General features: G+C 31.5%; 3 protein-coding genes and 1 long non-coding RNA gene across 6 annotated transcripts; 2 read left to right on the top strand and 2 right to left on the bottom strand.

Annotated features, from left to right (window-relative positions):
• Nucleotides 1–11,167: 11,167 nt before the first annotated feature.
• LOC134693271 (uncharacterized) lies at nt 11,168–19,595 on the bottom strand. The gene is made up of 3 exons (XR_010102380.1): nt 19,320–19,595; nt 15,746–15,850; nt 11,168–13,260 (listed from the first exon to the last, which is right to left on the bottom strand). It is a non-coding gene; the product is annotated as an uncharacterized LOC134693271 (long non-coding RNA).
• Nucleotides 19,596–25,602: 6,007 nt separating this feature from the next.
• On the top strand, nt 25,603–33,558 carry LOC134693269 (uncharacterized). 3 transcript variants are annotated; one of them, XM_063554014.1, is made up of 5 exons: nt 25,603–25,873; nt 29,123–29,200; nt 30,039–30,295; nt 30,697–30,874; nt 31,983–33,558. In XM_063554014.1, exons 2-5 carry the CDS (start codon nt 29,137–29,139, stop codon nt 32,138–32,140), a joined length of 657 nt encoding a protein of 218 aa, XP_063410084.1. In that variant the 5' UTR covers nt 25,603–25,873; nt 29,123–29,136; the 3' UTR covers nt 32,141–33,558. The 3 variants fall into 3 exon arrangements, with proteins under 3 accessions (XP_063410084.1, XP_063410086.1, XP_063410085.1); XM_063554016.1 differs by lacking the exon at nt 25,603–25,873 and adding an exon at nt 28,160–28,184; XM_063554015.1 differs by lacking the exon at nt 25,603–25,873 and adding an exon at nt 28,265–28,406.
• A 2,483-nt stretch (nt 33,559–36,041) lies between these two features.
• Nucleotides 36,042–47,545, bottom strand: LOC134693268 (dolichyl-diphosphooligosaccharide--protein glycosyltransferase 48 kDa subunit-like). The gene is made up of 11 exons (XM_063554013.1): nt 47,313–47,545; nt 42,314–42,424; nt 41,628–41,714; nt 41,226–41,329; nt 40,740–40,834; nt 40,083–40,176; nt 39,390–39,535; nt 38,624–38,771; nt 37,759–37,879; nt 37,035–37,141; nt 36,042–36,444 (listed from the first exon to the last, which is right to left on the bottom strand). Exons 1-11 carry the CDS (start codon nt 47,455–47,457, stop codon nt 36,289–36,291), a joined length of 1,314 nt encoding a protein of 437 aa, XP_063410083.1. The 5' UTR covers nt 47,458–47,545; the 3' UTR covers nt 36,042–36,288.
• A 2,408-nt stretch (nt 47,546–49,953) lies between these two features.
• On the top strand, nt 49,954–59,736 carry LOC134693267 (uncharacterized). Its single transcript, XM_063554012.1, has 7 exons — nt 49,954–50,145; nt 53,634–54,261; nt 54,979–55,124; nt 55,788–55,950; nt 56,318–56,454; nt 57,279–57,426; nt 58,752–59,736. Exons 1-7 carry the CDS (start codon nt 50,109–50,111, stop codon nt 59,020–59,022), a joined length of 1,530 nt encoding a protein of 509 aa, XP_063410082.1. The 5' UTR covers nt 49,954–50,108; the 3' UTR covers nt 59,023–59,736.
• Nucleotides 59,737–68,779: the final 9,043 nt, after the last annotated feature.

Genomic DNA, 68,779 nt, shown 5'->3' with positions numbered 1-68,779 from the left:
ATTACCGATTGTTGTCATTTGCATTACCCTTCCAGAGCACATACAATCACCCCAGACTAATTATTGGGGTTCATGTTGCTCAGTCGTTAGTTTTTATGTTGTGTTTTGTGTTCTGTTGTCATGCATTTTGGTCTTTTTTCATTTTTTATCATGGCATTTTCCGTTCTTTTTGGTTTTTATGAGTTTGAAAATCCCTTTGGTATTTGTCTGCTCGCTTTTCAAGTAACGAATAAAGTTGTACACAGCGAATAGTTTAACAAACATTCAGTAAACATTTCAATATTTAAGGAATATCAATAGTTCAGTAAACATGCAAGTTATTTTCAAAAGATAGGATTTATCTATTAAGAAATCTTATTTAAAAATCATTATTGGTTTGATTATTTTAATACCTGATGCATTTATAATTACGACTATGCTATTGTTCAACAATGGAGAATGATCATATTTTCAAACTTATGATTTATGTTGCAACTTGTGAAGACTCTTGTTATATCTAAAATATTTTACTAGTCACGTTTATTAATTTTGACCTTTTCAGAAGAAAAACGAAAGAGAAATAAACTTGGCGATGCATTTCGATAAATCAACTTCTACTGTAAGAATCAAGTTACCGCCAAAAGTTAGAATGAGTAGACAAAAACGAAGCGGAAATTATGAGATTCTTACCAGAAATCAGAGCAGATCGGAATTAAGGTACTGTATGCCTAGCTAAACCATCAAATGTTTCAGTAATTTTCAAAGATTTCGGTAATTTTTCTGAATTATCAGAACACAAAATGGTTGATAAGTTAATTGTATATCTACCGAATTATGATAACAATGCATATGAAGAATTTAATATTGATACAAACAAAGTCGGGCAAAGTGAATCAACGCAATTCTTAAACGAATGTACAGATAGTAAATCTGTTTACGATAGTGTAAGTGAAAACGAGGCAGCATGCAATGCTATGAATGAGCAGCTTGAAACGTCAAAGAAGCAATATGATGAGTATAGAAACGTTGAAGGTCCGGACAACTCGATTACTTACTATATTGACATGAATACGGCAGCAGAAATTGGAGAGTCGGCAATTGACCCATATGCTCAGAACTTATATCAGGAGTAAAATATGATATTCACATTGCCAAGGGTCAATACTCTAGTTTGGATGATAGCCTTGTCAAATGTGATTACATGTACGACTTAGATGTGAAAACTTCAAGTAAATACCAGGTTGAACTATCCGACTCCATAGCATAAGTTTTGTACTCTAACACCCGCTTAAAGAGAATTGATAAATAATTAAAACAAAATTTTCATGATTCAAAATGACCAATTCACTTATAAAGTCTTCTGAAATATTGTTTTTTTTCTGTTTTGAGAACATTGTATACGCTGTTAAAATATGTTGATGCTTTCTAGCCAATTTGAATAATTATAAGCCTTTTAATTAGGCAAAATTTGTGAAATTTATTGTTTCAGAAAAATAATCTTACCATTAATTATTTTTCGTGTAAATAAAATGCTTATTAAAAATTTTGTAAAGTGTATTGTGTAAGTATATTGATACATTTATGAAATGTTTTTGGTTAACTTTGATAAATGAGTAACTTTTTCATTTCAGATTAATGGTCGTCAAAATATTTTTGTCTTATTGTTTATAATTGTTTTCTATTTGTGAGTCATTAATAAGTGATTGTAGATTCGCTTTGCATTGCATTAATGATAAATAGCTACGCCTTGCAGCCACTTCAAGAATTGCAAGTTCTTTATAAAAGACTACCTAATGATCATGTTATCAAAAGACGAAGTATATTACCCTTTGGTAGCCTTACATTGACTATGTTCCTCTCCCTATAAATATAGGATACCATCTTATATAGCATTTTTGAAGAAATGAAAGTGCCTTATAAAATCCTTCCTGTTACATGTTGTCGAAATACGAAATATGATCAGTTGATAGCCTAACATTGTCATTTTGAATTCTGTACAAATATATGATACCATAAAAAAGTACTCGCATTTTAAATACTGTCTTTGATTAAATAAAACCATTTAAAATTAGGGTACAGGTGGATTGCAAATGACTAATAATTTGATTTTAAAGGAAATAGTTGGCTGCATAGAAACAGAAATGTTTAGAAAAAAGACCTTTTACAGTTTTCATGTTTTTCTCGAGGATTAAGCATAATACTTTTATATATGTTACTCACGTAGTACCGTTGTAATTCATGAGGGCTGAGCAATTAGGTTCTGCATTTCTATTTTTGAAAATGTGTTTGACTTTTACTATTCTTCATTTTTTTTATTTCACAAAAGTATTTTGTTTATATTTATTCTGTTGAAATAAAGACATTACTGAAGCATTATCACTTCCAACAGTGACCACGATGGGTTCATATTTGGAGAAACAAATAAGGATAACAGGAAAACTTGTTTCTGTGCTTAATTTCAAATGGTAAATGAGTTGCAGATATCGACAACCACTACAAAAATATCACGGTATCACATTGGTCTTTCGTTTACCCAAGACAGATGTACAACATAAATCTGGTCGGCTATGATTACCTGTCAGGGTACAAATATATTGAAATATTTTCATGAGATTTATTCATAAAGGCTTTCAAATTTTCCAAAATGTTATGCAAAAAGACTATCTCCGTTCAGAAATAGATTCCCTTAGCTTTCTTTGCAAACGTTTTAGGAATGTTTGATCCTCAGTGCTCTTCAACTTCGTCCTTTATTTGGCCTTTTTAATTTTTTTGAATCCGAGCGTCACTAATGAGTCTTGTGCAGAAAAAAAAACAAGTCTGACACTTGAGGCGATCGTTCAACGTCTTCTCATTTCTATATTAAATATATTTAGACGAGACAGCGAAGCATGTAGTTATTGTGGTATTGTAATTGTTTATATTGTCAATTAATGAGAAAGGTACTTCAAAAACTGATCTTAGCGTTAACATGAATAAGGCATTTGAAATAAGTTTCATATTTGTATAACGTTAAAATATTTGTAAAACAATCAATGTGTTTAAACTTCAAACAATATTCATTTTACTAAACGAAAATTAAACTGTCATTTCGGGTAGTTTGCTGAAGTTATGGAACAGGAAGATAAATATTAATCAGATTAATGAAATTTATTGAAATATGGTTCTTGGATGAGTGGATATAATATTGTGTAGTGTACAGTGACAAGCATAACGTGTATGTAAGAACGAGAAATTGTTCATTTGATTTAAGGAATGACTGTAATATGTATTCTGTATACGAAGAAATAACATGAAAAATGTATTGAACACTTTTAAATAATCCGTGCGGGTTAACTTTAAGCGTGCACCACATTTTTATGTTGTTTCGAATAGACAGAAAACATATTACAATAATTCCTTATAATTTAATTATACATTCCATTCCAAATCGGAGTAAATCTTAAAAAACGTGGATGACTTCACAGTCACATTGAAACATAATGTATATGAGCTGATAGACAAAACACTGTCAGTCAATCAGAAGACGCGTTACATTCTTATTTAATTATATTGATATATGAATCATGCTTTTTTACTGAATCGACAAGCGATGTCCGATTCATCACTTGTTTAACACGATACTATTTATAAGAAGAAATGTAAGCCTTACCAGAGCAAACATTAGTTTCACTAACTTATATGCATTTTTGTGTTTCATTGTAGTATATGACGTGGCTCTGTGGCTAAACATCCCTTCAGTATGTAATTGTGCAATGTGTGTTTATATAGTCGTTTTTTATAGTGATTAAGGTGGTGTCTTCAACCTATGCCAACATTTGATAAAAATATATTCAATCTATGCCTACAAACAAAATACAATAGGTGTTGTTATAGCAATTATTAATTAATAAAAGGTAAAATACAGTCAGTATATTTAAGCATTAAAATATTACTCTGTGAAAATTCAGAAACAAAAATAAAGTATTTGAAAAATTGTGTTGTAGTAAAAATGATATTTTTTTTCTTTCTAAAAGGACAAAAATTGTTAAATAGAATCCTTGATACTAGCAAAATTATAATGAAAAAAAAGACTAACTTTCTGAAATTAAACACTTTTAAATATAACAATACTTGAGGAAAAAAGAGATAAAAAGCTGTTTTATTGGTGCAAATTTTTATGATAATTTTTGTTCATTATTTTATTGTCTTTAATATGAAACATACTTAAACAATTAACAAAATATAAAAACTTACCAAATTTCAACAGATTTTTGTTAAATCAAATTATTTTTCAATATAAAACTTAAAATAAATATCAAATAGAATATTTCTCAAATCCTTATTAAAAGTAGCGTCAACGACAAAAACTTGATAGCACAAATTACTCTTTTTTCACTCTTAGTTTGCATAACTATTAGAATTATTGGATTTATTCCATGTCCTTTTGTTGTGTTTTCTTCCATTGTTTGTCTGTTTGTCTGTCGGTCCTTTTATTGTTCAGCCAAGTTCATTACCGACTTTGAATGATCCTCGGGTATCTTTCGTCTCTTTTTATTCATTCGGATCGCACAGTATTTTCATTGAAACAAATGCAATAGTTTTAGTATATAATTGCACGAGCTTAAATGATGAAAAAGAAAAAATATATAAAACATTTCAAGCAAGCTACAATAATTCTGAAACTAAGCCTCGGTCACACCTTACCGGATAGCTCGAACGGACGCCTAACGGATAACTTTTTTTCAATCCGTTCATGTCCGTTAGACGTCCGTTCTTATCCGTTAGGCGTCCGTTCATATCAGTTGCATGTCCGTTAAGCGTCCGTTTTATCCGTTGACGTCCGTTCTGTCCGGTGGAAAATTTTGAGCATGTTCAAAACTTTGAACGGACGTCCAACGGATAAAATGTCCGTTAGGCGTCCGTTACGCGTCCGTTTTGTACGGTACTCGTCAGTTTTGTATCCGTTCCGTGTCCGTTATGCATCCGTTGGAGATCCGGTTGACCAATTCACCAACGGACGTCTACCGGACGCCTAACGGATAAAACGGATGTGAAACGGACATTAACGGAAGGATAACGGATAAAACGGATGTATATTTTTTATTCGTGATAGATCTTTGAGTAAGAGCACGTCTTCGCTACCAAGCAGCTCTTATTCAGGCCAGGCTCAACTTAAATGTAGCAAATATTAACCTTATAGCTGTCGAAAGGAGAAGACAAAGGAGATGGTGGACACGATCATGGCTTAGTCCTGAAAGACGACGCAGTTTTGGTCTATATGACCAACTCATGACCGAACTTAGGCGGGAGGATCGGCAGTCCTTTGTACACTTCCTTCGAATGCCCACATAGATGTTCGACGAGATATTGCAGCGGGTTGGCCAAGCAGAATTCCTTTTACAGAATTCCGCTGAAACTAGGACACAAGTTAGCAATTACACTTAGACACCTTGCTTCTGGAGCAAAATATCGTAGCATGCAGTACGGATGGAGAGTTCCGCATAGCACCATATCCGTTTTCATACCAGAGGAACATTATATAAACAAATTAAGAAAATCAACTTAAACTCTTTAACACTGAATTACCACACTACTTCTACCTTGATTTTTTTAATCAGAGGAGCTCTATATTTGCACACATATCATGTTAAACAAGACGCAATACAAAATAAATTCAACTACACCAGTTAACTAAAGTGACCCTCGTGTGTAAAAACGTTAAAAAAAATCGGATAAATTGTTCTTTTTGTTTGGTACGTGTGACCTTGATACCTGTCCTACTGACCACACTTTCCTAGAAGCAAATAAAATAACATATATACTAGATATCATGTCCATCTGACGCGCTCATGTAGTCGCTAGGGACAACAGTGCGGAAATCTTTTTTACAAGTCGGGTTCTATCAGTTGTGTGCATGTATATTATTTCAGGTTTGCCAGGCAATCATTGAATTTTCAGATGGTTTATTGCCTTTAATTTTCAGATGGTTTATTGCCTTTAATTTTCAGATGGTTTATTGCTTTTTAATTTTCAGATGGTTTATTGTCTTAAATTTTTAGATGGTTTATTGCCTTTATTTTTCAGATTGTTTTGTTCATCCATTTTATCCGGTACTCGTCCGTTGGATGTACGTTCGACGTCCGTTCAGTCCGGTACATATCTGTTTCACGTACGTTCAATGTTTGTTGTGTGTCCGTTAGGCATTCGTTACATGTCCGTTAGTACACCAACGGACTCCCAACGGATACAAATTTTGTCAACGGATAACTTTTTGTTTATCCGTTAGACGTCCGTTCGAGCTATCCGGTAAGGTGTAACCGAGGCTTAAAGCATTTTAACTTTGACTTTCAATCCTCCAACCCTCTTTTATGTAAGGGTTATCTTTCTTGTGTTTTGTTCCACTGTAGCAATTTATTACTATTTTTTGACATGGTATTTTGAATAGCTGACCATTATTTGTCTGATCAGATGAATATACGCCTGCTCCTTCTTTTAGCTTAGTTTAAAAATTGTAAACAGTCATGTGTTTCTTATTTACAAATAGGTTCATAGTTCTATATAATAACGGCATTGGAACTTTTTATAATATCTGGAACTGGTTTACCCAAACGTGATCCCTAGAATAATAACTCCAAGGACTGATATTGGCTATATAATTGAGTTATAACTTGTAAATCAAGAAATTAAACCATCAAGGTAAATGCGGACAAAAACATCTTCATTTTAGTTATGACTTAAAGTATATATTGGGTTTGGTCATAACATTGTTTTCCCCTCAAAAAAAGTTAAAAACAATATATAATACTTAATAATTTTAGCCATATGTAATGTCCTTTACATGTGAATAAACTCATCATAGATACCAGGACTAAATTTAGTATATACGCCAGACTGACATAGAATATCCTGAAGGAGTTTTCAGGCTAGTTTTGGATACCTGATATTTCTTGCACATTATACGAAATACAGATATGACTGAACTATTCGATTCACTTCTCACAAAGATTCGATTGCCCTGAAATCTTATTCAAACTTACATCACCTTTTGCTTGTTCATAAGAAAGATTGGTGGTTAATATAAACAGATATAAGACCAGAAGCGATTACAGCATAAATATTCGGAATTACAGAATTTTCAAAGGCCAAATATGTCTAATCCAATCAATTGCTTCCGTTGGCTTATTTGAATGTTGCATTACAAATTGCCATAAAAGCGCGGGGTTCGGTTAGCCACAAAACCAGGTTCGTCCCACCATTTGTTCTTGACATGTTCTGTACCAAGTAAAAATGGCAATTGTTATCGTAAAGTTCGTGTCTGTGAGTTTTGCATTGTTGTTTGATTTTGTTGCACTTTCTGTTGTTTCGTTGTTTTCCTCTTATAGTTGATATGTTTCTCCAGTTTTAGATTGTTACCCGAATTTTTTTCTCTCAATCGATTTATAACTTTCGAACAGCGGTTAAGTAATGTTGCCTTTATTTATAACCTTTGATTAATGGTTATCCGCAAATAATTTTGAAAATAAAATCATATTTGGATAAACTATATACATTTTAATAATTATCAATTGAGGTGGAACTGGCATTGAATAACATGACTGGATATGGATAATGGACGTAAAATGCATTAGGAAACTGAAGGCTCCGCTGAACCTGCTTTGTTCACCTTCAACTTTGCATCTTGTACTGTCGATTATGTTTACTATTTACAGTTTCTCACCATCTGCTCTAGTTTCAACACAGAACAGATAGTTTTTCCAAGGCAATAGCTACTTCAAGGAGTTAAGGTGGTATGGGTGTCTTCCTCCATCTTGGATTGTAAAAAACAGAGAACGAAAGGTCCATATTTTCTATCAAGTTAGCAAAATGTGAAGCAGGAATGTAGATATTTAATGTGATTTTCATTTAAAAGAACCAATTTATAAGAATATAACTTACAAATATTAATATTTTTGCAAATGTTGATTAGTTTTGGTTGTTTTAAACAAAAATTAAATTGGCATTTTAAGGGGAGGTAACTCTAAAACAGTGCATTTTCTGAAGGATTCTACATGAAATTTTCCTATTTTGTATTTTAGCCGGAAAAAACGTACGGTGACCCTATCTTTTCTTTTGATATTCTCAAAGCATTGTCTGAAATCTATCTTTTCCTTAAGTATTGAACAATTCTATCATTTTGTTTAGTTTTTAATCACAAAATGGTGTTTTTTCCTGTATAATCCATACAAAATTTGTCATTTTGTCATGTCCTGTAGCTTGAGAAAATGCATGGTGACCTATCATTTTTATTATATTTTTCAACATATATCAATAGATACTAAGTTTTGGCAAAGTATGAACAAATCCTATCATTTTTATTTTAGACTCCCATACCACCTTAAGGAGGCTCGCGGGTATAAGATTTTCCGAAAAAAACAAACTTTAATTTTTCATTACAAATTTTATTCACTACCTTAAGTAGTTGTTACTTTATCATATGATCCAAAATTCATTCCAAAAAGTCAATTCGTGTTGGCCCCAGGTGACTTTTAAAATGTTGATTTCACTGAAAAAGCTCCAAATTATCTCCCTTTGGTTAAAAAATGCCACTTTTTGGCAATAAAATTGAAATATTTTTTTTAACTCATCGGTGACCTATATTTTTTATTGTTGTTATCGAATAAGCTGTACATAAACTAAATAATAGTAAAATTTCAGCGATTTCTGTAATTTAGTTCTTTTTTTATTTCGATATTACCGATATTTCTCCTATTAGTTCAACCAAGGACTTAAAATAGATACGTCCCTGGTTCAACAGAAAAAAAGGACATTTACAAAAATGTATGCTTCTTTCGAAGGCAGATCGTGAGCGTAAATGAACGGTGGCCCGATTTTTTTATTTCATTTTTCTATTAAGAATAAGTTAAAGTTCGTTTATAGAAAAATATAGGTATATCCTATATTAGATAAAAAAAAAAAAAAATGATTTAGACCCGCGAGCCCCCTTAACTGTCCATTTCAGGCATAATGACTTGACAACAAATCATGACCTTTTGGTAAATTTTTCTGTCTAAAAGTTCTTTCAATCTTAAATGGTTTTGGCAAAATACAAGAACATTGCAAAAAGCGTCTTCCGAGGTTCATGAAATCACTTAACTCGAATCGGTTATATCAACTCATCTGTCGATCTTGTTCTGGTCATACCTTTTGTTATCATAGTTTGTCTCGAACTACTTTTATCGTTTTCGAGAGAAAAAATGCACAAACTATATAGAACTTGCTGTTTAAAGGCAATAATTTATATAAGAATTCATCTGACGATTCCTGCCACTTCGACATATACGTTGTGGTTTACGCAGCTCATCACACAAAATAATTGAGACTTTTGTGAGTATGTTGATCGCATCTATTCCATCGTACTTGAAATTAAGGCTAGCAGATGCAGATAAGTCTGTCCCATTTCTTGCATCTAGAAATTGGAAAATGAGGAGAGGTTGATAACCGCACTATGGGACAAAGGGAATGACTTTATCTTGACAATTGCGAACTTTCTATGTAGCAATATTCTAGCAGCGCAATCAGATGTAATATATATCCCAGAGTTTGCATTTCTATAAATCATGAATTTCTCGATAGGAGATTGTTGTTTAAATGGAAAATATTGAACCAGGATTTCCAAGTGATGACTGAGTTAAATTCATCGCTTTGAACATTTTACAGACGACTTCTTGATGGTCTTTCTTACTTTTGCATTTTTGGTCAGATAAGCTAACAGACATGTCAACAACATATTTGATTCTAAACTTATTGCTGGTGATCTGAATATGCAACATTCAATAAAGTCAACATACCTTTATTGTTTCTACCAACTACAATGTTATTTTCTTTTTTTAGTTTACATTTTTCTTGATTTGGTGCACAGGTTTACATTTCTTTTTAAGTGTTTCATGAATACATTAATTGGCCTCCATTCTTCATTATGTATCGATATATAAACTTGTATCAGTAGGGCAGCTTGGAGAATTCTTTGATGTTTCTAAATTGTATGATTCATTATGTTTTTCTATGTACCTTTTTTATTCAATTGACATTGAAACTGGATACTTTTAAATCTAAAACATTTATACCAACCAAATGTAAAATGTGCATCCCTAAAAAACGAATGATTGACCAACAAACAATGAAATTATGTCCATGTCACATGGATCCTATCAGTAGGGAACTTTCCTCTATTTAAACTTTCCATACCCTAAATATAATATAATATCTGAGAAATACAACAAACTACATCACTGAAAATTGCCCAATGAATCTTACAAGTTAAGGTCAGATAAAACCTGTAAGACAGATATGAATATTTTAAAATCATTTTTTACACCAAATATAAATACCTCATTGCTTGTAGTATCTAAGAAATAGACCAAACCACAATCACTCAACAATATCCGATGAATTATGAAATGGAGCTCAAGGTCAGATGAAATCCATTCCATGCACTTAATATAGTTGACATCATGCTTATTGAACTTGAGATACCGTAAAATACTGGAATATGCAACTTAACAGAAATGTTGACGTTTGCAAATAACTCGTCAACCAAATATGAATATCGTTTTATCAACTTCATGTCAAAAATCCATCTTAGCTTTTTTTTCTCTCTGACCAAAAAGGGTTCATAATTTTCATCAAATTAACATGTTCACTACCTGAATATGCATTAATTTTGACCAAAAACGACCTTTCATCATCATCATTATCATCTATCATCTATGTGTGATAGTTTGGTGAATACTGTAAACCCACTTATTTTCGAGAGCGATTTATTTTCACGACTTTTGCAAGTAGAAAAATAATGCAAAAATAAATCGTCGTGAATATGTCAATCTTATATCTTTCCTTATTAACTTCATCAAGTAAATGAGATAATCGTGAAATTAAAAAGCCCTGAGGTGGTAAAAAAGGGTAAAACGAAAAATAAAGTATCCGTGAAAATAAGTTGGTTTACAGTACCATAGCTAGGATAGGTGGATCTAGGGGGCCACTGCCTTGATAAATGCTTCTGTGTTTGTGTTATGTGCAGTTGAGTACAAATTTTATAGGTGTTTTCCACATTACATTTCATTCGTAAAATTACTGAGTTGGGGAAAGGACTAATATTGAGCATAATTACAATAATCCAAGAAGTGTTATAATTTGTTTTCTTACTTACAAATAAATTATAAACTATAAAGAATAAAATCATATTTTTATTTTTCGGAAAGTTCTTTTCATAAAATGAAAAATTACTACATACTATTAAAATGTTCCAATTTCCATTTATAGAGTCTTATGTACAGTAAAAATAACAAAACATGCATAATTATTGTTTATTTTCTCAGGCTTTTGTGTGCCTCTTAAACGAGGCTGCAGTATTTTTTTCTTTGAATTTCCATCCAATCCATTAGTGATGTTATACCTTTATAACTAGATGAAAAACTTGACAATGATCAAATTTTCCTGGTGAAAATGATTTGTTTCCAAATTGGAGAAAATGCTTTAAACCTTTTTAATGAATATGTCAAATAACTGAAATATCCTGAGGTTAGAAGAGCTGAAATTATTCAGACATTTAATTTCATATCAGAGCTTGAAATTATTTTTATGAGAATTCGACAAGTTTAAGTAGTTCCTTCAAATACCAAAGGGACGGATTTGTCTCTTGTGAAATATCATCTTCTTTTCTAAAGTTATAATGCACACCAAACTCTTAATAGTATTAAATGTGATACTTCAACTACATACTAGGGCTGGTGATGTTATATGGAACAATCTATATATTGCATGAAAGTTCAAACCAGCTGAAATTAAAGGGAGGTAACAACACCAGCCAAAAAAGGGGAGGTAACAAAAATAAATTTTACTATCTCTACATAAGAATATATATATATATAAATCTAAAGAACTAAGAAAAATACTAATTTCTTTTAAAAATTTAAAGATAAAATATGTATTTGGAAGAATTCAATCCTATATCAAATAAATATATAATTTGAAGTCTTACATTTTTAAAAACAAACTTAATCAACTTTCATTTCACAGTTATTTAGTTTTTCCTATTTTACCAAAATGTAATATATTTCTTGAATTAGGAGTCATTAGGTTATAAAAATTTAGAGAATAAAATAAGTTTAAAATACAGACAAAAGAACAATGATTAAATGCATACAAATGTATAGCATCAATGCAATGTTATGAAACCATGATTACATTGGAAGAGAAAATTGGACAACAATCTATTTTTTATAGACAAGGAATGATTATGGTAATGGAATATATTGTATTAATAACCTAATTTCTAACGACTACAATCTCTTACTTTAAACTAAAATTGTCGGCTATTGTCCAATCTGGAGATTCAAACTTTAAAAAAAATAATTATTCAATGTCCATTTCATTTTACACAAAATAATGATTAACCATAAAAGACTTGCATTGAATTGGATATATGAAAACTGAATATATGATTTTAATGTACAAAATCCCGAGTTTTATGGAATATAACTATATATAAAATTACAAAATTGCACAATGAGCAAAAATAAGCATTTCTACTATATTACTACTATCTGATTCATATCTTAGTGTACAGATTTGACAGTTGAAAACTTATTCAGACTATTAATTTAATTGGTTTCTTTATTTATGAAATCTATAATGGGACACTCAATGAATCAGGAATATCATTTTGTACCATCCTCTGACAATGAAGATAAAAAAAAAATTGACATTGAATATTTTTCTCAGAATAATTACACATGTATGTAATTTACTGATTTGCTGATTTGCATATAGAAAGATTTTTTGGTCTTTTATTTCATAAACTTTTTTGAAAAGGGAGACAATAATATATCTATCCTGTACACTTCAATTCTTGGTAAAAAAAAAAAGTATCAAATCTCCTTTCGTTGTGTCTTGCATTGAGATTCTAATGTCAGTTTTTTCAAATTTTCAGCTGTTTTCAAAATGTGTCTTCTTTCTTTTATCACAAAAAAATCCTATAGAATCATGGGAAATTCCATCTCATGTGTAACTACAAAATAATTCCAACAAATGGAATGTGGAATTACCCATGATTCCATAGTCAAGTGTCATTTCCTGTTTATTTCATGGCTGTTAATGGTTCCTCAACATCACGTGGGGTGTTCCTGTATGGCTTGTGTTTGTAATAGTTGTATGAGATGCAGAGAATGACGAGGAAAACACAGGCTAGACACAGACCAACAACAACTCCGATGATGACCGTCTGCTGTCTTTCAGCTGCTACATCAGGGTGCTTGTAATTGGATTCTATAAAAAGAAAATAAGAAAACTGTTACATTTGTATGTACAATAAAGTAACATATTTGAGCAGTCAAATTGCATTGACTGTATATTTATATGTGATATACAGTCCCTGACCGTATATCATAGTGTTTAAGACGTTGACAATGTTTTTCTGTACAGTTTTGTTTATGACGTCAATAAAACATACAGATTCGCGGCAATTTTACGTTGTTCGCTCACAATTAAAGAATGACGGTTTTACACTAAATACTTCATTTTGAACAGTTATGAGAGTTGCAGTATATAAAGAATAACCATACATTGTCTCAAAATATCAATCTGTTATTTGAACTCGGCTCGAAACAGGTAAAAATACATGGCACAGCCTTGCTTTCTACCTGTTTCTAAGCCTTGTACAAATAACATTGATATTTCGAGACAATGTATGGTTTTTCTTTATGTAATCATAGGAATGTCTTGAAGGCTATGCTTTTTTAAACATCACATGTGTTGCTTGATATTAGGCTAGTCCAACTTCTCTTTTGTGATTTAATGAAAAGAAGACCACCATGATGGATGAGTACAGATGAGAGAAAAGACCATGAGAGGATAATGAATATGTGCATGATCTTATCAGGGCCTCTTATAGCTGACTATGCAGTATGGGCTTTGCTCATTGTTGAAGGCCGTACAGTGACCCATAGTTGTTAATGTCTGTGTCATTTTGGTCTTTTGTGGATAGTTGTCTCATTAACAATCATACCACATCTTCTTTTATATATGATGTCTTAAATTCATACAATTTTCAACATGAATATTCCTTGATTTTTTTTTATATTACTTATTACATCAGTAAGCTTGTAATGGTGATAGATAATTGAATCTTTACATAAAAAACTACTACGAATAGGTGAGTGTCAAACCTACATACAAATAAACATTTTGTATTTTGAAGACATGGTAAAAAAAAATCTATAAAACATTTTAAAATGAGATCTGTTTAAATCAAATTAAAATATTTCAAAAAGGTTAGCTATATAAATGAGAGATACTCAAATGGATGCATCCAGGTTTTTTAAATAAACAGTTTAACTGCATGTAGTATGAATCATTATGAGTATACTAAACTATTCTTTTCTTTAAAAAAAATCAATAATTATCTATTATTACAAGCATAAGTCCATTAATTATACATCCTTTTCAACTTCTGACAATAGGTGTGTCTTGGGAAAAGCATGAATCAATATTTTACAAGTTAATAGTAAACAGGAACTTTTTCCACAATTGCTGGGAAATATTAAAGAACTGTGTTTGGATTTCATTGTAGTATGATTTACTAGAAGTATAAAGTAAGTGAAAGTAAATAATTGTATTTATAAGATTTTTTAATGCTGCTGTAAACTTTAAACAGTTGATCCCTTTTCTCATCTTTACTCAAATATAATGATTAATCATGTAAAAACAGGTCATTAAATAAATAGTAAATATTTCATTCAGTCAATGGGAGATAACTCTTGTGTTCTTTTTGTAACACATAAAAGATTGACTGAGATATAAAGACATGCAGCCTTCAGAGTGCAGAAAATGATGCACTCAATAGTCTGATATTTTAAACTATAGTCAAAATGTTCTAAAAAAGTGTGGAATGGTCAGAACTTGTGTATTCAAAATTACTGTAATCTGTAAATTAAGGTTTTGGCACTGGTCATATCTTTGTTCCATTTAGTCACTAATAATTACTGAATTAAATTTTAACACTGTCACATTGTCAAAATTTAATGCAGAAATGTTTGTTTCAAAGGTTTAGAAATAAGATCCAGATGTAAACAAAATTTATGAAATAATATAATATTTTATTGTTATAAGATTTAATATATAAATAGTTATTAAAGTTATATAAAACAAAAAATAACATTTCATATAATTTTGAAGGGTCCTTAAGTCCAACTGTTGTCCTGTTGGCATTTTTCTTTAATGCACAAATGTTTCATAGCAAGCTGACAAAGTGGAGAAAAAAATAATTACAATGAAAGTGTGATACATGATTCAAGATTTTCAAGATTTATTGATAACGCTCAGACACATAAATGTGTAACATGAGGTCAAAGTATAATACATAAACAATTGAATGACGAAATGAGCATGCAGTACTATCTAAACACATAGAAATACAATAAAAATGGTAAATATTTTAGAAAAACAAGCAATTTTCTTAATAAAAAATGACAATCGTTTGTAGACCTCCATATTACATATGGACAATAATCCTTCCATTTTAATATATTGAGGATTAATAGTATAATATTTAGGTAAGTATTTGTTTCTATAATTAACAATAGAATCATGTTGACATACAAATAAAACATGAAATTCATCACCAATAAATTTATGACATAAAGTACATATTCTCTCTGGTCTAGGTATATTATGATATATATAAAATGTTTGTCAGCATGGGAGGTAACTCTGCTTTGTTTGTAACTGGTTTAAAAAAGAGATCATAACTCACCAAGCTTTTCTCCCTCACAATATATTGCTGGAATGATGGTTGACAGAATAAATACCAAACAGCTCTCTAATGAAATCATCTTGACAAGAAGTTTTCTGTGTAAATCTGAAAATCAATTAAGTCCAGGTTAAATATATCTAAATAATACGGATTACCTATACAAGTATGTAACCTAAATGAGCTATTTCAAAATAATACATTTAAATGAGTTATTTCAAAATAATACATTTAAATGAGTTATTTCAAAATAATACCAATATGAATAATTTCAAAATAAAACCTAAATGAGAGGTAAATGCCAAAAGGATAACTAAGGGTTCTCACTAAGTATTTCTGAAGGCCAAGGACTCATCATTTTGGCCATGGTGAGTCCAACACAGTAAGGAAAGATATTGTATTGCAATACAAAAATTAAGTGTTTGCCCATAAAATATTCAATAGGGGAATAAATTTAAAATAAACTTTTAAAATATTAGATTTAATATTGCATGACAATAGAAATGCAAATACATTTGACAGTGAGTACGTATTACTTTATATTAATACATGTATATATTTAATTTTTTTTAATTTTCTCTCTTTTAAGCATTGTATATGTTTTTTAATTTGTTGAAGTTCTAGACCATTTCAGAAGTGAAGTCTGAACGACAATATCATAAACTCATTTAACATTAAACGCCTTTAAACTTCATGTCAGTGCAATGCTGGTGCTTTGTTATTTTCGATTTTGTTTGTGTTGTTTTCATAACTTTTGTATATCATGTAATAAATGTAGACTGTGTGTAAATATTTAGTTATTCAAATTTTCAATCAATATGTAATTATATATAAAGCCCAATAGATCTTGTGTTAATGTAGTTTGATCAATATCAGCTTTAAATAAAACTTTAAACATTGTTGAATTTACAAGAAATATTGCCTATGCAAAATAACTTGTAGTCATAAGATGATATTGACTTGTCATACATGTTTAGAATAAGGATAAAGCTTTGAACATGTTGTTTTAGACCAACCCACTGAATCTGATCTTTAACATGCTATTTCACAAAGTAACAGTCTGTAGGAAAACATGGACACATAATTCTAACTCGCTAGTGAGTATACAAGACCCTCCAACACTTGAAACCAACATGTGCTGACAAGACCATGTTGATTTTTTTTGGTTTCAAGGTGAGAATCTTTTTTATTGCAGTTTGTTCCCACAAATGGTTAAACATGGTAAAAAGAAGCTGATTTCTTCCTATATGTAACATTGGTGAAAACATTTCATTATTTTCTTCTAGGTGAGGATTGACAGTATGGTACTTTCAGGTCATGGAAATTACAACCCAAAATATAAAAAATTATAGGCATGTGACTTTCAGTGCCTATATACATTGTACATGTGCATGTAGTGCATATGCAGTATATATTTTCATATGATGTTAATATGAAATATTAATTTTATTCCAAACATGTAATGATTATGTAACAAGACTGAAAAACTTCCTTTGTTATGCATATTTTCTAGAATTAACATTTGTTAATTAATATACAGGTAATCTGATGACAAAACATATATATGACTCTGACTTTCACCTGTGTTACATGTCAACTTATTTATGCAAATTAAAATGTCAATAAACTGAAATCTGGGATTGAGAGAGTGGCACTAAATCTCAAAAGTGGCAAGTTGTGCCACTGACTTTCTATCTTAGGTTCCATTTATGCTGAATCCTAATGATAAACTTTTACATTTGTTAACATGTGAGGCAGTTAAGTCTTGTTTTTTCAAATTTCGTTCAGGCCAGACAAATATTGAACTTCTAATAATAGATTTCACAAGTCAATGTCAGGTTTTATTTGAGGTGAACAATACAACGAGTTTAATTTATATACCTGGTATAAAATAATGAAATTTTGTTTTTAAAGTATCTTCAACATTTCATGATTTACTGTCACAACAGTAAGTGAGCATTGATGTATATTTTTTTACGGTTTGTTTATGGCATTATTAGAACCAATGCATACTGTTGACAGAGCACTAGAAACATCATATAACCTAATGTTACTAAGATCCACCTCAAGGGCGGATCCAGCCATCTTAAAAAAGGGGGGGGGTCCCAACCAAGTACAAAGGGGGGTTCCAACTATATGTCCCCATTCAAATGCACTGATCGGCCAAACAAAAGGAGGCGGGGTTCAACCCCCGGAACTCCCTCCCCTCTGGATCCGCCACTGCACCTCACAAAGCAGGAACAATACAGGTATACATTTAACACCTTGAATTATCTAGTGACAACCTTTTGATATTTGGGAACTGAGGCAGGAGGATTTTTTGCAGATTGACCATTCATTGTCATCTGTTGGTACATGTACATGTACACATGATTATTTTGTTCCACAACTTTTCTGGTTCATTTGCCCTTTTCAACATGATTTCTTGCATTTCTTTGTTGCAGAACATTTTTTATCCAATCTTAGGTCCATGATATATTATTATTTATATTCAGCGCTTATCAGGCTAATCATTTTCAAATTTCTCATTGACCCCCACCAGAAAATCAAATTATTGACCATTATGATGTTACTGAAAGTGCGAGGGCTGTTTAACCAGTCAAGGTCGTTTTAAACTCCCATCTGACATCATTAAAAAGACAATTTTTTGCCATCAACAGTCTGTACCACACATATTTCAGATTGCCTTCCCAGACCCAGTAGATTTAATACCATACATGCTGTATTTTGGCCTGCAGTAGAAATTCTTTCACATCATTCAGACTTTTTACAATCTTGGGACGGTGGGCCTTTGGGAAAAGCTGGATTGAAGACCCCAGGAGTTAGAACTGAAGTTTTATTAATAAATTTTAAACACAATGGTTTAAAGTACTGCTGTTTTATAAACCATGGGACAGCCCTTATCTGACAGTCCAGTTGTATAATCTGATAATGTACACCTGTAATATTTGCTTCTGGGGCGGATCTTGGACTTGCCTCTTAAACAGCAGCAGAATCCAGGAAGTGCTAGAAAATGATATAGATACTCAATACATTTAATGCATTGGAATGTGTATTCAGGAACTAAATTTGTCATGTAATAAAATCATGACATTGAAATTCATTGGTGACAATGTGGACAATGTTAGAACTATGTCTTGATATCACACATTATTTTAAAGAAACATGGCGCATCAATTTAGTGTGTATATTTTAAAATACTTTATCGGGTGGCACAAACAAAATCTGGACACGTGTAGACCTAAAGATAGGAAAATAACAAGACTCCCCCTTTTTTCAAAACCGTTTCCCACGTTCAATCAAATTATGTAACAGAAAACTTGAACATTTCCTTTCAGGCGATAATTGTGAACTGTACATGGTGTCACGCTTTTATATGCTTTGTGATAACCAATGTAAATGCGTAACGACATTTTTACAAGTATTTTGACTTTGGTTTGACCTAATAAGTACGTCTAGAGGTCAAATCTAACATCCAAACTTAGAATTTTCCGTGTCGTTATGCGTTACTCACCTTGATTTTAAACAATGAATTATTAGCAGGTTAATTATGGTTATCAATATAAAATATATATACCTGAAGATTATATCAACGCGTCAGTATAGCTATAGGTAAACGCCACACACTGTTCACTGCTTGCGGATTTACACACCAATTTGTGTACTCGTATTACAGACGTATTACAAATACCATTGAGGCACCCGAGGGTTTAACAAATCTTTAAACGGATTAGATAATGAAAAGAAAAAACAAGGAACCAGTTGGTGTAACTTTAAGGCAAAAGAAATAATGAAATTCTATTATTTCAAAACAATAGACAATTTAATATATAAATATGTGCATTCCCGTTCGTTTACCCTGTATTATTACCCATTCTTTCATTATCACAAAATTTTAATGTATTTTTTAAGATTATAAAGATGACATTAATCCTTTAAAGGAAAGATTAAAACATAAATATAACTCTAATTAACGATGATCTGTATAGATAATACACACTAGGGCTTATATGGCGTTTTTTTTAAATATGAAATGTAAAAAAACGTTTTCAAATAATAAAAAAAATCACAAACAGACAAATTAAAGTCTGAGATTAAAGTACTAATTCTAGAAATATTTAACTTAAAAAGGGGAATATGTTTTTTGTCTAGAACATTTTTTTTCCGTGCAAACGGATTGACATTTTTTTTGTTAAATCCACATCTTTTATTTATTTTTTAATTTAACACCATAAGGTATGGGAAAATCTTGATTCAGAATAACTTTGTTGTCATCTGCTTGAACACATTTTTTTTTTTATCAAATTGGCTGGGAATAGATGATACTATTTTTTAGAGAGAAAAAAACACAACCCCGCCTATTTTTGAAGTTAAACTGTTAAATGATAATAGAGAAACGCAACAATCAAAAAGCAAAAATATCTCTGATACTGCACCAAAGTTAAAAGCATTTTATTTTAAATATTTTATGGCTAAAATAATGTCATAAACATATATATGTCAAAGAGCTAAAGACTATATAAAGCTCTCGAACTTTTATTAGCAATAAATAATACTTGTTTTTTTTTTATTATAATTATCCCGAGAAACATTTTCTAGATCTTCCTCGCTAACACGACTAGTTAGGATTGAGACCACGTTCAATTTATTTTCAATGCAGAAGCCCAGATAAGATTTCCTCCTAAGAAGCTTAAGTTGTGTATTACTTTAAAGGGAAAATTCACGATTTTTCACTAATGGTTTAAATATGTTCATTATGACATAATATATATATTCACAAAGTTTTATTGCTATATGTGCAGTAATAAAGGAGAAATCCAATATTTAATGAAAAAATATTAACTACTTCCTGTAGGTCGTGACGTTTTCTCCTGGTTTTTGCATGCCGGGATTTAATATACAATCATTAAAAGTCTTGGTTTTTAATCATATTTTAACGTAATCGTAAGCGCGCCGATGACTTACGCTTTATCTAAATAACCATCCGATAATAAGAAGATAAAACGCACAGACGTTCAATTGTACATATTCATGAGATAAATTTTCTATGTTAAACGTATATATTCGAATTATTTTTGTAGACAACACAAAAATTTATAAATTTATTTTTAATTAATATATTTTCGGACTGATAAGGTGAACAAAGTAAAGTACAATAATCTGTAAAGACAATATGTTGGTGTACTCTTATTGACCTTTTACTATCTCTGCTATGACTTGGTTGATACGATGTGTGTATTCACGGTTCTGTGGCAATACTTGTAGATGGCTTGTTGAAAGGTAAATTGTTATTTGCACTTCGGTATTTAACCACGCCTCTCGGGCACATCTTGCCAGGTGTGACTGTCTATTCGGATCAGTGAATTATAAGACAAGGGAGCATTCAATATACATATTTCAAATATATATTCAAGTTGGTGACAAATAAAAATTGATCGCCGTGGAATTATTTAATTATGTTTGGTGCTATTATTTATTTTAATTCAAATAAGTTAATTTACTAAGAAATACACAATTTTCGGTTAAAGACGGGAAACTTAAATCATATGTCCGATTGAAATGATTTACACCTTTTGTCCTTGATTGATGTCTAATAAAAAGGAGAACTTAAAAATTATAAATAGCTTTACCAAAGTATTTTTATTTTTTTTAATTAGGCAAATAAATGAATAAGAACACTTAGATTTAGACTTTTTAAAAGCCACGTATAAATTAATAACTGGAACTCACTAAAGATAACTCTACCGAAGCGGAATATAATATGAACGAATAAAGAAAAAATATTTTTCTACTTGAGAAGTTTTTAAAAATTGACAGCAAATTTAAGGTCTTCTTGGAATGGAATCGAAAAATTACGAATAGATATTCTTTATCAAGTGTGAAAAACGTCAACCAAATTTAATCATTATCGGGGACGTCCTTATTAAAATAGTCTTCGTCTCACAACGTATAATACTTAATAACTATTTGACCAAAGATGTTTAAAAACAAAAGACAACGAATTTAATGTCATCTTTCCCTATTTTTGAATGTAATTATAAGTCTGTTCAACTGGCAAGAATACCCCTAAAGCGGACAAATATCTGAAAAGCAGTTTATTCTTTAAATTTGCTGTCATTGAATATCAAGAAAGAAAATAAATCCCGAAAATGATTTGAAACTTTAATACTCAAAAGCTTTCCTAGAAAATATTCACATCCCTCGGGGATTATTAGTGTACGTCCAGTTGCATATGTCGGAACAATTGTGGTGATGACGAATTTCTTTCTTTATTCGAGAACAATCTAATTGATATATAAATCTGTGATTTTACTATGTTCATAACTTCGATGAACCAAAGCAAGTTATAGATCGACCTGTATTTAAATCAAATTAGTCCTCTTCTTCTTCTTCTTTTGGTATACAATAGTCTATCGAATTGGATGATTACATACTGTTAGTATACGCAAGGATATGCATAGTTAGTATACGTGGACTAGTCTATTTACAAAACTTTTACCCCAATTTGCACAAAATGTATGTTTCTTTCTTATGTTCAATGTATACATGTACATATTTTAAATTGCACAGTAGTTCCGTAACTTTCTATCCGGGCGTATAAATGATACGTCGACAAGTGCGCACATTTTTTTAATCAACATTTCTGGAATGATCCAACGAATGTAGGACAGAAAGTCACAGGACAAAAAGTCACAGACAAAAAGTCACGGACAAAAAGTCACAGGACAAAAAGTCACAATTCAGTTTTTAGAGTATTTTTCTTTAAATAAGAAAAAATAGTTTTAAAAACAAAGTTTTTGTTTTTTTCTTGAACTCTTATATATAAAGCAACTTTGTAATTAAAATTTATTCAATAAATATCAATGATGAACAAATAATTGTTCTGAAAACAAAATGTCAAAGTGACTTTGTACTTAAATGGCTTCATGGTGCCAAGAAATGTCCCCTTTGCATGATTAAAATTTGATAACTTTTCATTTAACAAAGCTTATGAACAATGTCCTACACTGAAAAATAAATAGATGTAATAAAAAGAAAATATTTCAAGATCTTTCTCTTATATATTCAAACAATTGTCAAAAAAATAATTGTGACTTTTTGTCCTGTGACTTTTCGTCCTATCAAATTTGTAACTTTATGTCCTGTGACTTTTTGTCCTGTGACTTTCTGTCCGTTTACCGATCCAACTATGTCCTTTACTATTGACAACGAGTAAATATTACATTTTCCCAGAGACATATAATACAATTATATGTCTCTGATTTTCCCAAATTTACCCTTGGAAAAAATACGTATATTTGTATATATCTTCAATTTTTTTTTTTTTTTTTTTTGTATCATTTTTTTTTTATAAATAATATTCTTTACACCAGAAATTTTATTTATAAACAAGCGTATGAGTTAAGTAATGACTAGTATATTATATCACTTTCGGACACGCAAGACAGAGATGTATATTATACATGCACCTGATAGTTCAGACATAAGTTATCGGCCGTGTACACTGATCAATACCTACAGAAGTGAAACGATGCATGAACTTGCAAGCCCGACAGGAAATCACTTGAATACCTGGACGTGTCACCTTACACCCCTCACAATACCTTTGGGAGTAATACCTTAAGCCATGCGGGTGATCAGTGGAGCGAAGATCCTTGTTTATTTGAATAAAGTATATTACTTTAAAGAATTATGAACGAATTAGATTTTCGAAAACAATTTTCACGGAACACTTATTTATGATTTGAACTTTGACTTTTTAACTGATTCCAATATAAACAGTTTAAAAATAACAGACTATATGGTTATTAAACAAATAAGAACATTGTCCGTATCAAGTAAGTTAGTCAGATAAAACAACCGTACGATTGACAAGATATCGACACGTAATTAAGACTACATCGGTTACTGTAGTTTTTTTTCTTTGTGGTTTATAGACATATCGTGATTTTTATTTGGACAAGATAACAAAATGGCGGAAGGCCGCGAACTGATACTCAAAATTTAAAATCGATGGTGATCTCTTATCTAGCGGAATAAAACTTTAATATTTATAAATTTGAGCATTTTTATACAGAATGGACATAATATCAATTTTTGATTTTTTTGCGAAGTTTCCCTTTAAGTATTATGCTGGACATTTCGCTAAAAAGATACCAGAATTCAAGAAACAGTCAGTTTTAAAACGGTGTACTGAATCTTTCTAAATATTTTGACGAAGTTCAAGATTGGGAAATAAAATTGAGAATGGAAATGGGGAATGTGTCAAAGAGACAACAACCCGACCAAATAAAAAACAACAGCAGAAGCTTAAGGTCACCAACAGGTCTTCAATGTAGCGAGAAAATCTTTTCTTTCAACTCCCCTCTCTATATTAATGGACATAAATGAAGGATTCTGATGGTATGAAAGATCATAGTCCTGTTGAAGATTGTTGGTAGAGGAAAGATGTTTCAGTGTCATGTAATACATTTTTTTTTCATGTATGAATATCTCTCGCATGATATCCATCTTTTTAGACATTAAAAATGAAAAAAGGTCGATATTTTAAATTTTTATGTCCGAAAACAAAATTGAATGGATAATATCCAGCCGGCATCAGTTGAAAACTTGTCTTTAATAATTTTATTATTTTCTATACAGTCACATCTATAAACCCAATGTTTCCTCACAGCGAACTTAACTGTGACCTTTATTTATGGGACAGTGTTACCTGTTCATTTAGGTATATACTTTCACGGTCACTGGTCATGGCGGTTTAAATTTGTGGTTCACTAAACCAAGGAGGTTATATATAAGAGATAACCTCCTTGACTAAACATGCCAAACCTTGAAAAGATGGTATATATTCCCATAGTAATTTTTCAGTGTTTTTTTTTAAATGAGGAGAATATAAAAATGGAAAAAAACCTTAAATTTTAATAAGACTGTACGAGGGCTGTGCATATAGCCGATCAAGGTCGTTAAACACTTCCATCCTCATTGAATAAGACGTACATTGCCCGAAACATCATAGACATACTTGAAAATGGGGTGTGAGAAACAGGGGTTTGCTTAAAGGAATATAAGACATTTCGTTTAATAGGAGATGGTATCCGAAATATCGGCGTATAGCATTCAACAGTGTCTCGGATCGGACTATTATACTAACTTCAGTGGCGGATCCAGGGGTGGGGTGGGGGGTCCGGGGGTTGATACCCCCCTTTGTTCGGACGACCAATGCATTTGAATTGGGACATGTGGTTGGAATCTCCCCCTTTATCCCATGTTAGTACCCTCCCCTTTTTAAATGGCTGGATCCGCACCTGAACTTCATTATAAAAGTCCCAGACAGTGTGTTGTCAGTATGGATATGATTTTTTTTCCCTCAATTTTCGTTTATTGGGATAGCAGGCAGAAATCTTGAATATCGTTTCGTAAATTACGGGTTTTTTTTACAAAGCAATTGTACGTTTTTCTATATATACGTCCCTCAATTTTGAAAAGGTAAATGCCAGTATTTGGCAATAAATACCTCAAAATCTACAGTAAAATAGTTTAAAAAAAAAATTAAATACAACACATTGGTATATACAGAGAAATATATACTTTTTATATGTCCCTGGGATATACTATCACAAAACAATCCGATTTGAACTACTGGACGTGAAACACACAGTAGAATTGTACTTAAATATTTATCCGAATCAGCTGGTTTGTTATCTAGTTTTATCTTAAATGATAGATTCTAAGAAGTTTCTGATAAGAATATCAATATGGTAATTATATGTTAAAATCAATATCCTATGATAAGCACTTGATATATTGAAGGTTAGTCCGCAAATACCCTCCCCAACAGCCATAAAGGTATTTTAAAGATAAACTGTTCAATAACGTTATCTTTTGGTATAAATCACACATGTATAAACAAAGCCACATTTAATAAATTAACACACTAGTCTGAGATCACTACCTTATATCTAAAATATGATAATAATTCCTGTTCCATTTGGACATTAGTCAAAGTCAATTGTTCGATGACAAGGTGAAACAGTATGTTATGAGTGAGATATAGCCCGAGGACTACTCGAAACAGAGGTGACCTTCAAAGGTACATTTGCTAAATTACATATAGGACAGGCAAACTGAGAGGTAAGTTTTATTTTCTTAATCAGCTTCTTCGATCTCTTTATTTTCTACAGTTTATCTGATTTTTGTCTGTGAGCTCCGTCCATCGATCTATCTTGTATTCTTTCTTTGGCATTTTCTTTGAACCCTTAAGAGTCCTTAGATCGAAAGATAGAAAAACATCTTATTTTAAGTGTAAAAAAGAATGCCTTGACAAGAAAGACCTTTTGAGGGGCATCGTTTGGTTCCGCGCTATGTAAAAATAAATAACTTGAAATGCCTAGTTGAAATGGGACCGTCAAGTCTGATGCCTATATGTGTTTCAGAGAGTCACGATATCGTTCTACGTTTCAAGAAGATCTCTTTTATAAAAAGTCCTGCCAAACGAGTCGCAGATGAGCTTTTACAAGACAGCGAGGGAGCACAAATGTCCACTAATACTTTTCACTCACAGATTAATTAATCAACATTTATAACATATCATCTATCATCATTAAATACAATAATATATATATATATTTGAATATCAAAAGTTTTTAATTAACAAAAGTGCGTCCTCTTCCATTTTGAGACAAAAAAAAAGGTCTTAAAATTAGCACATATACTAATATTGTGAAGTTTTCTTTATTTTGTCCATGAAATAATGATGCTAGTACCTGATGCATTGTATTGTTAAAATAACAACCCATTATTATGTAACACAAGTATTTTGCTGTCCAATAAACATCTAAAAGTTGAGATTTGCAATAACTTGGTGAAATTGCTTGTTACATTGCCTTATCGGGGCCTTTTCTGGCTGACTAGTATGCAGTATGGGCTTTGCTCATTGGTGAAGGCCGTACGGTGACCTGTAGTTGTTACTGTATGTGTCATTTTGGTCACTTGTGGACAGTTGTCTCATTGGCAATAATACCACATCTCCTTTTTTTTATTTTGGGGCCAAAAAAAGGGGGTCTTATCGGGCCTACTCCTGAAGTATTTTCAACACTATTACACCTATCCGTGAGGTCATCGTGTTATTCAGCACTATCAGGGGCGGATCCAGACAATTACAAAGGGGGTCGCAACTCAGGACAAAGGTGGGGTGGGGTTCCATTCAAATGCATTGATCGGCCAAAAAGGGGGGTTTCAACCCCAGGAACACCCCCTCCCCCACTGGATCCGCCAGTGACTATATAATGTCACTCAAGATATTTTTGAATGTTTAAATTCTAATTGGAGACAAAAGTAAGTTAAATTTCCATTAGGATAGAAGAAGTTGTAACACTGTGATTTTTAGAATTGTTTGAACTATGATTTAAATAAAAAGCCGTTGTGTGAAATAAAAACTGAAAATCGGCCTCACTTCTTTTTAAACATGGCCACATATTTAATTATGATAAAAATCTTAATATTGTTTTTTAAATGTGCTCTCTTGATTCGTTTTATAATTTGTCCCCGTCCTGGATATGCATATCAATTGTTCGTCTTTTGGACCAATATGAAGCAATTATTATCAGTCCAGTTCATCATTCGCTATGTTTCACGTTGAAGTGCAAAATTAAATAGCAGAGGCTTAACAACTGGAACCAAAATTTGAGAAAAAAAGGACGAAACTCAAAGAATGTCGTCGATCGAAGCGAGGAAATAGTTTTATGAATGAATGATCTTTATTCTCATAAACCTAATACGTATAGACCTAAAAAATGAAACTTTATTTAATCCGTATTTAAGGGGGAGACAACTTGTAAATAAATATGTGATATTGATGATGGTAAATAGATACACATACAAAATATAATTGTATTTTTGCAAACAGACTCTACAAATTTTGAAACAAACTGAACTTGTTATGTATGTTTTCAATTACTAGTGGTTCAAAATTTTCATCTTTGTCAAGATACTATTTTTGGGAGTATATACATTCCATCAGAACATTCATCATATTGTATAGGTGACCGATTTAACGAAATTGGAAAAAAACCTATACTTGCTATGTGTATTACCAAACTGAGTCCATTACGAGTAATCTGTAATGAATTTCTGATATTATATAATTGGCGAACTTTAAATATACTTGTGTTTCACACGCAGGTGGATTTAATATCTATATTGGTATTTTTCTAATAGATAATTAAACATAAATTCTATAGCACATTGTAATTGCATAACTTTAGATAATACCTAGTACTAGGTACATGCTGAAATCAATAATTTCTTGGACATTTTCAATTAAGTAAATTGCAAACCGAGTTGCTTTTAAATCAGTACAACGAGGAAGAAATTTAACGTTTTTGTTGACAAAAAACAGTATTATTTAAAGTTAAAATTATGTCAGGGATTTGAACATTTTCAGGTAAAAATTTACTTTTTTTTGTTGTATTTCAAAATGAAAAGAAAAACCCTGCATGTCCCCCTCACCCCAGGTTATTGTCACAAGTGACAGTGAAGGCAAATAAATGACTCTACATTGACCAGTAAACAATGGCAGATAGCCTAAATTGTGTAACATTACATGTTTGTTATGACAAGACGTAAAACTTTTATTTATGTTTAACAATTTAAGGAAGGCTGAAAGGTTGGTTGACATTTTTTTCGGTTATTAATTTTGTTGTAATCAGAAATATATACATATTTTTTTCGTGTATATTTAAACAAATTGTATTTTATTTTAATTTTTGTTTTAGTCTTAATTTATATCATTATCATGATTATGCCGGGTCAACTCAAAAATCAAACTTTAGCATAGTCATGTTTTTACAGATTTTTTTTTTAAATATGTCCAATTTGTGACGGATAAAAATATTTGAACTATAAAATATATCATTCATAAAACATAATATATGAGTTTTGACAGAATTAAAGAGAAATGAAAACAATCTGTACGTACTTATTCATTCTTGCCTTTGTTTAAATCGTCAAATTCTCTGTTTCTATTACATAGAAATGGATAATCTTTTAAACTTTAATAAAGGGATAAAATGGAATTATGATTCAGGAATTAATAATTCCGCGAATTTCCGTTAATAAAGAATTATATTCCTCATATTCAGTCCGACAGGTTAATTGCATGTAGATACAACAAAATATGTCATAAAAATGGGAAACACAAAGAACACTTAAGTTAACGACGTTTCCTCTAAAAATGAATTATTCAACATTTCAAATATTGGAAACTATTTTAAATTGACCGTATTTTCTTTTTACCTACAACTTGGAAAGACATAATATGTTATGTAAAGGCACTAAAGTTTTAAAGATAGTTTGCTACAAAATGTTATTACTTATTTTCAGAAATAAGAGACGAGATGGCAACATTTACCCTACTAGTGTCTGCTATTGTTATTGTAATGTGCTATGCAGATAAGGAAGGTAAGAAATTAATTAGAGTTATCTTTCTTTGACTGAAACAAATAATTTTTGTGAGTATTAAATGACTAAAACACGAGAGTTTTCTTCTGCCAGACAACATTCTTGATGAAGAAAACAAGTTTCCGTATTCATGACTACTTGAAAGACATTGCACGTATGAAAGGCTGAACAAACCAAGAAAGTTTAATAAGCAAACTGGCGAGTTTTTTTTAATAAATTGGGTCTCGTCTACAGCTATTTAAAAGATAAAGGAATGGAAAAACATTCCTTCTATTGAAACAAGACGTTTTCGGACTCTACGAACAGTTCACATTGACCCGTAGTTGACAATGGAGGAGAGGCTCATTAGTAACTCTTATTTTATATCCGTATCGTCTATTAAAGCTGATGCAGGAATCGTGTAACACCGTGATGTCTTATATATAAAAACAATAAGATGTGTTGTATACGCCAAAGAGAAATGAAACTAAAGATACGAAATAACAAGAAATGCTAGTGGTTAACATACTGATCACTGCAATAATAAAAGCAAATGTATATAATATTATTATCAATTTCTCAATCATTTCAAGTCTAAAACAATGCTCACGAATAAAACACAACATTTTTAATCTGTCAAAAAAAGAATTGTCTAATGATCAAGAAAAAAATTCCTGCAATACTAGATAAAAGAGTAAATACAGACACATGCATAATTTTTTTGTGGGATATGAATTTACCAATTTCTAATAAAACTGTTTATTTGTTTAAAAAAATAATATAATACTTTTTTAAAGCATTAATACTGTAGGGAGAAATGAAGTAATCAAGTTACAAAATATATGTTACTTTTTTTTAGTAAATTTGGGCTCTGGATCTACAGATTGTGGACAAAAGCCTATAATCATGGCCAAGGAAGAAAAACTCAGCATTCACTCTAAAGGTAATGCTAAGGATGGTTTTTGTAGCATCGTGCTCCACGCCATGGAGGACACCTCAGCAAACTGTCCCTACAGATCTTTCTGTGTAGCTGTCAATCAGATGACAATGTCCTCCTGCACTGCTAAGATTTTCTTAACAGGAACGTCGTATGATGTACTTGGAATCAAGTCTAAGGTTAGTTATAATGTACAAAATTGAGATATAAAGCAAATAATCGTGGATGGAATAAAAAAAATCTATAGAAGGAAGATGGCAATCGTTCACAATCTCTTATTTTTCAGATTTTGTTTTTATATATACTGGTTTATTGTGTACAATTTAAGAGAAAACATTTAAAACAAATAGTGAATTCACAACCATCATGATCTTAAACTTAATTATCATTGGATATAAAACAGAAAGGTTAAAAAAAAGTCAAAGAAAACGGTTTCACCTTTTAAAAAGAAAGTGTCTGATTTGTCAGCTGCTGCTTGCAATTTTTTCCGGATGCTTTGAATTGATAAGTTTGTTGTTTCTGTTCGTGCTTATATGCTATAAAGCGGTGCTAAACTATAATGAATTGTTTTATTCTACAGGAGATTAGTTGTTTCACCAATATTTACGGTGCCTGGTGTACACAGTCTAAATCTTTGGAGATCTCTGTACTAGAGGACCCAAAAACCACAGCTAGTAATTATGGATTTAATATGACAGTCATGTCAGAATGTAGACAAACATCGTCAGGAGAATTTGATCCAGTCAAAGATAGTACCAGTATGTATTTATGAGGGAGTATGTAAAGGGGGGGGGGTTACAGAATGGAAAATATTTGATGTTGATATTTTGTATTTTTTACGCCGCTATTTAATGGCGGCCTGTTTTTGTTGGTGGAGGAAGTCCGACTGCCGGGAGAAAACCACCGACCTTTGACGACTGACAACCCTAGTCAATTAAGATTGGAGTCGAGTGCACCCGTACTAGCGAGATTCGAACTCGCAACCTCAGTGTTGACTGACTAGTGATTACAATAGTGATTACTTAGACCACTCGACAATCGAAGTCCCTAAAGAAAATAAAATAAATTGAAAATGAAAACAAATCATAGAGAATGGCGAAAAAATACGCAAAAAATACAAATAAAGATCAGACAATAATGAAGTTCGAAAATATACAGAAATGTAAACTTTCGATTTACCGAATACTTATTCAGTGTTTCACATTATGACCAAGTTTGAAATTGCCCTAATTTGCTGATCATAGACATTGAAAAGTCAGAGTTTCCTTAATATGGTACTAAACTTCGTGCTTCACTTTGTATTGTGTTTTTATATCCATCACACGTCAGCTTGTTGTTGTTGAAAACAAATAGTGAGGGTCATAATTGAGTAATAGCTCGATAGTACTTAGTCTGTAGTTCAACACACTTTCTCAAATATAAGATATGACATTTGTTTCGATGTTTCTGCTTACAACTTTATTTATTTATATATCTATATACAGCATGAACAGCTGTCTTTCGTGATAGCACATCTTTGTTGTGAAGTATAACTAAAATATAATTGGAGTAATTATGGAAAAAGTAAAGATGCGGAACAGCAAAATGGACGAGGCTCTGCAAACAAAGCAGAAACATTTGGCTATTTTTTTTAATTTGCTCGTGTTGCTCAGTCTTGAACTTTTACTTACTGTTTTGTAGACTATTTTTTGTCTTTTAAATTTGTTGTCTTTTTTTCCATTTTTTGTTTTGGACTTATGCTGTTCGATTCTATTCATGTGAGCTTCCAACTTCCCCCCCCCCCCCCTAATAATTTTTCCGCCTCTTTTTTTTTAAGTAACACAACACAATATGGTTTTTATCTTATTTTTTGTTTATTTTTTTTAGGCAAAAAACTTGACGAGATTGAAGCAGAAATGAACCAAAACAGAATTATAGGCGTGGTCGTTGGTATATCTCTGGCTTGTATGTTCCTAATTATCATGTTTGTGTCTTACCAATACTACAAGAACAAGCCTACATACAGACAACAACGTGATTGTTAATAGTTATGTGTTTAGGTTGTAACTTCAGGGAAAATCCACGAGATGTGTCGGACACAATAATAGGAAAAGATGTTAGTTATTTTCGCAGAGATGCATAATAAGTTGTAACATCTTTGTTAGTCCAAACCACATGTGGATCTGTTTCCCACCACCATAACTACACTTTTATTTCCATGCCTACTATAAAATATTTTATGGAATTTTTTGATTGTATTGTTAAAATTTAGAATTTTTGGATATGTACCATTGAAATCTACTGTATAAGGTTCGTTTTAAAAAAGTACCGATCTTTTCGGGTCTTTCATTTCTGAAGCCAAGAAAGAGGTATATGAATATATTAGCCTTTTATTATTTAAACATTGAATCTTTGTTTTTTAATATGATAAGACCATATATATTTGTGATGAGAATATATCAATTGAACATGTCTTTTTACAGACGACTATTGTGTATTTTTTCACTTCTTTCTGTTCTAATTTGCATATTTTATATTAGTGTTCTATAAGAAATTGTAACATATGTATGTTGTTTTATAGGGAATATAAAGGATTCTGTGTTGAGAGATATGAATGTTTGTTTGTTGATGAATTTTTAAATGCAATAATTGTGGATATACATTTAAAATGTGATACATGTATTTGTTACTGGATTTTTTTAATTACTTTTAACAAACGGATTCATTTACATTCCTTGTTACCATAAAAACTCATACGGATTTTTCTAGGAAAATTTAGATGAAAAGAATAATTATAATCTTATACTTCATGTTTTAAGGACATGCATGGGATTTTTTTTTTATTCATTTTCTAGTAGAAAGAAAAGGGAATTTATTTTGCCCTTAACATCTACAAAACAAAACTCAAACAAAATGTTGTATTGATGTAAATATTTCTTAAAAATACAACACAAAAAAGGAAAACATGTCACTTTCATCTTTTATTTTTTCAATAAATTAAACGATCTCTATGCAAGAATAAGCTAAATAAGAGACAGACTGAGTTGTTTTATCTAATTATGCATATGTTTTGCAAAATACTATGATATTATCAATCAAATGTTGTTGTTTTTTTATACTAATTGTATATTTTCACATTTTATTGTCCTTCAAGGTTAACATTTATTGGTTATTTTTTTTTGAGTAAAATTTCATAATATAAACAAGTTAAGCGAATTTCTAGTCCTAAAGAAACATCTTTATCTTAACCTTACGGGTTGGAGCTTACATTTAACTGCGTTGCTTTACAGAGTTAAACTTAGAACCTTCCGAATTCTGTACAATGTAAAATATCTTGCAATCGATATCATGTATAATAAAAAAGGTTTCAACTTTTCATTGTGTAAAAATTGTTAAACATTTGATCATAAATCATTGTAGATTTTACTGACTAGTTTTGCTACTGAATAAAACATGTTTCATATATCTGTTGTTTTTTCACACTATTTGGCCTCTGCAGTGGAAGATACTATGTTTTTACGCCCCATTTATGTGCATGATGTTTTTTAGTACATGTAGTATGTGTATAGTTAAACCTGCATATATTACATTAAAATTTAAAATTTTTAAATTTTTAACAGCAAGCAAGTTAATTAAATTCTTACTCTACATGCATTATGAAATTCGCTCTAAATGATACATGTGCCCAGATGATACAACATTATTATGATCTTGAACGATACATCTTTGGACTCACCAGTATTCAAAATGAGTCCAAACAGATTTTCATGAATTCAGGACTCACAGACTCTACTTTTTGAGAACTCTGTTATGTGAGTCTTTATCAGACATTTTTGTACGTTTACAAAGTTTAATTTGGTGATATTCATTAAAAAGTATCCCAAAAGTTTTCTTTAAAACAAGGCAGTTAGAGAAGTATGTCTTGTGGTCTTAAAACGTTTATACGTTTCCATCCTGACAAATGTACAGTTTTCACTGCCTCAAACAAGAAAAATACATTCTCCACATCTTAACCCTAGAATCTGTCTCTTCCACTAAATATCATGGTATAACACTTTAATCCAACTTAAAATGGACCCAGCATGCAAACAACATCATTGGTAGTGCAAATAAAAGCCTATAGGCTTATTAAGAAGAAATATCTAAAAACATCAATCACAAACATGAAGTCTTAGGCGTACCTAGCACTTGTCCGACCAAAACTAGAATATGCTTGTTCTGTTTGGAACCCTCATACTGCTGAACAATGCAATAAACTTTAGATGGTTCACCGTCGGGCTGCTAGATATGCCTGTAATCGTTTTCACAACACCAGAAGCGTTAGTCATGCTCAATACTTTAAATTAGCCAACCTTAGAACAACGCAGACTTAAAACTAGACTAATAGTGTTCTATTAAAGTTCTCCATATTTTCGCAATACACAATCAGAATAACTTATACCAACAGACAATAGAACCCGACAATTTCATCCACAGACACATACAACTTACAATTCTGCCATACAACAAATATAGTAGTTCTATTTCTTATAGTTGAAGAAAAGAAGACCAAAAAACACAAAAACTTTACACTTAGAATCTAGCCGTGAAAATGAGGTCGAAGTAAAAAAAATAAAGCTCCATTGGAGTATGAAACAAAAATATTTTCAGGGTGCTGAATTTTCTCACTGTATTGAAGAAACAATAGTGGCCTTTGCCTGATTTCTGCTCTTTGGTCAGGTAAACGTTGTTGTCTCTTTAATGCATTCCTACTCCCAATTCTTAATGTTATCAATACCTTATTCCTTACTGGGTTCATGTGATTGTAGACAACATTTTTATATCAAACCTTTATCCCATCTTATCAAGTCATCTATATTGACCACCTATCCTTTGGTTTCAAATAACTTTTATGGGATTTTTTTATCACATACTGGGTATACATGAGTCATCTGTCCCTGAACTCTTCCTTTCAAATGTATAATACCCTCATATCGAAGTTGCCTAGTCCTACAAACAGATAGACTGAATATCTGTCGGACTAGTCTTCTTAAAGTAGGGTAAATTTGAGAATGGAAATGGGGAATGTGTCAAAGAGACAACAACCCAACCAAATAAAAAACAACAGCAGAAGGTCAATAACAGGTCTTCAATATATCGAGAAATTCCCGCACCCGGAGGCTTCCTTCAGCTGGCCCCTAAACAAATATATACTAGTCCAGTGATAATAAACGCCATACTAATTTCCAAATTGTACACTGCACAAGAAACTTAAATTAAAATAATACAAGACTAACAAAGGCCAGAGGCTCCTGACTTGGGACAGGCGCAAAAATGCAGCGGGGTTACACGTATTTGTGCGATCTCAACCCTCCTCTATACCTCTAGCCAATGTAGAAAAGTAAACACATAACAATATGCACATTAAAATTCAGTTCAAGAGAAGTCCGGCGGTGTTAAACATGTTTGTTAGATATCAACCCTCTCCCTATACCTCTAACCAATGTAGAAATGTAGTTTACCTAACTTATACTGACTTCACAGTTCAGCTGGCAAGCAAGCTAACCTGAGATATTAACTTTAGGTACATACTCAATTACAACGGCTGTAAGTTACAGGTTCAATAATGGTTACAGGTGTACAGCTGCTAACATATTCCTTAAATGGACCAATAGCTTACTACACCGTTCATATTTCCTCATTGTTGAAGGCTATACGTTGCTTTAGATTATTATCAGAAAATTAAGGCAATAGTATGATGACAACAAATTAAAACCAGACTGGATGAAAACTTTGTTGAGTCATATGTATTAAAATCAAAGGATTTAGACATGCTTAAGCATGCTAAATAAAGGGAAGTAACTACCTAATACAAGAATCTTCAACTTTAACCCGAGAAATGAAAATCAGATATTTGAATTTCTACATCCACTATAGTCAGGCGCTTTAAAACACTGATATATAAGATGAATTATTTAAGTAGAAATTTTATTTCAATAAATGTGTACAAAAGTCTTCTTATCTTGAAGTCAAAAGTCAGTGTACCAAAATAATGAAAGAAATAAACATGAAAAGTAAATGTGACATATTTTTTTCTTAAAAAAAAAACCAAACATTTTTTCATTAATGTGAAATATACTTGAAGATAAGTAAACAAACTGTAACTGATAAAAAGTATAAACCTAAAAATTTTGTAAACTACTAAAACTGTTTGTTATTCCTTCTTTTCTTTTGGTTCATCTTTAAAATGTAAGAAGACTATACTAAACAGGACTACTCCCGCCATCATAGAGAAGGCGCTAGCATAGTATGGGAATGCTGAGTAGATAAATCTCTCGTACTGTGTATGTTCTAATGGTCTCACAGATACCTGTAATAAAAAGAACTATATATTAGCTGGAATTAACATGTATACATACAAACAGTAAAATATATGTTTTTTAGGACAGGATTGTACTACCTTTAAAGGTGAGTGTTTGAAGAAATCAGCTGAATATAATTAAGTCTGAAAACTGACCAGCTTAACATTTGACAAGCTTATTAAACAGATATTTTTACTATAAAACTTTTGAATTCATAAAAAGGATGCAGAAAAGATACCATGATAATGGAAATAGTTTTTTTATCACAACATTCGTAGGTACACAATCCTTGTTAATTTACACAAGTTCCTGAGAAGTTTGTACCAATATAAAAAATTAGAAATTTCATACTTGCACTTGTAATTTTTTTTTAATGTTTTTTGTTGATTACAAAATCTATTAAGTGCTCTATCCATTTATTCTTGAGAAACCTTTAATGAAACCCTATCTTTTTCATAAGTAGAATGTATCGAAGAACTGCTAACAAGAGTTGATTAATAATAATTTTTCATGAGTCTGAAACATAGATATGAAGTTTTCAAGAGGGTTTATGCTTTAAATATTCAGAAAATACTTCAACACTTAAATAATCTCTCACCTGAGTTGTACTGAACAGATGTGTATAACCTATCCTATTGTAGTCCACTCTGAACTGGTACACACCATACACGTCAGGTAGCTTAAAGGTGGTGGAAAACTTTCCATCTGAAAAAATAAATAAATGGTTGTTATAAAACAAAAATATTAAATAAACGCAGCTTTTTAAGTATATTTTTCAAATACATGATTGTTGATTTTTATTATAAAAGAAAGAGACTTGTTATATTTATGTCATCATAATATATATTTTTATTTCTAGAAGAAATATATTTAGGAATCTTCATCCTTACTGACACTTTCTGTCCCATTCAGCAATCAACAACTTTGATTTCAAAACTTACTCTATGCATGCCTTAATCTGTTTTCTTTTCGTCATTGAATTGTCTAGATATAATTTCAGTAAAAAATATTAAGACCAAATAAAATTATTTAATTTTTTTCTTATTACTCCTATATATATATTCAAAACCACTAATATGAGTCAATAGGATACTTAGCATTTTCACATTCCTATATGTTCAGTGAACTCTGAAATTTTGGTAAAAACCCTAAATTTACAAGCATACAGATGCATCAAAGTGTTCGCCTTTCTAGGTTTTAAGTTGATGAAAGCACACAAACTATTTAAACCAAAACAAAAGGGGGAGTAACTCTAACTCATATTGTGTCAGACAAAACCTATCTATAATTGATGGGACATCAAAAACCTTGGGTATACTTACTTTTGGGTTGCAGAGTGGTTCTTACAAATGGGTCAATTCTGACAAATTCAAGTTGTACATCTTTGGCAGTGAATGGAACCCATTTTCCTCCTTTCAACTCATCAATTACAATTGAATAAGACTGAAATAAAATAAAAAAATATTGTAAAAAAATAGATATGTTATTCAATTTTATGTAAGCTACATGATGTATACTTTGAATGATGTTGCTTCCATATTAAATGCTAGTCAATATCAACAACTTAATCACATAAATATTATTAAATTTATTAATCTTTTCTAAAATGCTTAATTCTGTTCAATCCTTTTTAATTAATATCACTCCCTTTAGTCAAAGTTTATCTTTGGTGTACATTGATCATTACTATTCAAGTATTCATGCAAACTTAGCCTTCAAATTTCAGCTTGAGCATACCAGATAAAGGCAAATCCCAACAAAGGACACAGCAAATTTAAATGTTTTATTATTTTATGCAAGTAATTATCTTCAGACTTTAACATATGAAAGATGTTGTATTTATGTATAAAACCTATAAGTACCATTTGTACACAATACAGCTGCTTAACATATATTCACTTTTCATGGTAACAATAATGTGTCCATAGGACAAATCCTGATTCCAAACTAACATATTTTCATGTTCAGTTAACTGATTAAAATGGACACACTGCATGAATAAATAAAGGCAACAGTAGTATACCGCTGTTCAAAACTCATAAATCCATGGACAAAAAACAAAATCGGGGTAACAAACCAAAACCGAGCGAAACACATGAACACATACATATAGGTTTATAGGACAAAGAAAGCAAAACTTTTTTAATTTTCTGTAACTTCTTTCAAATGGAAACAACTCAATCTTACCACTTGTTCAAAGACTGTGTAATATTGAGGTGGAGCACTCTCTCCTTTCTTCAAGTGTTTAACAGTTCCTACTCTAAGAACTCCCTTCTCTCTGAAAACCCAGTCAGCCAGGTTAAATGCTAACTGTTCATTACCAGATTTATCAAATCTACAAAAAAAAATTTAATCCATAACATAATTAATCATATGTTTTGGTAAATTTCATTGCAATTATAAAAATGTCTGAAAAATTGCAAGAAATCTAACAAATTTGACCAGTTATTTTACCGAAAGTATATATTCCATGGTAATATATAGTTAACAAATTTAACATGCCCTGTAGGAGGGTTGCATGTCAGGAGCATAATGTTATCCTGAATTTGTCACAATGGGTAAACAATTGGTCTTAAATGTTTTTTTTAGAGGAGTGGAAATGACCTTGATTTATATTACAGTACAGGACTGCCACAACCACAAATATTTTGACCAATGTCCAAGTACAAAATATTTTGATTTAAAAATATATACATGGACCTTGTTAAATATTGAAAAGATTCAAATTTTGTAAATATCAAAATGTCACATGGATTAAAGTTTGATGGATATTTACATGATTGTCTATCATTGAAACAGGTAAGCTGTGAAGCGGCAAAAAATTTACAAAAAATTAGATGCAATAGAACTGTAAACAAAGAATGACTTTTACCTTATTCTAAACCATTCATTTTACTAGAAAAAGAAAAAAGAAATGGTGAAAATGAAATATTTTGTAAACTATGTGTCTTACTTCTGTTTGCCAATGGCGTTCTGTACTGGAGATGTAAATAACTCATCACTGAAGAACTCAAGAGATCCAACAAACACCACTCTGGCATTGTTTCTGGCCTGTAAAGCTGCTACAAGGAGGGTGTTCTTTCCAACTGCATGGGGATACTGTCAAATTAAGAAACAAATATGTTTATTTGTTATCTAATTCTAAAATCCATAAATACAACAAAGTAAAAGACATGGCATTATTGTCTCGTTTGATTTAGTTGTTATTTCCCTAAATTGTTTTTTGAATGTTATCATCATATTTATGTAATTATGTAACATAATTGAAATCTTGCACATAAATTATAAATAAAATGTATTTCTATTGAGTATTGTTCATTTTGTTGGAATATTTCAGTAAGCTTTTTCAGCTGTATATTTACTAAGTACAACGCAGATAAAAAAAATCAATATGATTCATCAAATTCTGACACGATTCTTAAAATATGCTGTAGGTAGTTCAGCCAACTAAGCCATTATACCAATTTTATCAAGATTGAAGGAAAACAAATTCTTAAAAATTACTTGTCAATAAAACATTGAATAAGTCTACCTCATACTTTCAAGAATAGAAACATATTTATCTTTGTCCCTGTAATTAATATTATCACTTTTATTTGTTGCACCTCTAGGAACATCCTATACAGGACAGTTACGTGTAACTTACATCATCAATCTTAGAATCAGGGTTGAAGGAGTAGGCTGTAGAGGAGGCATGTAGTACATTCATTACTAATGGATTCTCTTGGTCAGCTACCATACTACAATGAAAAGAAGACATGAAGCACATGTTTATTCATTACAAACTCTTTCACAATTAATTTTTGTATAGTGATATCATTTACCATTAGAACTGCTTTGTACATTTAAAAGATTGGTAATGTGTCACAATTTTACTGAAAAAAGTCCATGCCTCATTTGGACTCTGGTGGATAGTTATCTTATAAACAATCACTTCATCTGCTTATTTTTTATACAAAATGTAAATTCATCATCATCCAAATATTGTATTGCTCATACTTCATTGTAAGTTTTATAAATGTATACAAATGTAAATTCATAATCATCCAAATATTGTATAAACGTATTCACACTTTTGGTTTTTAGCTGAATCTTGCCTCCGAATGACCTTAGATCTACTCCGAATCACCTTTTGACGTCAAGCAACAATTACTTTTAAATTGTGACGTCAAATATTTTAAATTATGATGTCAAAGTTTATGGGAGCCTGTGTGATTTTACGTAATGGCGGACAAATTTGCATACAAGTGTAAATACGTCTATTGTTCATACTTTATCGTAAGTTTTATAAATGAATACCTACCCAACTCCTCTAAACAGGAAAGGTGAGGAAATCTTGCTTCCAACCACCATTGGTGCATCCAACAAGTTCTTTGGTTCAGCAACTATCAATGTGTGCTGCAAAAAATAAAGAGTTGCATCCCTTGTTAACATGCTATTCTTGATTTTGAATAAATCTCTTTTGAAAAAAATTAAAATGTCACAGATTTATAGGTTAGCTCAATTTATAAGATAACAACTAATTTTTATTTTAACATTTGAAAATGTTAATTTTACAAACTAGCAACTAGCATGACTAGTGATAATATATTATTGTGACGCTAAGAATGATTTTAACATGCAAAAGGCTTCAAAGTAAAGAAGTCAAGACTAAAAATGAGGAACGACAATGCATTCTCAAGAATAACTACATTTATTTTCAAATATACCCTCATATAAAAGAACAGTTGCGCAGCTATAAGTGGAATAGACCAATTGCATTATTTTTTATGATATTTGCATGACTTACTTTTCCTTGATCGGCCATGTCATAATTAAGATGATCAATAACTGCTGTCTTCTCCTCGTCTAACTCTACACCACATTCTGTAGCCAATTCTCTGATGGTGTCCCCTTAAAACAAGATAATATCGATATAGCAACATAAGCCAGTACTTAGTAACTTCTTACATCTATGATATCTCACTATGGGAAATTTCAAATAAATTACTTACAAAACATAAATAAATTGGAAGAGCAAAAACAATATTGCAAAAAAAAATATAATTTAAATTATAAGTTATTTATGAATCAGTTGCAGCTCCAAGACGCTTAGCCACTTCAGTAGATTTGTTTGAGCCAATATTTTGTTTTATACTCTTAGTGAATATACATGAAGATTAAAAGACTGAATCAAAATACATGTACTTACCAACTTGAGAACTAGCAGCAACAAGGACATTGCCCCCTCCATCTATAAAACTGGTGATAGCCTCTACATTGACAGAACCTCCAAACTCTGAAGTCAAGAAAATTATTTTACCAAATTTTTTCTACAAGGTAGTCTATACAACACATACCAACATGACCACCAACATGAACTCTGCCTTTAACAAGATTTGAAATCTTCTGACCGAGTGCTCTGTTATCAATATAGTGAACATATTTTAAAGGTGCACATAGGTTTTGGTGGATATGTTAATCTAATCAACAAAAAAGGACGATCTATGTTGTTTTTAGTTTTTTAATTGCCTACATAGTTTTCATTTTGTTTCAGCATATATGCACACCACTACAATGACTGCCAAAATTTGCAGTAGACTTTGTTGGGCTGCAATGACTGCCTCTTCTGAAGCCAGATTTTGCAGTAGACATTGTTTTTATTTAGTGTTTATTCTATGTAGCTGTTTTAATTATCTATTGTGTCTGTTATATAATTGCATTTAATTTTTGATTATACTATGTTTGATTCATGCTATAGTGGATTTAAAAGGGTAGAACATGAACAATATTTAACTCAATACAATTTTCATTTTTTTTTAAATTCTTTCATGAATACCTTTATGCATGTGTAAACATGATAAACATGACAAAGTTTACGATTTAGTTAGTGTTTACCTTCAACAGATGGTGAAAACAAGATGAGATTGTCATACAAGAATTCTCCATATTTCACCAAGGCCAGGGAAGCATCATCGGCTGTCTTGAAGGTCAAATCATATCCTTTCTCTGAAAAAAAAAGAAGAAAATTTTTGTTTTACTTCTATCATAATACACATGTACAAAATGATGTATCTCCGTGTTGAAGGTCGTACATTGACCTATAATGGTTTACTTTTTTAAAATTGTTATTTGGTTGGCACTCACACCACATCTTCCTACATGTATATCCATAAGACCATATGCAATACTAAATCTGAAAGCTTATATATAAATATATGAAACTCTGATGGCAAAAGTTTTTGTCATTTACCTAATATACACAATTGTTATTCAGTGTTCTCACTAGGAATTTTTCATGGTGAGTCCTGGGACTCATCACTTTTAGAAATGGTGAGTCCCAAAAGATTTTGATGAGTCCAGGTTGCAATGCATTTTTTTTGTGTCATAATATAATGAAATGTGACGAAATACAACTTAAACCATTCGTGTTGGGTTGGTAGATTTTATTAAAACAATGAAAAATATGACCTCTTAATAGTTATTGTTCAAAATATATACATGTTACAGACTTCTTTCTGGGTCTATATCATATCCTTGATGTGGGGCCACATTGAAAAAAATGTTGGTTTGCCAAAGCCAGAGTTCCATAAAAAAAGATCAGGGCGATAGGTAGGTTTTTTTTTTTTTAATATGAATGGACTATTTAATAATAAACTCAGTTAAAGAATTTGTCTTGTCATTTTTAGTTACCAAAATTTATTAAAATTATTACAAAAAAAAAATAACTTTACAAATTAACCCCTTCCCCTCTACCCCCTTTTCCCGATTTAATTAGTGTAGATTGAATTATATACACCAAGTTTAACTTCTTTCATGGCACTATCATATCAGCTGTTTATTTTAAATGTCTATAAATATCAAGACAGAGTTGTCTGTTACTTGGGTGTTTCCCCAAGTATTTTTCCCGCCTAAAATGATCATGTGACATTTGTAAACAAAACAAACCATGTGGTCAAGTAATTCATTTATTTTCTGGATTATTCTGCTTTTAATTATTTAGTTTAGATTTATATTCACTTCATTTAAGGTACAGTCAAGCATTTGTATTTAAAAAATAGTTTGCAAAGAATTTTTACTTTTCAATTTGAGAAATGTCTCATGATCGCCGTTCATTGGCTTGTTCAACCATGCAGACAATGTAAATTATAAATCTATCAGTTGTCAAAAATATTGATCTACGCATCACATCGATGTTTCGACATCGACTTCCGGTTTAGTTTCTTGTCAAAACAATGTCATATCATTAATGTTCTAGGCAAAACGATGTTTCTGGGACTCAGGGGATACAATCAGGACGCGTCCCAGGGACTCACGGGTTTAAAAAATGACGTGTCCAGCTCGATTTCCATGCGTCCAGGACGCGTATACGCGTCTTAACGAGAACCCTGGTTATTATATTGCCATACAATGTAGGTATAAATACAAATATGAACCAATGTCTTACAACATGGATGGAATAAAAGGTGACAGATAACAAGATAATACATGTATATTAAGCATGTTTATTAAAAGATTATAACTACTTATTTATGACATTACAATGTTCATACATCAATTCAGCATGCTTTGCATTAGCAAAAGCCATTTTTTTCTGGTATGGAGCCAGTCTATGATTGACAAAGGGAAGTAATTTGTTTAAAAAGTGTAATTGGCAAATGGACAAAATTGGACACGTTTAAGGGGTTGGACAGTCACACGTTTCTGAGTGCTACATAATATATATATATAATATATATAACTCGTCTAAACATCAACCCAACAATGTTAGATCTGTAAATTTGCTTTCGCAAATTTTTGGTTCTTCCCTCGCCGGGATTCGAACCCATGCTACTGTGATATCGTGACACCAAACCGCCTGCACTGCAGCCGTCCCGCTAGACCACACAACCACCTGGGCTCTCAAAAAAGAGCTTTCGGTGGCCATATGTTACCTTTTCACGTCAGTTTTAATTTAGCGGCGTACTACAGTACATGATATATAAGGCATGAAGATGTTATTGTTACAGATCAGCTAAATTATCTATAGTAAAGGATCCTACAAATTAATGTGAGATACAGTCACAGAAAATAATTATATTCATAAGTACGTCTGAGTCAGTGACAACCCTACAACAGATGTATCCATCGGATCGCCATCAATGATGGTGATACATGGCTGTGTACATAATGTATATACAACTCGTCTAAACATCAACCCAACAATGTTAGATCTGTAAATTTGCTTTCGCAAATTATTGGTTCTTCCCTCGCCGGGATTCGAACCCATGCTACTGTGATATCGTGACACCAAACCGCCTGCACTGCAGCCGTCCCGCTAGACCACACGACCACCAATATATATATATATATATATTTAATATTTTGTAGACATAATGTGTGCTTTGGTTTATTACATTGTATGGCAAAATTAACTAAATATTTATAGTTTTTAATCATAATCTTCAACTTAACATTTGCTTTTAAAATGAATTCTTAGAAAACATCTATATGTCTATCTGCATATTTATTAGCCCCAAATTGTCACAATTGTCTATGTATGCATTGAGTTAAAAATCAAAACACTAAATGTGTCCAGTTTTATATGAAATCATGAGGTCTCAAACATGTCAAATGAATTGAAACCACATCTGAGTTTTGTATGCAGCAGATCATGCTCACACATAAAAACAGTTGGGCTTAATTATCAGAGACTATTTCTAAAAATTGTTTATTTTTCTAAATATGCAAGACATATATATGTATGCCACTGGACATTATTCATGTTATTACAAAGCAATACACATGATCAATAGTTTATCATTTCTTGCAAATTTAGCTTGTAAATACTTCGTTAATAAATAAACCGGCATTGATCAAACTGAAACAGGTTGGGAACAAACCCTCTGAATGGTGATTATACCTGTATAGAGGGGTAATCCTTCTTTAGAGGGATAAAATTATCCCTCTATACAGGGGTATTTTTATTTACACTGGATTTAAAGTAAATAAGCGAGAATGGCATTTTCTAGTTATATTGGCTATAATCTGTAGCATTATATGCATCAACAAATGCACTTTACTAAAAATTGGGATGACCAGTTTTCTGCTAAAGTGACAAAACTTGCAATCTATTGTATTCCTATTTGAACACCTGATCAACTAGTCCAAATAATTATTTTTATTTTTATTCTGGGACGCCTTCCTACAACCGTGGTAGGCAGGCGTCCCAGAAAAAAATTAAAATAGCCTTGCCAGACGTCATAATTATTTGGACTACTGATCAACATGATCAACATGAAAAGGAAAAGTTGACCTTTAAATTTCATGTTAAATCTAACAATAGAAATTCTGTTCAGTGAGGCATAAGTGAGTGGAATTTACCTGATCATCATAGCTTTTAATCATGGTGAACAAAAGATTGTATATTTAGTCAGATAAGCAGCAAACTGGGCATGTGCATATTAAATTAAGTACATCAATTGGTACATCAACTGTTGGGTATCGGGAACGTTTGCCCTAATAACATGTTCGCCCTGAGTTCATTCGCCCAGAGAGTCCGTTCGCCCTACTAAAAAATATTGATTGTCACAGGACTTTGAAGTTGAATAATCTTTTTCAGATATTTCTATGGTATATATATTCTTGAAATTTATGGAAACAGGGAAATATTCAAAAGTTTATGGCTTGTTTAGGATCGTTAATTGTTCAATGACAAAATAATTCTGATCACTGATTCTTGTGAAACTTGTCTTTTGATGGATTGTTTATTCAAACGTTTTGATTTTATAAAATATTCAGCTTAAAACACAGTGATATTGTTGGCTTTTTTCAAAACTACCTCTACCCTTTTTTATTGGGAAAATATGCGTCACTTTCATCAAATTGGGAAATTTAAAATATACCATGAATTTGACTGAAACTTCAATATACAGACCCATTTTCACAAGTCAAACCCTGCTATAAAATAAGACCCCATTTTATCAGTGATGATACATAAATAGACCCTCAAATCTGCACCTATAGTCATTTTAGGCATGAAAAATCTTTAAATGAGTGTTTTCAGTTTGTATTCATGTACAATTACTATTGAGACTGCACTAATTGGGAAAAAAATTGTCTTTTTGGGAATAATTTAAGCCATTTTTTTCTTCAAATTGGGATTCTTCTCCAGGGGAAAAAGCCTGTATTCTCCACTAATTTAAGGCAAACAATATCACTGAAACACAATGATGTACGAACTGTAAATCATGAAACGGATTTACAAGTTCATTTATTATTATACTCGGAGACTAGTCTCAGTTATACTGCACACATTCATGATTGCATGACCGAATACAATTATTTTGTTAACAAATATCAACAAAGATAAATACATTGTATACAAGTATTCTGTCACAAACTTTGACATATTTTGTTCAAATACTTAAAATTATGCAACTGGACAACAAAAATAAAAAAAATAAAATCTGGGCGAATGGACCCTGGGTGAACAGGTATCAGGGCGAACAGGTAGTATGGCAAACGCGAATCCGGGCGAACGGACCCGGATTCCAACTGTTGCAGGTTACTGCCATAATAAGTAGAAAATGCCATTCTGCCCTATTTTGATTTAAATCTTGTCTAAACAAAAATAATCCTCTATAGAGGAATAAATTTACCCCTCTAGAAGGATTATCCCTCTAAACAGGTACAATCACCATACAGGGGGTTTGTTCCCAACCTGTACAAAGTACAATAAACTAGGTGCTACAAAATGACATGCAATACAGTATCACATGCATTTGTATTAGGTAGAGGGATTGACATGGTTGTCAAATAGTTGTAAGGGTCATTGGGAGGATGTATAAAAAAAAATCAAGCAAATTATCGATAGAGTAGCATTCCAAACGAGTTACCAATTTCTATAATTTCTAACCTCGCAGTGTTCTAAAAAATATTGAATGTGTTTCTCGTAGTGACCAGTTGTCAACCAGAACAAGAGTTTTCTTTTCAGCGAATACTAAAGAGCTGGAAATAACTGCAATCACCAAGAGACCGGCGAGTTTCTTGTAGCCTTCCATTTTGATTTTGCCGACGTGGATTTACCTGGTACCCGAATACTTTTCTTTACGATACGTAGGGAAGTGAAGGATTGGACACAGTTTATGACTGGTTTCTGCACTGTACCAGTAAAAGTAATTTGACCAAACCCCAAGTCATACTTTATATAATATTAACCAAAAACGTTCCTAAAATAAAATTCATACAAATACATCTGTTTATTTCACAAATAAAAAAATTTATGTTTACAATTTGAATAGAAATTTTAGTATCAGGAATTATTTTCCAGTGGAAAGTCACGATGCCCGTTTGCATAATGTGCCGTTCTTTTTTTTATTTTTTATTTTAAAGGCAAATAACTTGAGACAACAGTAGTACATATCATTTTATTCTGGTATCACCTTAGTTGGACAATAGTATACAGAAAAACATATTAATTTACATAACATTGCATATTTTTGTACATTTGTTGAGGAAACATTAAATATGATTTTTTTCAGTAAAACAGTTGATCAGTATAGCCGACAGGTTAACATCAGAGAGAATCCAGTTTGTCATTTATAATTCTAATAAATTGGCACAATTTTCGTAGTTAAGACTTCTGTTTTGGTTTATTATAGCCGATTAAATTTTAAAACATTACATGCAGTTCGTTAAGTAATTTTGTTGTCAATAGGTAGCGGTACCACTGTTCGAAAATCATAAATCGATTGAGAGAAAACGAATCCGGTTTACAAAAATGTTAGTCTATAAATGAAAAGAGTATCATTTTAATCAGATACTGGTAACAGTTCAAATGTTGTACCCTAACAGCACTGTACCAGGTTAGGGGAGCTATATTGGGCGCCCGCGAACATGTTTAATACCGCCACATTTTGTATGTGCCTTTCCCAAGTCCGGAGCATGTAACTGAGTGGCTGTCGTTGCTGTAAAACATATATGTATTTCTTTATTGGTTTTTTTCCAATAAATCCGACCGTGAGACCGTATGAATTTTCTCGTTTGAATTGTTTTACAAATAATTTCGGGGTCTTTTATAGCTGACTACTCGGTTCAGGTTTTTCTCAATGCTGAAGGCCGTGTTTTGACCTTCAACTAATGATGATTTCATTAAGTCTATAGTGAAGAGCTGTCTTATTGGCAATTATACCACATCATTGGTACTTGCTTTTATTTCTGTTTTGAAGGAATACTAGATAAATTCATAATATCTGTTGTAACAACTTGTTATTACATTTCGTTTAATGTTCAAATTAAACCTATCACAAATAGATCGGTGCCTTCCAAATATACATCAAACATGTACTTTCAGACCCCCCTAAAGTAAAAACCATGTTTAAACCAACTATTGCATTTTCTCGCTTTACCTGGGAATAGGATAAGTGAATAAACTAGTAAATCAAGTCAATAATATATAATCAACTAGATTTAACATAAAAAAGACATGGCAATATACATATCTATTTTGTTGATGGATCCTTGTTGACCTTTTAGGCCAATTTTCGGTCATTTCTAAATGTTGCTCATAACCTTTTTTGACCAATCAATTGACAAGGAAGATGTTCAGTGACTTCCTTTGACATGTATAATTTAGTTACCCTTGGGTGAATTACCGAAACCAAATGACATCACATTATCTCAGTGATATTAGTTAATTAAAGAAGACAGAACAATGTTTTTAAATTTATGATTATGATTATAATTGTATTTTCATATTTTACCATATTTTCTTATTCTTACCTATACTCTGAGTCTTTTATTCTTTGTATTAGACGGCTTAAATTAAATATGTTTTTCCGGCTTCCATCACACTGTCACCGTGACACACTCATTATAAAAGATCAACCAGTATTCGTCGCCAAACTATGTACGACAAATAAATGTAGATATACGAGAAGATATATGCTATTATACTTTTAAGATATCTTTAAGAAAACACTCTTCCTGCTATTGTATATTCGCGCTTGAAACAGAACTGGTGCTTATTTACAAAAAAAGTTTATTTTAAGTATTTTATCATTGTATACTTTTTTTTTACAGCAAACAAATGACTTTATCATGCAACTTTTCTGGTTGTATTTTTTATTTAAAGCATATCACAGAACATTGTTTACTCTCAGTGTATTTTCTAAGATGACGAAGGTCGAAGTTATACTACAACAGCGTTTTTTTTATTCTGCTTAATCTCGTCGCAAAACGCACATTGAATTAAGTAACAAAATCATATTATATTCTTCGATAATTTTTTTTTTAACTTTCTTTTGCAAATCATTTATAGAATTTTCACAAAAATAGATAGATATAGGAAGATTTGGTATTAGTTCTAATGAGACAATTCTCCAACCAAGTCACAATTATAAGTCAAGGTATGGTCTTCAACACGGAGCCTTGGCTCACACCGAACACCAAGCCATATATCATGACAGGGCCCTAAAAATTACTAATGTTAAACATTCAATCGGGAAAACCAACTTTTAATACACGAACGGTTAATAGTTTGTTTACAAATTCATTTACGCATGAAATTGACAATTCCACCCCAAAGTTCCTTGTAATCCATCAATGTCAAATACTGATGATTTCATTCGCTAATACTGTTGGCGATCTAAGGACATTTATGTCTTGGATTTACTGAGAAAGGATCAACTATTCAAAAATTTCTAAAGAAAAAATGTTTGGTTATGGAGTTAAAGTATTTTCTTTTATAGGTAAGACAAAAGTGTTAAAACAAAAAGGAAAAGCATACAGAAGACCACACATATCAGCGATTGTTTTAATACATCTGTACACGAAAATTAGTGGCTTATTTCACAAACCCTCAGCTTTCTAATTTTGATACGACAATGAGTGAGGTTAAATTTCAAAAAGAATAAGACAAACCATAAAATAGAAAATATCTTTGAATATTTGTCTCTCAAAACACATTCAACAGAGAAGCAGAATTTATTTCACAATTCGATATTATCGTTTTCCAACTTTGTAGTTGCCGGGCTGACAAAGTTCAAGTGAACCGTATTCAAATTTCAAAGTACAGAAATCTGTTTCAACAGAGACTAAAAAATAATTCATTATGATGTTAAGTATGACCAGTTAAATGACTGTTGTTATAAGTTGAGACAACATTGTTGAAAGACTCGATAGAGTCTCTCGCCAAAATACTCATTACTTGTCCCTTTTCAGTTTTATATCGTATTGCATTTAAACAATCTTTACTGTTCGCTTGATTGTTTTTACCATCATACTCCTTTTATTCAAATTATAAAAAAGAAGGTGAGGTCCATTGAAATAACAAAATAAAAAGCCAAGCAGAACATTAATACAAATGTAGAGTAAAGTGAATGCTTACACTAAACTATTACTTAGCCGTTGTTCTTTTTAAAATCAAAAGCATCGGATTACCATTTGTAATTTGAAACGATTCGTTTAGTTTTATCAGTCGTAAGTGATCTTTGTATTGTTTTGATGTTTGCCGGTCTGTTCTTATATTTTCTTTTTCTAATTATAAAGTCTGGATTTTGTATTGCCCTTTGCCATTTTCACCGACATTTTTATAGTCTTTTTTATTTGGTTAAACATTACCGTGGAAATATTTAGAGGAATAATTCGCAATTTTTAACTTATCATTTTAACATGTTCATTATAACATAAGAAAAAAACACATTTACAACGTTTGAATGTAAATTCCCTTTAGTAACGGATAATATTGTACTTTTGTAATTTTTTTGGTATTTTTGCCTGCAAATAAGCATACCTTTATCTACTAATTTCAAAAACCTACAACTATTGATGAATTCTATATTTTTTGGTAATTGGTAGGACGTGTTTCATTAAAAGAAGCAGTCATTAAACACCTCCTTGGTTTTGTACTGTAACTATCAAGAAGATGTGGTATGATTGCCAATGAGACAAATCTCGACAAAAGACCAAATGACACAGAAATCAACAACTATAAATAACCGTACAGTCTTCAACAATGAGAAAAGCCCATGCCGCATAGTCAGTTATAAAAGGCCTTGAAATGACAATGTAAAACAATTCAAACGAGAAAACTAACGGCATAGTTTATGTACAAAAAATGACCGAAACATAAATATGGAAAACATAAACAAACGATAACCACTGAATAACAGGCTCCTGACTTGGGACAGGCATATACATACATAATGTGGCGGGTTAAACATGTAAACAGGATCCCAACCCTCCCTCTAACCTGGGACAGGGGTATAACGGTACAATATAAGAACGAACTATGATAACTGAAATCAGATGAAAAAAGCTTAACTCATCAGATGGATAAGAATACAAATACTACAAATGCAAGTGGACATTTACATTCACGTATATTTATAGGTCATGTTTCGAGTTTACATAACTATGGTTCTGGCATTCAAGTAAACAGGTTGTTTTCGAAACAGTATAAGAGGGACATAAATGTACTTCGTTAAAACATGTTTTCGCAAACGAAGATTGCATGTATACAATGGCCTCGCCTCTAGAAATATAATTACAACTTCCTACAAGTTATAAATCAAGCGCAGGTATTGAATGAATTTATTAAAAATACATGGTTATCAATTTGTCATACTAATATGTAAACAGCTTGAATGAGAAAATCTCACACTATCTTTCAATATGAATTCGTTAAATTCTTCGTGAACAACAAGTCAGATTAAATTCGATATTCCAAATAATACTCAAACTTAAACTCTAAACGTCATTCCAAAGTAAAACATATATTACTAACTTCAAATTGCTCTTGTGTTGTACTGCTAATCCTCTATCCCAGGTAGGGGGAAGGGTTTGGCGCCAAAAAAATAGTTCAACCCCGTCATATTCTGCAGATGCCTGTCCATCAAAAGCCTGTGATTCAGTTGTTGTCATTTCTTGCTGTGTATCATATATATTTTACGATCATTGTTTTGTACATAAAAATGCTTTTACCTGTCTTGTTTGAATTGTTTTCATTTGTCATTACGGGGCCTTTTATGGCTGAGTATGCTTTATCGATTTTTCTCATTGTTGAAATATGTATTACGGTCTATATACTTGTTAACTTCTAGGTCATTTAGTCTTTGGTGGAGAGTTGTCTCATTGGTATTCATACCTCATCTTCTTAATCTTATATTACCTGTTTTATAGGGTTTTTCAATGATGCTCTTTGATAAGCAAACACATAATTGCAGCAATAACTTTCAGATCACTTAACCCTTGTCGTGCGGGGGCCATAATATTACGGCCGTACCCAGACCACCGTTATTTTGGCATCAATGGCGCTCAATACATTTAGAGGTCATCGCAATACCATTTAATTCGTTGTGTATGCACGTTGCCTCAATCGTAAAACTATTCATGTCATGTATCTCACTTATTCATTTTGAGCTTAAATATGAACTTCAAAATTTGAAATCGGACAAAATCTGTTTTTTGGAGGGGTGGGCTTATCTTCTAGGTCTGAAACACGGAGTTCAGAGGACTGAAACCTTGACAAATACTGTTAACATAATGGCACATAACGACTGGTCGTGTTTATTATCAAATATGCCGGGGAAACGACTACTTCTAGTTGCAAGTCCAGTTAAAGTTCAAAATTGGAAAAATTCCGAAATTTTGTGAATTTTGGTGCAAATGACCTTCTTTACACTGATGAACCAAGATCAGTGTCACTCCGACCTAACAACTGTTGTGATAAAAGTGTTCACCGGTGTCCACTCTACATGTAAACTACAGATGGATGCATCTATTAGCATCTCTCGGACTTACAGGTCGAGAAAAAGAACGAAAAAACGTCAAAATTGACGCTTTTTGCACCTGAGGACCAACTTTGGGGCAAATTCCCGCCCACTCTTCCCCGCCAACCTCAACCCGTGATCCCCTTTTTTAGATTTATTGCAATCAGTATGCATCAGTATCAGGGTACAGCTCATTTGCATATCATTTGCATATTTTTGCAAATACTCGAAATTTAGACAATTTCTGAATGGTGGTATACATGCAACTATGTTACAATTCCAATGCAAAATCCTCCAAATTAAATTATTTAGGGGTCTCATTTGAAATAAAGGACAATATATCTGAACACCTTAAAATTTTTACGATTTCATTTAAACATCCGAAAGCTTAATTTAGTTACACAAATCACCGATACACATATCAGGGATATTTTATCATTAAAAATGACATATAATCTTTCATGCAGGATTTGCAGTAACAACTCTGTTGATAAGTGTTACGAATGGTCAACCTGGTCCACAACCATGGCAAGGAGGATCAATGAATGCTATCCCGGATGCCGATGGTAATTGGCAGTATGTTGGTGAACCGAATGGACAAGAAGACTCACAACCAACAGAACCCTTCACAGGAGATAAAATTCCAATACGACTTAACAGTCCAATGCCTCAAGGAGGCAGAAGGCCGAGACCAATGAGATTAAATAGTGTTGGCGCAGTAAACACTGGCGAGACAGGCTTTGTCAATCCACAAAGTCCTGGTAGAAATCCTCAAAATTTAAATAACAGATTTGGAGATAGCAAAAGCAATATGACACAATTTATGCGAGGAGTGATGAGGAAAGGCAAAGGGGTAATGAATAAAATAATGCAAGCCCTTCAATCTGGGAATACTAGTAGCAGTGTGTTCATCTCTAGACAATCTAGACAATTCTTACCATCAGCATGTACACAAGAAATGTTGCAAATTCAAACTGACTGTTTCTCTAAGAATGGCTACACTATGGACTCTTTCTTTCACACGTTACGAAACGGTAGTTTTTCTGACACCAAACAATCGAGTTCCATGGATGGCCTGAAAGAACAACTATGCAAGTAAGTAATCAAGTTTTTTTAATAATTTTAATGACCAGAAATATATTCATACATTCATCGTCCTGAATAGGTATTTTCCTAAAGGAGTAGTTCCAGTAAGACGGTTTACGTTTTAAAGGGAAGTAACCGCATTTGTGTTTTTTCTTGGTCGTTGGCGTAGATGATAATACATAAAATATGTATATACAGGCTGAGAGTGAACACGAATGCGGCCACTTTCATTTTTGACAAAAATGATTTCGAAAGTGACATATTATGGCATATAAGATAGATTTCTCACTTTTGAGCTAAAATGAATTCTTTCACATAAACTAATTGAATCGACTGAAATAAAGACTGAAGTAGACACTTAACGTGAAAAATCTTTCATCAGATGAACCTGAAATTTGAGGCCAAAATCGGCCATTACCAGACCTACTCCTTTATGATTAGATTCAGACCCAGGTATATTACGATTGGTGAAGCATCCAAAATAGACACCCTTATCATGTAGCAGGGAATATAGCGATGTCGCCCTTGTTTTAAATAGAGTCGTAATAATTTAGTTTTTTTTATGTAGTTCGTTGTTTTAAGAAACACAAGAATTTGTTATCTTCGTTAATGGTATAACATTGAACAATATGTATCTCAATGCCCAGCTTTATTATCCTTTATAACAATTTCATTATTTGAAAGTTTGTTAGGCAAAATTGATTCTCACAGCGTCTCTTCTTTCAGAAAGAGACAAGGCATCTTGGATTGTGCTATTCCCGCCATAATAGGAAAACGAGACAAACCGCCATGCCTTGATGTACATGATTATAATTTTGGACAAGAAATGGCTCTGAAGGGTCTACGAATCGTGCAGGACGTATGTGAAACAGGTTTGTTTTAAATAACCCTCATTTATTGCCAATAGGAACTATACTGTAAATGGAAGTTAATTTCGTTGTTTTGGCAAATACTGCATATACATTCATTTCGAAAATTCGTTCGTAGAATATTTGAATGCGTGGATCCACGAAATTTGGTAACCAACTAATAATAATGAATCCTTAGTATTCCATATGAACTGAGAATACCTTTGAGTTTGTTTTTCATTTGTTTTCAATAACAACCATTCACCTAAATTCACAAAAAACGAAATATCTGAATTGTTTATTGAATGTAGTTTGCAATTATTGTTGACAGTGATAGTGTATATTAAGTCTAAATATTCAATATATGTGACCGTTTTCGACTTTTTGAAATTCACTATAATTTACACCTTCTATGGCCTGTACATCAAGGTGCATTTACACTTACGTATTCTTTATTTCTTCTACAAGTTTGCTTTCATCAACATTGACGTCAAGTCTCAAGAAAGAAATGTATACACAGACAAACAAATGTAGCTTGCAATTACCTAATTAAAAAAATATTTACTTTTGAAATTTCAACAATGTCAACGTTTATGACATTCGTTACACTTGTGCTTGTCCAATTACATATTCTTAATTTCTCCTTCAATTGAAATCTTAATTTGGATTCTGTCTGTGTAATTCTAGGACTGTTACCCCCATCACCTATATGTGTACCGTTGGTGAACAGAGAGATGCAAAGATGTTATACCAAAGTAGGTTTTAGTCCCGATATGTTTATCTCAGACGACAAAGATGTGGAGGGAGCAGTCATTGGCAAAGATATGGATGCTGCACAAAAGTTTTGTGGGTACGTAGATATTTAATAATATGCAATTTCCGTCATAAGATGAAGAACAGCATTTTTTGTGGTTTATTGTTGCTGTAGAGGTAATGACTTTGTGTCTTAGATGAATATCCCTTATCCTTTCGTTTCTATTATCATGATTACAAGAGACACATATTTACAATTTTCTCGCAAACGAATATCCTGTTTTACCTTATTTTGTCACAATGCCAGTGTCATTGTTTTAAATCTATTTTTTCATTTGTCTTCTTTTCTATGTGACCATTAACAAAATTAAGTTGATTTTTTTTATTTAATTAATTTCTTTCAAATCTTTTTAAAAACTATTGTTTTCAATGATAACAGTTTGAAGTGATAATTGTTTTCGCAGATCAAGAAAACAATTATATGATTGCATGAGATTAGTCATGAAGAATTGTCCTCAAGCAGAGGAGTATTTAATGATGTCAGGACATGATCAGACAGCCATTGAGAAAAGTATAGATGTTCTCTGTGACAATAAAAAAGGTTAGTCCTCCCATATTATCAGTATACCATAATACCTGCATAAATTTAATAAAACCAATCAACTTAAATTAAAAAGTCACAAGACCTTTCTGTCCTTTTGGATCTCGTTAGCTCCATTTCAAAGAATTGTTCTTTTCAGAACCATTTCGAAATTCCTTTTTGTCTGTCTTTTGACTTATTCTTAATCTCTTGTCGTTTTCTTTCGGTGACTATTCAATGCTTCTTTTAACTACTTATATTTATAAATATTCTATATATCTTTTTGCTGCCTTTTACTACTCAAGTTGCATGCCATCTTCTAAATGTGCATCTCTTACGTGTGTGGCCTGCCTAATGAACATATTTTTATCTGTTTATCTCCTATTATATACCCCTAAGAAACCAACCGCTGCTTACAACTATTTACTAGCTACATGTCTACATATATAATTTCAACTTTGTCTTTTTACTCTTTTAAGTTACATCAAAGTTATTAAAAAATATTTTGCAGTACTGTCTTGTAAAAGTTTTAGCTAGCTTTAAAACCAGATGTAACCCACCCTTTTCTACATAAGAAAATGCATGTTTTAAGTCTGAAATATGATAGTTGCTATCCATTCGTTTGATGTGTGTGTGAGCTTTTGATTTTGCCATTTGATTAGGGACTTTCATTTCGGATTTAAACACGGAGTTCAGTATTTTTATGATTTTACATACTGCATTTATTATTGTTAATCACAACAGTTCATATAAGTTGTATATAATAGACTCTAAAACCCCGATGTTTTTTTTTTAAAAGAAACCACAAAATGTATACAGTAAACACACTTTTTAATATTTTACAGTGTATGTTGACGGATTAAATTGCTTCCAGACCCCAAGCGAAACTGTACATAACTGTATTGATGTAATGTCGTCACAGACATTAGATCTCGAGGCTAGACAAATGTGGAAGTCCATGGGGAAAGACGATTTCTTTAAGGAATTTTGCAGGTAAATAATATACTTTATTAATACTTTTGCTGTAAACAACAAGGTTGATTTAAAAATTTCAACTCCCAACAAAAAAAAATACGATAAAGTAAAAGGGATGAAAAACAAACAAACAAAACAAAAAGGCAGGTTTGATTAAATAGCGTTTGAAAGACAATAGAATGATATGAACACAACAGAATGTTTTTTTATTTTGGTTTAAGGATGCTCTTTCTTTTCATCATTGAAATGAAAAATCTAAATTTAACGATACATATTTTGTGTCATGAATTAATTTCTCTCCGCTACATTACAAAGCTTGTAGGACAGTTTGCAAAAAGTAAAATTACAAAAATACTGAACTTAGAGGAAAATCAATTCGGAAAGTCCATAATCACATGGCAAAATCAAATAACAAAACGCATCAAAAACGAATGGACAAGAACTGTCATATTCCTGACTTGGTACAAGCCATTTATATTATATTTAAAACGTATTTATCCTTTATATAACTTCTGTTTTATGTGCCTTTCCATTTTCTCGATTTCGGCTAGATTGCGTTTTTAACACATTCGTGTAGTTCACTGGAAATTGATTGTGCACCATGGTTTTCAAAATCTGTGAATTATGTATGTGTTTTCACTAACATTGTCTTCTAATTTACGACCCCTTTGCCAGACCATTTATAATGTGTTGTTCAATGCACAGACTTAGCAAGATCAACATAAAAAAGGTTGCTCCATGTTGATATTGACACAATAACTGTTCTTTTTCAAGTCATTTGCTCATTTGCTCTCATGAACACAAAAAACAACTTCCTGTTATGACTAAGAGATGACATTTAGAAAATAAAGGAACGTCGCGTTGTTAACCTTTTTCTTTAATTCTTATACGATTCATTCTTTCCGGACATGTTGATCATTTTTATTTAATCAACGTGTGGTTCGTTTGATCTCAGTTTGCCGTTGGTTGAAATTCGATAACGATGTCTACTTTTCTTGCTTTCTTCTGAAATTCCCATTGTGACGTCATGAAAAAAGGGGTCCATACCTGATGATGTCAATTAAAAAGAACATATCTTTTTGCAATTCATTCTGAAAGAAGGACAATGTTTGTCTGCATATCGTATACAAATCATTAGAGACACCGATTCCACCAACAAATCTCGTGCAATAACATATTTATTCACTACCAACAGTTTAATTCTAAGTATTTAAAACACTCGGCGAGCCTCGCGTTTAAAATAAAAAAAAAATGGAATTATCTCGAATGGATAAATATTGTATCACGTTTGATGCAGTGGTATAATCTATATTTATATATTGATTTATTTACATATTTTATAGAATTCGTGTTCAGCATATGGAGTGTGACACTACTGCATGGAAGGAGAGTTGCCATGAAGTTACCGTAGGGCTGAAGAATGAATTTCAGTGCGCCATGTTGCCAGGGATATGTCATAACATCACAGAAATCGATGACATTCTACACAATAATGTTTGTAGACGTCAGGCTTTTCTTCAAGCTTTAAGAAGTTCGTACGGTGGAGCAAGTACTCCAAGCTCTTGGGTTTTATCAATTGCACTTGCAGTGGGACTAAGTCTATTCTTTCTATAAATACTATTAATATGCCATGTAAAACTACCTTTTAAAAAAGATAGTTTGAAATATTTATATAAGTGCTACTGTGTATATAATTCATTTTTTAACAATCAGGTAATATTTATATTTATTGTAATTTTGAACATTTGCAGTTAAAATTATGTGTAAACACTTGTTAAAAAATATTCAATGGAGTAATAGTGTTTAGTTTGTTGTCGTCATGTCTTATTTATCTAATAGAGACAGACAAACATTGGGTCTGAAAAACCTTAATGAATTTTTTATCAAAATCAGAAATATCTATGAACTCAATTCGACAATATTGTAAATTTGTATATAAGAAAACGAAAAAATCAAAACTGTTTAGAATAAAGAAGGGGAATATGATGTCTTAGTAATACAAACATAGTAACATTAGGTAAACCGAAAGTTCGATTAGGATAACCTTCATATATTTTCACTCTTAAATTGTATCACAATCAGTTCACAATTCTGAGTATAACGATGACACACACACAATGCTGCAATCACTATCTAACTTTTTATAAATTTTGGAATTTCTACGATTCAAAAGACTTGATTTACGTTCTGTCGTCGTAAAAGCAGTAATTCAAGGTATTAACAGTTAAAATCAATTTTTATTTTGATGGAAGCATCCATTTTGCTTTTTATTAGGTAAATATGATAGAGGAAATAATTATTTCTTTTATCTTATTGAAATCTTTCTTTGAACAGCAATCACTAGATATCATACCAACCACATAGATATACATAGAATTGGTTCACTTTTGTTTGTATATATTTTATTTCTTTCCTATTTATGGAACATTTTCATGTTGTAAACAGTTTTGGAGTTTGTACAAGATAGACATTCTCCAAAGATTGACGAATAATCACTCAGTTGAAATCATTATATTATTACAGTTGTAACAATTCTGTCATTTCTGATATTGTGTAGATCGGTATTATCATTTGTATATTAATTTTGTAATAAAGATGAAAAACTAAATACTTGATCTTATCTTGTTATAAAATTCTTAATATATGGTTCTGTTTATGTTAATGTTATAGAGAGTGCATACATATTTAAGAATACATTATTTGTCTCTGCATTTTACTCTAAGTGGCTGTAAAATGATCTCCATATAATTCACAATTATCCTCTGTTTTGTATTTTAAATTGCTGTTACATAACTTTTCAACGTAAGGTTCGTGGGGTAGGGGTATGTGACTATCAAGTCAAGAACATGTTTTTCGTTATTTTTTTCAGTTGCCGTTTGTTTTATGAAAAACTAAGGCTTTTCTTCCTCAGGCATATATTACCTTAGCTGTATTTGGCAAGACTTTTGGGAGATTTGGTTCTCAATGCTCTTCAACTTCGTAATTTATTTGGCCTTTTAAACTTTTTAGATTCGAGCGTCGCTGATGAGTCTTTTGTAGACGAAACGCGCGTCTGGCGTATATACTAAATTTAGTCCTGTTATCTATGATGAGTTTATTTATTTGTTTGGCGTGTCAAGATTTTACATTTATTGTAAGTCCCCCAATTTGCCATGTTTCCTATTTCGTATTCAACCTTGAAACTTATATTGCCATTGATCACACTTTTGGATTTATTCAGAACCTTCTCAAAGATAAAAAGATGCAGCATCTCGCAAAATTCTTTAATTGTACTTTCAGATGTAGTGATGATGTCCAATCACTCAATAACACATATTTAAATGCGTGCTTAGATGTGATTTATCACAGTGAATTGATACTACTTGGCAATGTTCGCATATGTATATCTTTAGATATTAGTTTTGTCGTTTAATCTATACTTTCCCGATTGTGATATTTTGCCTGAATGTGAATTCGCTTGGCGGATGATGCATGCATAACAGGAGATGCCATCTCTGTTGATGCAACCTGTCTCGGAGTTCCTCAATTTTTGTTTGTGACCTTGATATGTCTTCTTTGTCCAATTTAACATCTGTTAACTAAAATTAATGTATACATTGAAAAAAATATATATAGAACCTTTAATGTTATAGCTGAGTGTTATAAAATTATTTAAATTATTGTCCCGATATAAAAAAATTGTTATCAGTAAATACTTTCCAATTTTTACATTGTCAAACACATCTATCAACCTTGCCTTCATCTAGAGATAGATATTGAACAAGAGATTACTCAATAGTGTTTTGAGGGCTCCTGACCACTTTAATGTCACAGCTTTGAACAAAAAACATGCAGCTTGGTTGATGTAATATACAAAACCTCTATTAAGACTTCTGCGATTAAAAAATCTGCTTACAATGAAACTTCTTTACAGAAGTTATAAATTTAAACAAAAAAATAAATTCATCTCTTTGAACATTTTTCGCCCGCCGTAACAACCTCGGAATAAATGTGTCACAGATGACAAATGACTGCTCCGTTTGTCAAATTGTATCTCCTTTTCTTCGGTCATGATATCATCGAGTTTCTTAATTAGGACAATAACATAACAAATAATGAGCATCTTTTTTAATTACATGTAATGGTAATTTAATTGATTACAATGAAAAAAGCATGTATTGCCATATTAATTTTCAATTACATTTCAAGTACATGTACTTTTATGGTGTTAATGATAAGAAATTGAGTTATTCTTATAAATATTACTTATTTGACATACAGAAATGTTTGATAAATAGTAATATAACTTAAAAAAATGTGAGAATCAGATAACATGTATATAGTACTATATACATACCACCAAAACATGTATGTATGCTTAAAACATGTGTAAATCTTTCTTACATGTATGTATGGTTAAAAAAACGGGTACATCTTTCTTAGACAGTTCTTTAGAATTTTGAATTACTACACACAACCATCTTTGTCAAATTAAATAACACAAAAGTATTATAAAAATAAAAATTATCAGCTGTAAAAAAATTTGGCAATTAATCAGACTGAATGTGTAATAAAACAGCCTCGGGACAATGCCACTATTACAGGTATGTTATCTAATTATCAAATATTGCTAATATTTAGACATTATACATTGTTTGTACTAGAAAATAATTTTAATCTAACGACATGCATACTTTTGAATAAGTGTAAAGTAAATACACATGGACAATTTTTTAATTTATGTCATTTATAATTTGTTTATTTATATTATGTTTGATCAAATGGCTTCATTTCTGAGTTGTCAAAATACACCTTAATGTATTGATAAGTTCATAGGAACACATTCCCTCTTCTATCAACACATCCTATGATCAAGCAATACTTGCCACACCAGCTCCTGTCGACACAGTGTTCAGACCAAAGAGATGCAGACCAAATGACAAAACATTAAAAATACTCATGATAATCAAATGCAATGCTATTTAAACTATGTTGTAAACTTACATGAATATTTTACACATGCTATAATTCAGTAGATTATTTAAGAAATAATTCATGGGGGCTTATCGTGATTTTACCACGGATTGGCCCTTTATGACAAATATTTTACCCTAAGCGATAACGAGGGGTAAAATATCGGCATAAATAACAACCGGTGGTAAAATCTAGATATATTCAAGCCCCCCATGAATTATTTCGATTCTAATAAGACAAACACTTCAATTCCTTTGGTTAGAAGCGCTCTAGATAGGAGGCAAATATTTGCCGTTCCCATAAATATACACACTTTTAAAATGGCGTAAAACAACTAGTGGCATGCTTAAACTATTTACAATAGCGTATTTAGATAGTTTTGCATGAATTAAATGATAATTTACTTATATGTTTTATTTGTATAAGGAAAAATGGCTCATACAGCAATTTAGCATCGTTTGTTTACGTTTCAATGTTGTGATGATTTTCGGTTTCACAAGCGTGTATTTCCCCGTAAAATGCTTATATTCTGCCGTCATTGTATTATGACGTCGAGTATCTCATTCATAAACAAACATATAACGTGGGAGTGCGATCGGAACAGCCTAATCAATATATTCATATTTTACCACGGGTGTGTATTCAAAGCCTTTGAAGGACATCATGTTAGAATTAGGGTTAGGGTTATATACATGTGATATATTGTTTTAAAAAAGTTATGATTAAATATAATGTGTAATTTATTTTATTACTTTAGGGAAGTAATTGTTATTTAATTAATTAAATTTCAAAAACAGTGTAATGTGTAATTGATGTTATTGATCATTTTTGCAATGTAATGTGTAATCTAATTAATAAAATTCCAATGTAATTGACCCCAAGTCTCCTTCTGACTATTATGTAGACGTAATGCGGCCGGCAAAACAAAGGATAACTATGATATGTATGATGTTTTTCCTATGATGGTGATTTCAGAGAATTAACCGGAGAATATTGCGAGTCATTTGAAAATATCTATTTGCGTGATGGAAACCAACAAATATGTGAATTACATCCTTACACAAAATTCTACAAAAAACCTTCCAAACTCAAAAGCAAGGTGAAAAAATCTGTTATTAAAACCCATCATTTCAAATTAACAAGATGTACAAAAATATTTAATGATAACTCTAAGGCACATACATGTGTTCCACAGGAGGTAAAAGTATAAAACATAAACAATACAATGACTAACTAAGCATGCAGTTCTATTCAAATTCATATAAATCAATTTTAGTATTTTTGAATATCTAACACAAAGGTTTCTGAATGAAAAATTGGAAACCGTTTTTTGACTTCCATATCATACCGGTATATGGTCATTAGTTCTTCTATTTTATTGTATTGAGGAGTTATGGTATAGGTTAGCATTAGTTTCCATATTTACCAATGGAATCATGGTGACATACACGTTAAAACCAAAAGTTCATCACCCACTAATTTCTATCACGAAGTATACATTATCTCTAGTCTCAGCCAGACACAACCTTGATTTAAATGCATAATTTCGGTGCCCTTAATTTTTTTACCCAACCTCTCTTCTTTATTCTCCAAACACCAATTCAGTGAATATTTAAGTTTTTAAAATTATGCTGCAAAATTTCAAATGCACTGTTAAATTATATTCAAATTCCCAAGTCCTCAACCCTTCGAGCGTATACAAGAATTTGTTTGGCGCAGTATCAAATGATTTCAGTTGCAAATCAATTGGAATATTTTCACCTCTAACAATTCGATTAAAAAGAAATGCATCGATGTTTGCGCTTTTTCAATAAATTTCTTTTTGGTGTCTAAAAGTATGTTCTCTTATAGTTAAAATTCAATCATTTTTTTTTTGATTTTTCCTTTTGCTTAATATCATGACATTTGTATTATTCAAATGTATTTCTAATTTCCAATATTCGAAATACAACTGGAATCTGTTAGTGATAGCTGCATATCTTTTCCTAGGCCTGCTTGAGAAAGAATTACAGTGTCTTATCACTAATAACTTAAATCTCATAACTGCAAATAAATCATAATAATAAAAAAAAAATGTGCAGTTCATTTTGAAATTTCTCTTTTACAAGCTGTTGAATCCCAGTAGACGCTTGAAACAGTCTTTTAAGTAATTTCGAAAAATTAAAAAAAAAAGAGAGACAAATTCTTCCCCTTACAAATACCTGATAAACAGGGAAAACATTCTAAATGCCATCCATTTTAGTTTGCATATGAATTTTTACACGGTTCATATTATAAATAATTTTAAAGTGGTTCCCTTTCATAAATCAGACCTTACTAACGTTTCGATTTTTTACAGAAAGTCTACAAAAGTAAGAACAGTTTTTTTTTAAAATTAGATAAAAACATCGCTTTAAGTATATGGAATAGATTTGTTTAAATTTTTAACAATTAAGCATACAGATGAAATACACAAAATATAAAAACATGAAAGATATATACAATGTCAATATTATAAATACAACTATAACTTGAAATATCTGACACATAGAATAGACATAAAGAAAAGTTTGAAAAATAGGCAAGTGAATAAATAGATAATTACAATTAGCATATGTTATAGGAGTGGAAAATAAAGAAAAAGAAAAAAGGACATATCTATTTGTTTTCCTATCTATATTTTCATTTTGTTAATTGTAACATATTCAGTTTGTAGAACTGTACTTCTTCAATAAAGGAAATAGTACCCCTGTTCAATAGTCATAAATCGATTTAACTGAAACGCTGCACTGCTACAGAATCTAATTCCAACATGCATAACACGGACTATCAGATAAAAAATCAAATTGAGTTATCAAGTAACATCCCTATTTATATATTTATTTGATTTTAATTGTTATTTATTCATGATTAATACTATCTGAAAAACTAAGCATATATATTTCTTACATAACAGTCAACAATACAGATCAAGAACACAACATTACAGTACTATGTTCAAGCCTAAGAGTGATCTATAACAGCAAAATCAATACAGCGCAATACTATAATATAATTTTCATGATTTTTGTACATAAACAACTCAAATTGTTAAACATTTCATGTATAATCACAATCAAGATTTATAAAAATAAAATAAGATTCAATGTAAGAAAATCATACTAGCGGTAAGATAAACAAACACAATTTTATAATCGAGGTTGGAATTTTCTAAACTGATCTATATTTTCAACTTTGCAATAATTTATCTTAATATATATACACATATCATGATTCCGTACCACATGCCTCACATTTCTGATATTACCGTCATCAGCTTCCGTCATAAACATTTTGGCCATCAGAAAAGCTTTTTAAAATTCAATTAGCATCAACACTCAAACCGTTGTGAAAGTACAAAAATTTCTACTAAAGATAATTCATCTATAATTCAATATTTAAATGAAATTTGTAAGATCAATCCTCATGTTTCTAAGAATTTAAAATTCTATATTTAAAAAGTAAAATCACAAAAATACTGAACTCAGAGGAAAATTAAATCGGAAAGTCCCTAATCATATGGCAAAATCAAATGACAAAATACATCAAAAACGAATGGAAAAAAACTGTCACATTCCTAACTTGGTACAGGCATTTTCAATATAGAAAATGGTGGATTAAACCTAGGTTAAAAGCGCTAAACCGCTCACTTTGTACGACAGTCTCATCAAATTCCGTTATATTTACAATGATGCGTTAACTATATAGACTTAATGAATGAAATTGTCAAAATATGGGTACAGCAGTCATCATCGTGTTACAATTTTAAAAGGAACAATTTCGCGTGTCTGACGTCAGAAAATTTATACGTCACATATTTTTGTCGTTCAATGTTTATACAAACAACTCTCAAATTTCATCTTGGTAACATTAGCATACAGGTTTAAAAAATCAAAAGTATGTAAGAATTAATTTCAGAAAAAGACCGGGATTTAAAATAGTCCCAAAAATCTATAAAATTTATCAGAATCCACAAATAAACAATGTATGCAGGTCATATTTGGATTACAATATTAATTTTATTTAGGTTAATTTCTATCTGAGAGTGTCAGTTAGTATTTCATGTTCATCGTTATGCGGATGCTGTGCCATTTGTTTAGCTAGATAGGTGAGGATAGGGGAATAAACAACTGCATGATATGAAAATCTATAAATTCATATACTTTATTTTGTTATTTTTCTGATATACTAGACACAGTGTTATTTTGTTAATTTTCATGTATGCCATCAACCAATTTGTGTTTGGCTGCTTTTATTTCTACAAATATTGAATACAAAACAGCCCAAATACCAATGACAAACATAAGCCATGAAAACAGTATAGGAGTAAGTATATTTACTCTATTGTGTACATAAGTGAGAACTGAATGAAACTTTGAATAGTTCTTATGCGACGGAAATGCTCCAATGAAATATTTAGGCAACTTATTTTTAAAGTATGATACTAAATCGTCATAGACGTCTACATTTTTAGCGGAATAAACTATTTCATTTCTGGAATCTGCCGACACTATGATATACGATCCGATCATCGATTTAAGTTCCTCCATAATTTCTGAAAGGGTGTTGTTGTTGTCAAATTCACATGCGTGCAAGGTTCTATTTATTTTGTTTGAAACAGGGATGCAGTCTTTGCTTGCGGTTTTAAAATATCCTTCTTTTACATAATTATTAAATCGAACAACCATTGCAAGAGCAGTATATTTGGCATTGTCCTCTCTATGAAAAAAATCTATTTGAGATCTGTAAACTATATTTGCATTGTTTAGAATTGCTTCGTGGCATACAACCTGTGGTATTTCTTCCTCTTGTTCAGATAACATTTGACATAGCTTGCACAGAAAAGGAAAAAATGAATACTTTCTTGAATACTTCTTTATTAGGTTTCCATCCATATCAGCATGCATTTTTGCAATAGAACGTAATTCACTGTAATCCAAAGAGAGACCCGATAAGTTTAAATCAATTACACACGATCGGAAATATGTCAAACAATTAAATGCACTGTGTTGATAAATCATTGACATACAACATACAATTATTTGACTGTTACACCCAATTAAATCTTCTGACATCTTTCTCCACATCTTTATGTTACGTGCACGTTGTTTCACACAACCCCTTCCGCAAAAGTCATCCACAATGAAGACAGTTGGAAAGTCTTCATCGTCAAGATCTTTTATCTCGGCTAGTGTAGAAACTGGTAGAATCCTATATCCTTCTAACCTGAGTAAAAGTGCCATGTGACGAGTAGTACATGTCTTACCAACTCCAAAACTACCCACAACAGTGATTGTCTTTATATGTCCTTTCCGTAAACGTTTCAGTAATTGTCTTGATGCTCTTGTTTCAACAAACATCTTGTCTTCTAAAGACCATTTGTCTACTTCTTCTTCTTTATCTAAATATAATACAAAATGATTGATACAAGAGTACCATTTGCTATTCATATGTAACTTGAGTGCTGTAAGAGTTTGAAGACGCTTTTAATATCTTTGGAGTTTCATTTCCTATATAATTATAGATCTACAAATAATGTTTTACCAAAGAAAGCAAAGAAATAAATGATGATTACAATTAAAGATAATAATAATGTCATGCTATAAATAAAAATTCAAAATTTGATGCGATTGACAATGCAACAACTCTGCCCCAGAGAACAAATGACATAGAATCATATCTTTCAAAGTTTGACCGTGTGTCTTTTGATTAGTTCTGTACATAAATTGATCATATATTTTAAATATAGTACTATTTGATTTCGAAACGACGCACACGCCTTTATAGTTGCTTGTTATTTTAACATAATCATGGCAGCAATATTTGTGATTTTCTAGATTTAGATATTTCAGTTTCACTTTGGAAAATAGTACCAAAAATAAAAATAAAACAGAAACGACTTTTCTGTCGAAAATGTTAATTTTCCTTAAAGCCTCGGTCACACCTTAGCGGATAAGATGAACGGACGGCTAACGGATGAAAATAAAAGTTGTCCGTTGACATAATTGTTATCTGTTGGGAGTCCGTTGATGTACTGACCTAAAGCAACGGACGCGTAACGAATGCATAACGGACATGCAACGGATATACAACGTACGAGAAACGTAAAAGTACCGGACAGAACGGATGTCGAACGTGCACCCAACGGTCGAGTACCGCATAAAATGGACACCTAACGGAAGCGTACCGGATACAACAGATGAGCAAGATATACGGGAAAGTTAACGGCGACAATAGTAATACATGTAAATAAACTCATCATAGATACCAGGACTAAATTTAGTATATACGCCAAACGCGTTTCGTCTACAAAAGACTCATCAGTGACGCTCGAATTCAAAAAAGTTAAAAAGGCCCAATAAAGTACGAAGTTGAAGAGCATTTGACCAAAATTCCTAAA

This window comes from Mytilus trossulus, chromosome 12, assembly GCF_036588685.1.
Source record: "Mytilus trossulus isolate FHL-02 chromosome 12, PNRI_Mtr1.1.1.hap1, whole genome shotgun sequence".
Taxonomy (NCBI): Eukaryota; Metazoa; Mollusca; class Bivalvia; order Mytilida; family Mytilidae; genus Mytilus; species Mytilus trossulus.
Note: the sequence above shows the minus strand (reverse complement) of the source record. Positions and strands in the feature narration are given on the sequence as shown.

Coding starts and splice junctions, on each gene's coding strand:
- LOC134693269 (XM_063554014.1), top strand. CDS start 29,137: ATGGCAACATTTACCCTACTAGTGTCTGCTATTGTTATTGTAATGTGC. Junction 29,201..30,038: donor GTGCTATGCAGATAAGGAAG/GTAAGAAATTAA, acceptor ACTTTTTTTTAG/TAAATTTGGGCTCTGGATCT. Junction 30,875..31,982: donor TCCAGTCAAAGATAGTACCA/GTATGTATTTAT, acceptor TATTTTTTTTAG/GCAAAAAACTTGACGAGATT.
- LOC134693268 (XM_063554013.1), bottom strand. CDS start 47,457: ATGGAAGGCTACAAGAAACTCGCCGGTCTCTTGGTGATTGCAGTTATT. Junction 41,330..41,627: donor TGCTGCTAGTTCTCAAGTTG/GTAAGTACATGT, acceptor TCTTGTTTTAAG/GGGACACCATCAGAGAATTG. Junction 37,880..38,623: donor ACACAGTCTTTGAACAAGTG/GTAAGATTGAGT, acceptor ATTTTATTTCAG/TCTTATTCAATTGTAATTGA.
- LOC134693267 (XM_063554012.1), top strand. CDS start 50,109: ATGTTTGGTTATGGAGTTAAAGTATTTTCTTTTATAG. Junction 50,146..53,633: donor TAAAGTATTTTCTTTTATAG/GTAAGACAAAAG, acceptor TCTTTCATGCAG/GATTTGCAGTAACAACTCTG. Junction 54,262..54,978: donor CTGAAAGAACAACTATGCAA/GTAAGTAATCAA, acceptor CTCTTCTTTCAG/AAAGAGACAAGGCATCTTGG.